We start from the raw sequence: 72,089 nt of genomic DNA, 5'->3' as shown, positions 1-72,089 counted from the left end.
TAGGGGACTAATGACCTCAGCAGTTGAGTCCCATAGTGCTCAGAGCCATTTGAGCCAATAACCACAGACGAGAAAGTACCTCCAGCGAAAAACATCGCAACATAGGCGATGTTGGTGTATGTTCAATTGTTCAACCAACCAGTTTTGTCATATATTCTAGATGTTCCCACCGAGAAATCGGCATACTCCTTTCAATGAAATACATTTCTATCAGAGAAACATGAGAGGATACTAGTAGGTCACAATTTGCAGTTAATTATCAAAGTAAAAATGCTTGACAGAACAGCAAACTCACTGATCAGATGTCACAGGAGATGATCTTACCCTCTGATTACAATAATTAATCATCCGAAAAGTGCAAGTGCGAACAAATAAAGAAAAGTACACTAAATGACTACATAAATGAATCAGCAACAATTGGTTCTTAACACTAACTTAATCAACTAACTGCCCAAGTCTTATTGTATGAAGGGTTTCACATGGCACATGTGATGAATCCCTGAGGACTTCTTGGATTTCAGTGTTTCGAGTTCCACCATGTTCGGATGGGCTATCCTACGAAACTGAAAATGTCCAGTATAGAGTGGGTAAAATTTGTGGCACAGATGCTTTTAACGAGGATTTTTTGTGCAACCTGAAACTCTCGTTTTTCGAACTTTCCTGTCTCGTGCATCCCTTCTCTTCGCACCTTCCACTCGCAGGCGTCTGAGAGCTAGCTTTACAATATATTTATTTTATTTCCTGGTTCGGGGCGGAAAGTCAATTACCATGCGAATCAGGTCATAGGGCTGCTTTTTCTTTAGCAGGGTCACTGGTGTCGATCTTGTGACTCCGTGTGGTAACTCATTACGTCCTGCAAGATGATGTTCCAGGTAGCGTGCCCTTTTGCGCAGTCGATGCGGCAGAGATTCCCGAGGGTTTTCATTACTCCCCGCCAGCGTCGAATGGGATGCCTTATGGATGCATAGATTGGTGTTATCCTGTACCATCTCCAAATGGCCTTCGATTTGTCTGAGCTGAACTGGGGTCCAATGTCGGAGATGATTCCGTCTACAAGTCCTACTTGAAACAAGAAATGTTTTCAAAAAGCTTTGCTCACCGGTTGCGCAATAGCTTTCATCAGTGGCTTCAATGTGACGTATTTAGATGTTAGAACTACGACAAGTATTAAATGTCCCATGAGATCTGTAGCGGCCGTATGATTTTTTTTTATTTCGTCGGAATGACCGGGTACTGCGGCGTCTGCGTTGTAACTGGTGTGTGTTTCGTTCTCTAAAATCCCTTATATACATCCATTACTCTCCTTATCCTACTTTCCATATCTTTAAAATAGCACGGTGTGCGTAGATTCAAGTAACACTTTCCGGCACCGAAGTGCGCGTAACTCAAATGTGTGTGCCATATCACTTTATTTTCAAGTTCATAAGGAACGCCGATGCACTACGATGCATCTTCCCCTTCGCCATGGTAGATAAGCACCACTTAATGTAAAAAACAGAACTGCCTAATCCTTGTTTCTGCGCGGTTCTTGACTCTCCCCAATCAAGACTGATAGACCTGGGTCTTTTTCATGTTCTCTCCCGATGTCTTTCAAGTTCACGGTCACATAATTTTCAAATGCTACCTTTTTTATACAGTGTAGTCCAAAGTGCTCCTCATGCAGTGGATTCACACTGTTTCTCTCCCGTGCCATAAGTGATCGTGACAACACATCAGAAATAATGTTTTCTTCCCCTGATATGCGAGTGATTGTAAAATGAAATTCTTGTACTGCGAGAACTCATCATGTCAGTCTTTTACTGCACAGTTTTGCTGTGAGAAGAAACTGTAACGCCTTGGTGTACTCGCAATTTTCGACCATACAAAAAGAATGTGAATTTCTCGAAGCTCACCCCCTGCGGGTTCGGGGGTTAGAATTGGCCCGCGGTATTTCTGCCTGTCGTAAGAGGCGACTGAAAGGAGTCTCAAACTTTTCGGCATTATGTGATGGTCCACTGTTGGGTTTGACCTCCATCTCTCAAAATTTTCCGAAGAGCAAGCCGATTGGGGAAGGGCGCCTTACTTGGTGCATTGTGTCCATCTTGCGATCAGACCTTTCGCCAGCTTATTCGCCGTTGAATTGCAGTCCTGCCCGCTCTCCATCTCTTGGGCATGACTAAGTTCCTGCGTGCAGATTACACCTTGCACTGTGCAGTACCTCTTTCTGCACTGATGGCGACCATGGACCACATGTTACCTAACATCCAGCACGGTAGCCAGTCCGTTGTGGTGGGGCCGCCATGTACCCTGTTGGTTGTAGCCCCCTGACAACACAGGGATCGCTCTACTGATGCCTGCGCCGTTAACTCCCCACGTGTGCCAAGGAGTAGATGCCCATCTCCCTGGGGCATCGGGACTCCCGGCAATGGCCAAGCCTTTGCTGTGGCTGGGTGGCGCCCGTGGGGAGGGCCCTTGGTCGGAGTAGGTGGCATCAGGGCGGAAGACCCGCAATGAAGCGTGGTACATCGTCTCTCGCTGGTGGCCAGCCGCCAGCAGTCTCTAAGCGTTCGAGGGCTCATTTTAAAGGTAACGTTTATGACCCCAAATCATTCCCCTCCCTGGCCACACCGTGGGAGGAACGAAAGACAATGAATGATAGAGACACGTATTCGCCCAGATATCTCGTCTGTACCAGAGCTGATGGGGAATCCTTTGTATCCGTGAAGCCTCAGTTCTTTGTAGAGCATTTAGAGGACAAGTTTGGGGAGGTGGAGGGCTTGTCCAAAATGCGCTCTGGGTCAGTTTTGATAAAAACGGCATCCTCCGCCCAGTCACGCAGGTTACTTGCTTGTGACAAGTTGGGGGATGTTAACGTTACCATCAAAAAATGGTTCAAATGGCTCTGAGCACTATGGGACTCAACATCTTAGGTCATAAGTCGCCTAGAACTTAGAACTACTTAAACCTAACTAACCTAAGGACATCACACACACCCATGCCCGAGGCAGGATTCGAACCTGCGACCGTAGCAGCCCGGCGGTTCCGGACTGCAGCGCCAGAACCGCACGGCCACCGCGGCCGGCCGTTACCATCACACTACATAAGAGTTTAAATATGGTCCAGGGTGTTATTTTCCATAGGGACCTACTTTTGCAGTCTGATGACGAGCTGCGCGCCAACTTAGAGCGTAGAGGTGTTCATTTTGTCCAGCGCGTTCATCGGGGTCCGAGGGACAATCAGGTTGCTACCGGCGCCTTCATCTTGGCCTTCGAGGGTGATACATTACCGGAGAAGGTCAAGGTGATGGTCTACCGTTGTGACGTCAAGCCCTATATCCCTCCCCCAACGCGGTGCTTTAAGTGCTGGAAGTTCGGCCATATGTATTCCCGTTGCACTTCCAGCCTCACATGTCGAGATTGCGGACGCCCATCTCATCCCGATACTCCATGTGCTCCGCCTCCCATCTGTGTCAACTGTGGAGAGCCTCATTCACCTTGCTCGCCAGACTGCAGGATCTTACAGAAAGAACGCAAAATCATGGAATTTAAGACCCTGGACCGACTGACTTACCCTGAGGCTAAGCGGAAATTTGAACGGCTACATCCCGTGCGCATGATGGCATCTTATGCCTCAACTGTCACTCCTGCTCCAGCTCCTTTAGCTGCACCACAAACAGTCAGCTCTCAGAGTCAGAGGACCTCACCTGCCCCCTTGACGATGGGGGCCCCCTCTCTCGCTGTTACTCCCACACTATCCACCTCGGGAGCAGCACCCACTAAACCACCGGGGACACAGGTCCCCACTTCTAAGCCGGAGAAGCGCAAGTCTTCTTCGGCTTCTCTCGCTCGGAAGGGATCCCTTGGGTCACTCCCTTCCCAGGTTCCTACCAGCGGCACGGCAGACACCAACCAGTGGCTGAAGAAGCCACAGCTCGCTGGTCGTCGAGCTTCGCGATCGTCTTCGGTCCCGGAGACTGACTCCAATAAGCCCTCTCAGCAACGGCAACCAAAGGAACAGCGAGACAAAACGACACTGAAGACCCGTAAGACCAAGGCATCTGTGGTGGCACCTACTCCACCGCTACCTACAAGCTCTGCGTCTGAGGATGTGGTGGAGATTCTTGCGTCCGCTGAGGACCTTGATCTCGCCAGTCCCTCAGATGCAATAGTTAGCACTTGCCCAGGTGCCCCATCGGAGGCAGCAGGTGACCCAGCGGCGTAATTTGCCTTCCCAGTCCCTTCACGCCTTTTTCAGCCATGGACAATGTCACCCTCCAATGGAACTGCAGCGGTTTCTTCACCATCTAGCTGAGCTCCGACAGCTTATCAGCCTCCACCCTTTCTTCTGCATTGCTATTCAGGAAACTTGGTTTCCAGTAATGCGAACCCCCGCGCTCCGTGGCTATCGGGGTTATTATAAGAACCGGGCAGCTTATGAAAGAGTGTCTGGTGGCGTCTGCATATATGTCCTTAACTCTCTTCACAGCGAGTCTATCCCTCTACAAACAGCTTTAGAGGCTGTCGCTGTTCGGGTGTGGACGCCACAGGCTGTTACTGTCTGCAGTCTTTACCTTCCACCAGAGGGTGATGTCGCGCATCATGTCCTGGCTGCGCTGATAGCCCAATTACCCCAACCTTTCTTATTACTGGGCGACTTCAACGCCCGTAACCCTCTGTCGGGTGGGTCAATGGCGACAGGTCGAGGCGCCACCATTGAGCATTTATTGGCACAGCTCGATCTTTCGCTGTTAAATGATGGTTCCTTCACACACTTCAGTGTGGTGCATGGCACGTACTCCGCCATTGACCTTTCGATCTGCAGCCCTAGCCTCTTACCATCTGTCCAATGGAGAGTGCATGACGACCTGTGTGGTAGTGACCACTTTCCGATCTTTGTGTCACTGCCACAGCGTCAGTCTTCTGGGCGCCCTTGCAGGTGGGCAATGAATCAGGCTGACTGGGACTTGTTTTCCTCCATTGCCGCTATTGAGCCTCTCTCTAATGATGGCATCGTTACTGCCGCAAAATCTGCCATTCCCCGTTCTTCTGGGTCCCCTCGGTGGCGGACTGTGCCTTGGTGGTCACCTGAGATCGCTGAAGCGAGTAAAGATCGCCGGCGGGCGCTCCAGCGTCACAAGCGACATCCCTGCATTGAACACCTCATTACCTTCAAACGTCTGCGTGCGCGGGCCCGCCGCCTTATCTGCCAAAGTAAGCAGGAGTGCTGGGAGCGGTATGTGTCCACCATTGGCCTCCATGTCTCTCCATCGCAGGTCTGGGCCAAGATCCGACGCCTGTATGGCTATCGGACCCCTGTCAGCGTCACTGCGCTGTCACTGAATGGAGCAGTTTGTACAGACTCCGACGAAATTGCCAACAGCTTGACAGAGCATTTTGCTCTGAGTTCCGCTTCTTCCAATTACCCATTGGCCTTCCGCTCCATTAAAGAGCGGATGTAACGTCGGAGCCTTTCTTTTCGCACCCACCATCCTGAATCTTACAATGTTCCATTCAGTGAGTTGGAATTTCGCAGTGCCCTCGCCGCTTGTCCTGATACCGCTCCTGGGCCAGATAGCATCCACTGTCAGATGCTGAAACACCTTTCAGTGGACTACCAGCGACGGCTCCTCGACCTTTACAACCGCATTTGGGTCGAGGGTGAGTTTCCATCGCAATGGAGGGAAAGTATTTTTATCCCCATTCTGAAACCTGGGAAGAACCCTTTGGAGGTGGACAGCTACCGCCCCATTAGCCTCACCAACGTTCTTTGCAAGTTTCTTGAACGGATGGTGAGCCGGCGGTTGAACTGGGTACTGGAGTCACAGGGCCTTCTGGCTCCGTCTCAGGGTGGGTTCCGTAAAGGCCGCTCCGCCGCCGACAGTCTGGTGAGTCTGGAGTCGGCCATCTGTACTGCCTTTGCCCGCCGTCAGCACCTGGTCGCTGTCTTTTTCGACATGCGGAAGGCGTACGACACGACATGGCGTCATCACATCCTTTCTACGCTTCATGGATGGGGTCTTCGGGGCCCTCTGCCGATTTTTATCCGCAATTTTCTGTCGTATCGTACCTTCCGCGTCCAAGTCGCAGCCTCCCATAGTTCCTCCCGAGTCCAGGAGAACGGGGTACCACAGGGATCTGTCCTCAGTGTCTGCCTGTTTTTAATTGCAATAAACGGTCTCGCTGCAGCGGTGGGAAATTCTGTCTCCGCTTCCCTGTGTGCTGACGACTTCTGCCTTTACTATAGCTCTATTGGCATTGCAGCTGCTGAACGTCAGCTACAGGGCGCAATCCGCAAGGCGCAGTCTTGGGTTGTAGCGCATGGTTTTCAGTTTTCGGCTGCCAAGACCCGCGTTATGCATTTCTGCCGGCGCCAAACGGTCCATCCTGAGCCGCGGCTTTCTCTTGACGGCGAACTTCTTGCTGTGGTGGAGACCCACAGGTTTTTGGGTGTAGTTTTTGATGCCCGGTTGACTTGGCTGCCTCATATTCGGCAGCTTAAACAGGCATGTTGGCGGCATCTAAATGCTCTGCGATGCTTGAGCCACACCAGCTGGGGCGCCGACCGATCTACCCTTTTACGGCTCTACCAGGCATTAATCCAGTCTCGTCTGGATTATGGGAGCCTGGCTTATGGCTCAGCATCCCCATCTGCGTTGCGGGTGCCGGACCCAATCTTACACAGCGGAATACGACTTGCCACTGGTGCCTTCCGGACCAGCCCTGTGGACAGCGTACTAGTGGAGGCAGGTGTCCCTCCCCTGCGGTTACGGCGCCAACGTTTACTGGCCGCTTATGCTGTCCATGTTTTTAGCTTTCCTGGGCATCCCAACTATCGTCTCCTGTTCCTGCAATCGGTCGTCCATCTGCCAGAACGTCGCCCCCTGTCAGGTTGCACGATCGCGGTCCGCGTCAAAGAGCTTCTCTCCGGGCTTAGGGTTTTCACTGTTCCACCTCCTTTCCGGGCCACTTTTCGTACACCCCCATGGTGTATTCCTCGCCCTTGCCTTCGGCTCGACTTGGCACCGGGCCCGAAGGACTCAGTCCCTCCAGAGACCTTCCGCCGCCGCTTTTATTCCATCCTGGCCCCGTATCAGGGCTCTGGCATTGTATACACTGACGGTTCGATGCTTGCTGGTCGTGTCGGTTATGCGCTAACTCTAGGGGACCATTCCGAACAACTTTCCTTGCCGGATGGCTGCAGCATTTACACTGCTGAGCTGGTCGCCATCTTTCGTGCCCTAGAGTATATCCGCTCCTGCTTAGGTGAGTCCTTCGTTATCTGTAGCGATTCCCTGAGCGGTTTACGAGCTCTCGACCAGTGTTTCCCTCGTTCTCGTCTGGTGATGGCTATCCAGGAGTCCCTGCATAATCTTGCCCGTTGCGCCGGCCGAAGTGGCCGTGCGGTTAAAGGCGCTGCAGTCTGGAACCGCAAGACCGCTACGGTCGCAGGTTCGAATCCTGCCTCGGGCATGGATGTTTGTGATGTCCTTGGGTTAGTTAGGTTTAACTAGTTCTAAGTTCTAGGGGACTAATGACCTCAGCAGTTGAGTCCCATAGTGCTCAGAGCCATCTTGCCCGTTGCGGCCGCTCTGTGGTCTTTGTGTGGACCCCCGGTCATGTCGGTATCCCGTGCAATGAATATGTTGACTGCCTGGCGAAAGAGGCCATCAGTAAACCATCTCTGGACGTTGGCCTCCCAGAGACGGATTTGCGAGCTGTCCTCCGCCGAAAAGTTTTTGCGCTTTGGGACGCTGAATGGCGCGATCGGATCACGCCCAATAAACTCCATGCCATTAAGGAGACGACGACTATGTGGCGGTCATCCATGCGAGCCAACTGCAGGGACTCAGTCGTCCTTTTTAGGCTCCGCATTGGCCACTCCCAGCTGACACACAGTTACTTACTGCGTCGGGAGGACCCTCCTCTGTGTCGCTGCGGGGCGGCTTTGACAGTGGCCCACATTTTGCTGACCTGTTCCCTTTTAGCTGTGGTCAGGCATACATTTGCGCTGCCTGATACGCTCCCTGCCCTTTTAACTGATTACCCTGCTATGGCTGGCTTAGTTTTACGTTTTATTCGAGCAGGGGTTTTTTATCATTTAATATGAGTGTTTATGTTTTATTTTATTGTTTTGTGTTGATTCTGGCCTTTGGCCTACGGTTTTAAACTGAGTTGTTAATGTGTTCTGGGTGGTTGGGTTTTCCTTTTTTTTATTCTATGGTCGGCCAACCACCGCCACACTCCGTGTGATTTTAATTTGTTATGTCTGTTCTTTGTCTGAGTTTTTCTTGTCCTGTGTTGTCTGTTGTCTCTATTATCCGTTTTTTTACTCTGTGCGGTAGTTTTTAAGTTTTGGAACAAGGGACCAATGACCGTTGCAGTCTGGTCCCTTTAATCGCACAAACCAACCAACCAACCAACCAACCTCGTAGCTCCAGACGACCGCCAGTGCTTCCAACACGATTACTGACTAATTTTTTCTCATTTGCTCAGGACACGGCGTCCGAAAGCTATGGATCTGTGTACCATGTTACCACCTTCTTCGGAGCTCTGGAAGACCATAACCTGTAGACTGGAACAGGAGCTGTCAGTGATAGTAAAAACTTCCTCTTCTAGACTGGGGTGAGACAAGACTTGCGCATTAACGAGCGCGTTTTTAATTGCTTGAAACACATTCTCAGCGCGTCGTCCTTTACCCACAAAGACTTTTTTTCCAGTGAGTTGGCAAAGACGTGGTGTAGCCAGCTGTTTTATGTGTACAAACTTCTTGTAGAAACTGAAAATTCCAAGAAACCCACGGAGTTGTTTTTGTTGTTAGTATAGGAAATTTCGCTATTGGTTCTATTTTTTCTGGATCTGGAGAGATTCCCTCTGCCATAATTATGTGGCCTCGGATTTGATTTTGGACATGCCAGTACATGATTTGGTAACATTTGCAGTGACACCACATTCTCTGAAGGCACAGAGTATTTCCCCTAAAGTTATGTTGTGTTGCCTCCACGTCAGCTCCGCAGTCAATAGGTCATCCACATAGCTAGTGATTTTTCACTTAATAGAGTCTCTGAGTCTCTAAGAACTCGGACTTGTCCCGTCATGAAAGCAGCCAAAGAGACATTCAGACAAAATGGTAACCCTTTGAACTGATAGCATTTACTGAATGCAAGAAGTGCCATTTATTTCTGGCAGTCCAGTCAGAGGGCTATTTGCCTGCAGCTTTATCTTAAATCGAACGTGCAGAAAACGTTGACTCCATGGAAATTTTGTGACAGCTGTTTTAGCTTCTCCAGTCAGTCCACTTCTGGTTTAATTACCGTGTTGATCTGCAGAGATTCTACCACTAGCCAAATCGTGACGTCTTGTTTCTCAACCTCAGTAATTGGATTATTGTATGTAGAGGTCTCTTGTTCGATAATATCATACAGCATTTTCTTAATCTCCAAGTAGACTTTCTGCCGGCATGTGCTATCATGTAGGGAGCCCCAAAATTTTTGTTGTGGTCCCATGCCTGGAATGCATATTCGAAATTTCTAGTTCCAGCTGTCTTTGGCAAGAACGCATCACAGTTCTGTCTTAACAGACTCTCCAAATCCTCCCTGTCGCACGTTGGGATTTTGTGTAGGTTGCTCAGCATGCAATCTATGGCCTTGCGCACCTATTACTTCATTTGTGTCGATGCTTGTGCTGTTTATCTACATCCGTATCGACGTGGGGGTCCTACGGTACCTTCCCCATTAGTAGTGTAGCTTAGGTTTAAAAACTCTACCGAGATATGTGCTCATATTGCGCGATCTTAAAATGACTGTCTGATCACCTCCTCTTTCTGTAGGATTGGTTCACCTCGTTCTACATCCATAATGGTCTGCTGTTCATTTAAGTAGCCCTTTCCCAACACTATCTGGATGTACAAAGTGGGAACTACCGCGTAATATTTCTCTAGCATATGCCCTTGGCAGTTAAGCACCAGCCTAGTTTTAAACTGCCACTCAGTGTGCTTCCCCGTCAAGGCATCTTTCATTGTTGTCTTAGTGATTTTAATCGCAGGCCATGGGTGCTTTTCAATTGCATCTATTGTATGCACTTTTTGATATGGCCGTAATGTGGCTCCCACTGTCGATAACTACCGTCAGCCCAATGTCACCTGCGGTTACATGAATGATGGGGTGTAAATCCTGCATTTTAAACACCGTTTTTCTCACAGAACAATTCTCCTATGTTCTAATTCTCCAATAAGTTAATGTTGCCCGTACCGATATTAGGTGCGGCTTTGTTTTTTTGCTGAATCCGCAGCGGCCGTCAGTCAAATCCTACTCAAACTTCTGCTCGGTTTCAGCGGAGGGGTTTGGGGTCTTATTTCCACTGTGTCGTTCTGGTTATCAAGTTGCGGACTTCTCCTATGAACCCCTCCATTATTCCCTGTTTGCCCTGAGTTTCACACCGGCTGCACTAAGTGGTTAGCGTCGTCCCGTCTGCTCATATAATTCCTCTGAGGCTCATTGTTAAATCTTTGACCTTGACACTGATTTATTGTTGTCCTGTTTCTATTTGTATTTTGACCATCATTATTCATATCAGTGATCATAAGGCCGTTGCAGCTTCCCTAAATATGGAAGTAAATAGGAATAAAAAAAAGGAAGGTTTATCTGTTTAGCAAGAGTAATAGAAGCCAGATTTCAGACTACCTAACAGATCAAAACGAAAATTTCTGTTCCGACACTGACAATGTTGAGTGTTTATGGAAAAAGTTCAAGGTAATCGTAAAATGCATTTTAGACAGGTACGTACCGAGTAAAACTGTGAGGGACGGGAAAAACCCACCGTGGCTCAACAACAATGTTAGGAAACTACTGCGAAAGCAAAGACAGCTTCACTGCAAAGTTAAACGCAGCCAAAACTCTCAGACAAACAGAAGCTAAACGATGTCAAAGTCAGCGTAAGGAGGGCTATGCGTGAAGCGTTCAGTGAATACGAAAGTAAAATTCTATATACCGACTTGACAGAAAATCCTAGGAAGTTATGGTCTTACGTTAAATCACTAAGTGGATCGAAACAGCCTATCCAGACACTCAGGGATGATAATGGCATTGAAACAGAGGATGACACGAGTAAAGCTGAAATACTAAACACCTTTTTCCAAAGATGTTACACAGAGGAAGACCGCACTGCAGTTCCTTCTCTAAATCCTCGCACGAACGAAAAAAATGTCTGACATGGAAATAAGTGTCCAAGAAATAGAAAAGCAACTGAAATCACTCAAGAGGAAAGTCCGCTGGACCTGATGGGATACCAGTTCGATTCTACACAGAGTACGCGAAAGAACTTGCCCCATTTCTAACAGCCGTGTACCGCAAGTCTGTAGAGGAACGGAAGGTTCCAAATGATTGTAAAAGAGCACAGGAAGTTCCAGTTTTCAAGATGAGTCGTCGATCAAATGCATAAAACTATAGGCCTATATGTCTGACATCGATCTGCTGTAGAATTTTAGAACATGTTTCTTGCTCGCGTATCATGTCATTTCTGGAAACCCAGAATCTACTCAGTGGGAATGAACATGGATTCTGGAAACAGCGATCGTGTGAGACCCAACTCATTTTATTTGTTCATGAGACCCAGAAAATACTAGATACAGGATCCCAGATATATGCCATTTTCCTTGATTTCCGGAAGGCGTTCGATACAGTTCCGCACTGTCGCCTGATAGACAAAGTAAGAGCCTACGGAATATCAGTTTGAAAAGCTTTTAGCAAACAGAACACAACAGGTTATTCTCAATGGAGAGACGTCTACAGACGTTAAAGTAACCTCTGGCGTGCCACAGGGGAGCGTTATCGGACCATTGCTTTTCACAGTGTATATAAATGACCTAGTAGCTTTCCGCGGATGATGCTGTAGTATACAGAGAAGTTGCAGCATTAGAAAATTGCAGCGAAATGCAGGAAGATCTGCAGTGGATAGGCACTTGGTGCAGGGAGTGGCAACTGGACCCTTAACATAGACAAATGTAATGTATTGCGAATACATAGAAAGAAGGATCCTTTATTGTATGATTACGTGATTGCGGAACAAATACTGGTAGCAGTTACTTCTGTAAAATATCTGGGAGTATGCGCACGGATGGATTTGAAGTGGAATGATCATATAAAATTAATTGCTGGTAACGCGGGTGCCAGGTTGAGATTCATTGAGAAGGTCCTTAGAAAATGTAGTCCATCAACAAAGGAGGTGGCTTTCAAAACACTCGTTCGACCTATACTTAAGTATTGCTCATCAGTGTGGGATCCGTACCAGATCGGGTTGAAAGAGGAGATAGAGTAGATGCAGAGAAGAGCGGCTCGTTTCGTCACAGGGTTATTTGGTAAGCGTGATAGCGTTACGGAAATGTTTAGCAAACTCAAGTGGCAGACTGTGCATCGCGGTGTAGCTTGCTGTCCAGGTTACGAGAGGGTGCGTTTCTGGATGATGTATCGAATATATTGCTTCCCCCTACTTACACCTCCCGAGGAGATCACGAATGCAAAATTAGAGAGATTCGGGCGCGCACGGAGGCTTTCCGGCAGTCATTCTTCCCGCGAACCATACGCGACTGGAACAGCAAAGGGAGGTAATGACACTGGCACGTAAAGTGCCCTCCGCCACACACCGTTGGGTGGTTTGCGGAGTATAAATGTAGATGTAGATGTAGATTGCTTCCAGATGCACCTTGCGAATTTCTTTCATTGTGTTTCATTCGGTCCCTCACGTTTTGTGCTTCCTTGACGAAGTCCAACGGTCGTAGAGCTCTCATTTGCCAATGAGCAGTTCCTGGTACTTCAATGGCAGCTTCACGTAGCAGAGTCGAATGCACTGCGGCACCCATATGCGTCGTAATCCTATGCTAAAAGGGCCCCCTGTTTAATCCTTCCTTGGGTGTCCTGTGACCAGCAGGTATTTAGGAAAGCCTCTCTGAATTCGCCATAACTGCGGTAGTTTGCTGCAAGGCTTTGCATTTGCTCTGCTATTGAACCTTCCAGCTATCCACAGACATTCCAACTTGTATACCAGTGGCCATGACTCGGGTAGCATCCTACCGTACTGAGCAATTCATGAATTGGGGTGTAATGAATTGTGGTTCTCTTTTTTAACCTGAATATTTTGAATAGAGGAAATGTTTTAGCCAAAACATTTGTAATTTTGCACCCCTGGACTTTCTTTAAATTCTGGCTCGCGTGCGCCCGAAATTTAATGGCCGAGCGATTCCTGTATGCTATTGCACCCTCGTCTCGTGTCATTAGTCACGTTTCCGTACGACTGAGACGTGCGCAATTGTAGTCCGGCTCCGTACTTCGTGTACTACGCGCCATTGACTGCTCACGCTCAGCCGAGCGTCGAACCCCGCTAAACGAGCGCTCCTGCCTTGAAGTGAAGTGGATGTGGCTCCAGGTTGGGTTTCACTGTTTTGCCTTTGACATTCCTGATGACCTACGAGCTCACTGCGATGAGCTGTTGCTTCAGGCTGAGTTTCTACACGAACGACCCATTCGCACATTTGCCTCGTCTTATCCGGCAGCTCATTGTGCGGGTAGTGAGATATGTTTCCCCATCTTTGATTTCTAACATTTCTTCCCGTGTCTTTTCAGCTACTCTCTGTGAATGTTTTTTAAAAGCGGAAATATCGTTCTCGGGTGCGCTCACTTTGACCATTCGCAGCACTGCCTGATCTCACGTAATTTGGGCACTTGTCCGTGCGTCTCGTGCTACTAATCTTCCCGTCCTAGCCTCACGTCTGTGATCTACCGCTTCATTTCGCGTCGCATCTGACGTTTCCTGAATGTCTTCAACCTCTGCTTTTACACCTCTAAACTCATTCCTGATCTAATTCACGTTTTCGACAAACCTATCAGCCCACCTTTGAATTTCCTTAATTCGTTTCACTACTTCGTCGTCTTTTCTGCCTTGTATTGTCGCTTCTGGATTTCCCTCATTAATGGGCACCATCTGCCTTTGGTTTTCTTCCTGCCGTCTCTTTTCTTTCCTTTCCTTCCTCTGTTTTTCCTCTTGCTGCAGTCTCTTCTTTGCCTGTTGCATAAACTGACTGACAGATTCCAATTGTGCAGTTCCAGTAACGTTCCCAGGGCTAGACGCTCGCGACTCAACTGCTCTAGGGCCCATTGCCCATGAAATCGGACTATCAGTTTCCGTGATTGTACCTCTTTCCGTATTTGTATTGTTTTGTATTGTATTGTAAGGTAACTGGTGGCCTAGAAACGACGGTGAGGCTCCGTCCCCTCCGCAGCCGCTAGAGTCCACAACCACACGACGAGTACCGCAGTCCACTTCACCCCTCCAACGCTCCACACCAAATCACTCTTTCAGGGTAATTGCCCAATGCTGTTATCAACGATGCAGCAACGGACAAGAACTGACGCAGACGTCAGAGACAGGACACAATAAAAGCAAAACAGATGAGACAGACAATACGTACACTAAAGTGAACTGACTACAACATATAACAAATTACTGCGATACTGCGCATAGCACAAACAGCGAGTCTAAATAGTCTCAGTACACCAAGGTATCACTTTTGAAAAAAAGAAAAACACGTGCCTGTCCAACAATATAACGCACTAACCACCTCACTGTGGTCCCGTCTGGGTACACGTTTTCTACCGAAACATGACCATGCTTACCGTAAGAACGACGATTTTGAGTCGCTGATTGGCTCCCCTCAGGATATGCGAAGCAGAGGCTTGCTCCCCCAGCGTGGAAACCCCGGTGTTGTGTCTCGATTGGCTACGAGGTCAGCAGAACAGTCGAGTGCGGAGATTCAGTGAGTGGTGGATAGTTCGATTGGTTTGTACAACGTGGAGGAGGGACTTTTCTGCTAATTCGGCTCCTGTACAAGGCTTTCTGGAGAGTGACTGTGATGCTTTGCCCTTCTTTGTCTTCTGGTCCTGCGTTGGTGGAGAGCTTCAGGTCCTTGTTTAGTGGGTGAGACATGTTGTATGCAAATTGTGGTGTACTAACAGCCAGTAGCAGATACCAAATATTCCCGTGGTGGAACTGCGTATCATCTCCGACATATCGTGTGTCACAAGGGTGAAACTATTCTTCCTGAGTCGACCGCCTGACGTTTCACAATTCCAACAAGCGCCATCGTGCCTGTGAGTCGAATTGGTCGGCCGGGCCGGCGAACGGGAGCACCTCACACTGAAATCCGCCACGATTTCAGGGCTCTGATAGGGAAATTGCCCTCATTCTAACAATCAGAACGCCAGTCCGCGTATTTTGCAAGTTTTCGTGGACGCGTCAAACATTATAACTGCCGCCGCGCTGCGCCCCCCCCCCCCCCCCCCCCCAGCAGCGTGCCGTTTTCTGCTGCCGCCTGAATCTAGGTGAAAGGCTAAAGTACTGCTGCACCGGCGTGGGGCTGTTAAACGATATTCACAGCTCCTTGTTCTCGGTGAATCATAGACTGTGACGTACATGGTCATAGTTGATTCCATTTGAATAGCATTGGTTCTCACAGTGGATTCATGTAAACGGAGTTTGATTTCTTTGTAAAAGGGATTAATTCAGGGGAGAACGTGTACAATTTCCACGCAAATAAATGCTGTGCTAATGAAGTACCGGTCCTTTCGTAATTTATGCTTGTCATTTCTTTTTTTTTTTTCCAGAGTAACACAGTGGTGCACTGAGAATATTTAGACTCGCTTTTGGTACTATGCGCAGTATCGCAGTAGTTTGTTATACGTTGTAGTCGGTTTATTTCAGTGTACATATTGTCTATCTATTTTGCTTTTATTGTGACGTCTGTGTCAGTTCTTGAGCGTTGCTGCATCGTTGATAACAGCATTGGGCAAGGTTTTCTGGAACAAATTTGTTTATGGGGATGTGTAAGACATTTCAGAGTAGGTTTGTTTCATGCACTTAGGCATAAATGTGTGCCTTATTTGAAAAAGGGTCAGAGTAGAGTTGCGGTGCGTGATGCATTTGAGTGGGAAGCTTGCGGAAATAGCAATTTATTTGAATGCTTACTAAGAGCATAGCTCGTGTGTGAACGGAGAAAGGTTACCATTGTTATCGTCCAAAATAGAATACGAGCATGTTATTGATGCAGAACAAGACAAGACGGCGGAAGAAGCTCTTTCAAATCAATCTGCAAACGGCGCACGAATGTCAAATGCAGAATACTCAGATGATGAGTTTACCCAGGAAATATAAGTGGAAGTGTTGCCGAGGTGGCAGGTTATATAGGTTCTGTAAATACGGAAAGGCCCGCCCGGTTAGCCGTGCGGTCTAACGAACAGCTTTCCGGGCGGGAAGGAGCGCCTGGTCCCCGGCACGAATCCGTCCGGCGGACTTGTGTCAAGGTCCGGTGAGCCGGCCAGTCTGTTGATTGTTTATGGCGGTTTTCCATATGCCTCGGCGATTGCGGGCTGGATCCCCTTATTCCGCCTCTGCTACACTATGTCGGCGATTGCTGCGCAAACAAGTTCTCCACGTACGCGCACACCACCATTACTCTATCACGCAAACACAGGGGTTACACTGGTGTGACACGTTCCCGGGGGATCCACCGGGGGCCGAACCGCACAATAACCCTGAAAGAGTGATTTGGTGTAGGGCGACGAAGGGATGAAATGGACTGCGCTAGTCGTCATGGGGTTGTGGACCTCAGCGGCTGCGGCGGGGACGGAGCCTCACCGTCGTTTCTAGGCCACCGGTTACCGTAAAATACAGTACAAATACGGAAAGAGGTACAGTCACTGAAAGTAATAGTCAGATTTCACTGGCAATGGGCCATAGAGCGGTTGAGTCGCGAGCGTCTAGTCCTTGGAACGTTACTGGAACTGCCCAGTTGGAATCTGTCATTCAGTTTATGCAACAGGCAGAGAAGGAGGAAAAACAGAGGAAGGAAAGGAAAGAAAAGAGACGGCAAAGGCAGATTATCCCATTTAATAAGATTAGGGAAATCCAAGAGCGACAATACAAGGCGAGAAAGAGGACGAAGTAGTGAAACAAATTAAGGAAATTCAAAGGAGGGCTGATGAGTTTGTCGGAAACGTGAATCAGATCATGAATGAGTTTAGGGGTGTAAAAGCAGAGGTTGAATACATTAAGGAAACGTCAGATGCGACGCGAAATGAATCGGAGGATCACACACGTGAGGCTAGGACGGGAAGATTAGTAGCACGAGACGCACGGACAAGTGCCCAAATGGAGCGAGATCAGGCAGTGCTGCCAAAGTGAGCGCATCCGAGAACGCTATTTCCGCTTTTAAAAAACATTCACAGAGAGTAGCTGAAACGACACAGGAAGAAATGTTAGAAATCAAAGATGGGGAAACATATCTCACTACCCGCACAATGAGCTGCCGGATAAGACGAGGCAAATGTGCGAATGGGTCGTTCGTGTAGAAACTTAGCCTGAAGCAACAGCTCACCGCAGTGAACTCGTTGGTTATCAGGAATGTCAAAGGCAAAACAGTGAAACCCAACCTGGAGCCACATCCACTTCAAGGCAGGAGCGCTCGCTTAGCGGGGTTCGGCGTTCGGCTGAGCGTGAGCAGTCAATGCAAAGCAGTCAAAGTACGGAGCCGGAGCACAATTGCGTCCGAGTCAGTCGTACGGAAACGTGACTAATGACACGAGACGAGGGTACAATAGCATACAGGAATCGGTCGGCCATTAAATTTCGGGCGCACGCGCCCCAGAATTTAAAGAAAGTCCAGGGGTGCAAAATTACAAATATTTTGGCTAAGACATTTCCTCTCAATTCAAAATTTTCTGTTTGAAATAGAGAACCACAATTCATTACACCCCAATTCATGGATCGCTCAGTACGGTAGGATGCTTCCAGAGTCATGGCCACTGGCATACAAGTTAGAATTTGGCTGCGGATAGCTGGGAGGTTCAATAGCAGAGCAAACGCAAAGCGTTGCAGCAAACTGCCGCAGTTCCGGCGAATTCAGAGAGGCTTTCCTAAACACCTGCAGGTCACAGGACAACCAAGGAAGGATTAAACAGGAGGTTATTTTAGGGGAGGATTACGACGCATCTGGGTTCCGAAGTGCGGTAAAGTTTTTCGAGACTCTTGTCATCATACAGTGATAAGGAGATAATGCGACGCTGCTACATTAAACTGCCATTGAAGTACCAGGAACTGCTCCTTGGCAAATGAGAGCTCTACGAGAGTCAAGGAAGCGCCAATCGCGAGGGACCGAATGAAACATAATGAAATAAATTGGCAAGGTGCATCTGGAGGCTGTAATGCTGGGAAAAATACAAATAAAAACAGGACAACAATAAATCAGTGTCAAGGTCAAAGATTTAACAATGAGCCTCAGAGGAATTATATGAGCAGACGGGGGGCCGCTAACCACTTAGTGCAGCCGGTGTGAAACTCAGGGCAAACGGGGAACAATGGAGGGGTCATAGGAGAAGTCCGCAACTTGATAACCAGAACGACACAGTGGAAATAAGACCACCAAACCCCTCCAGCTGAAACCGAGCAGAAGTTTGAGTAGGATTTGACTGACGGCCGCTGCGGATTCAGCAAAAAAACAAAGCCGCACCTAATATCGGTACGGGCAACATTAACTTATTGGCGTAGTAGGACATAGGAGAATTGTTAGGTGAGAAAAAAGGTGTTTAAAATGCAGGATTTACACCCCATCATTCATGTAACCGCAGGTGACATTGGGCTGACGGCAATTATCGACAGTGGGAGCCACATTACGGCCATATCGAACAGTACATACAATAGATGCAATTGAAAAGCACCCATGGCCTGCGATTAAAATCACTAAGACAAGAATAAAAGGTGCCTTGACGGGGAAGCACACTGAGTGGCAGTTTAAAACTAGGCTGGTGCTTAACTGCCAAGGGCATATGCTAGAGAAAAATTACCTGGTAGTACATCCAGATAGTGTTGGGAAAGGGCTTCTTAAGTGAACAGCACGCCATTATGGATGTAGGACGAGGTGAACCAATCCTACAGAAAGAGAGGGTGATCAGACAGTCATTTTAAGATCGCGCAATATGAGCACATATCTCGGTAGAGTGTTTAAACCTAAGCTACACTACTAATGGGGAAGGTACCGTAGGACCCCCACGTCGATACGGAATTAGGCCAACAGCACAAGCATCGACACAAATGAAGCAATAGGCGCGCAAGGCCATAAATTGCGTGCTGAGAAACCTACACAACATCCCAACGCGCGCCAGGGAGGATTTGGAGAGTCTGTTAAGACAGAACTCTGATGTGGTCTTGCCAAAGACAGCTGGAATTAAAAATTTCGAATATGCGTTCCAGTCAGAGGACCACAACAATAATTTGGTGGCTCCCTACATGATACTACAGGCATATCGGCAGAAAGTCTACTTGGAGATTAAGAAAATGCTGCATGATGAGATTATCCAACCAGAGACCTCCACATACAATAATCCAGTCACTGAGGTTGAGAAACAAGACGGCACGATTGGGTTGGTGCTAGAATCGTGGCAGATCAACACGGTAATTAAACCAGAAGTGGACTGACTGGAGAAGCATTTCCATGGAGTCAACGTTTTCTGCACGTTCGATTTAAGATAAAGCTGCAGGAAAATAACCTTCTGACTGGAATGGCAAAAATAAACGGCATTTCTTGCATTCCGTTAATTGCTATCAATTCAATGGCTTACCATTTTGTCTGAATATCTCTTTGGCTGCTTTCATGAGGGGTCTAGACCGAATCGTTAGAAACTCAGAGACTCTATTACGTGAAGAATCACTAGCTATGTGGATGACCTAATGATTGCGGAGCTGACGTGGAGGCAACACAACGTAACTTTAGGGGAAATCCTCTGTGCCTTCAGAGAATGTGGTGTCACTGCAAATATTACCAAATCATGTACTGGCATGTCCAAAATCAAATCCTAGGCCACATAATTATGGCAGAGGGAATCTCTCCAGATCCAGAAAAAATAGAACCAATAGCGAAATTTCCTATACTAACAACAAAAACAACTTCGTGGGTTTCTTGGAATTTTCAGTTTCTACAAGACGTTTATACACTTAAACAGCTGGCTACACCACGTCTTTGCCAACTCACTGGAAAAAAAGTCTTTGTGGGTAAAGGACGACGCGCTGAGGATGAGTTTCAAGCAATCAAAAACGCGCTCGCTAATGCACCAGTCCTGTTCCACCCCAGTCTAGAAGAGGATTTTTGTATAATCACTGACAGCTCCTATTCTGGTCTGGAGGTTATGGTCTTCCAGAGGTACGAAGAAGGTGGTAATATGGTACACGAATCCATAGCTTTCGGACGCCGTGTCCTGAGCAAATGAGAAAACACTACTCAGTCATCGTGTTGGAAGCACTGGCGGTCGTCTGGAGCTTCGAGAAATTCACATTCTTTTCGCATGGTCGAAAATCGCGAGTACACCAAGGCGTTACAGTTTCTTCTCACAGCAAAACTCTGCAGTAAAAGACCGACATGATGAGTTCTCGCAGTACAAGAATTTCATTTTACAATCACTCGCATAACAGGGGAAGAAAACATTATATCTGATATGTTGTCACTATCACTTACAGCATTGGAGAGAACCAGTGTGAATCCACTGCAGGAGCAGCACTTTGGTCTACACTGTATAAAAAAGGTAGCATTTGAAAATTGTGAGCGTGCACTTGAAAGACATCGGGAGGAACATGAAGAAGACGCAGGTCTATCAGTCTTGATGGGAAGAGTCAAGAACCGCGCAGAAACAGATTAGGCAGTTCTGTTTGTTACGTAAAGGGGTGCTTATCTACCATGGCGAAGGGGAAGACGCGTTGTGGTGCGTCGGCGTTCCTTATGAACTTGAAAATAAAGTGATATGGCACACACACTTGAATTACGCGCACTTCGGTGCCGGAAAGTGTTACTCGAATCTACGCACACCGTGCTATTTTAAAGATATGGAAAGTAGGATAATGAGAGTAATGGCGGTATATAAATGATATTAGACAACGAAACACACACCAGTCACAACGCAGACGCCACAGTACCCGGTCATTCCGACGAAATAAACAGAAAACATACGGCCGCTACAGATCTCATGGGACATTTAATACTTGTCGTAGTTCTAACATCTAAATACGTCACATTGAAGCCACTGATGAAAGCTATTGCACAACCGGTGAGCAAAGATTTTTGCAAAGATTTCTTGTCACAAGTAGCACTTGTGGACGGAATCATCTCCGACACAGGACCCTAGTTTAGCTCAAACAAACGGAAGGCCATTTGGAGACGGTACAGGATAACACTAATCTATGCATCCATAAGGCATCCCCATTCGTCACCGGCGTCCTCTTACAGGACGTAATGAATGAGTTGCCACACGGAGTCACAATTGTGGCACCAGTGACTACTAAAGAATAGGCAACCCTATGAGCTGATTCGCATGGTAATTGACTTTCCGCCCCGAACCAGGAAATAAAATAAATATATTGTAAAGCTAGCTCTCAGACGTCTGCGAGTGGCAGGTGCGAAGAGAAGGGATGCACGAGACAGGAAAGTTCGAAAACGAGAATTTCAGGCTGGACAAAAAATCCTCGTCAAAAGCATCTGTGGCACAAATTTTACCCACTCTATATCGGACATTTTCAGTTTCGTTGGATAGCCCATCCGAACATGGTGGAACTCGAAACACTGAAATCCAAGAAGTCCTCAGGGATTCATCACATGTGCCATGTGAAACCCTTCATATAATAAGACTTGTGCAGTTAGTTGATTAAGTTAGTGTTAAGAACCAATTGTAGCCGATTCATTTATGTAGTCATTTAGTGTACTGTTCTTGATTTGTTAGCACTTGCACTTGTCGGATGATTTATTATTGTAATTAGAGGGTAAGATCATTTCCTGTGACATCTGATCTGTGAGTTTGCTGTTCTGTCAAGCATTTTTACTTTGATAATTTACCGCAAATTTGTGACTTACTAGTATCCTCTCATGTTTCTCTGATACAAATATATTTCATTGAAAGGAGTATGCCCATTTCTCGGTGGGAACATCTAGAATATATGACAAAACTGGTTGGTTGAACAATTGAACATTGCTGTGCCACAGCACAACGTGAAAATTGCATCTCTTTTTTTGTCAGGAATAACTGCACAAATCTTGGAGACACGCTTCCTCTCAGAATACGTCTTGGAATGTTGGAAAGTAGTAATGATTTGGCTTCTTCCGTTGATGTTGTGTGCATTGCCGGGAGGGGGGATTTGGATCATGCCACAGATACTGGTGGCGGTATCTTGCAAGATGGACTTGAGTTGTCACGCCAGAGCCATGTTGATGCTCGATTGCGTTTACTTTTCTCGCTGTGGTTCGATTTTGGTTATTTCCAGTGGAGCGATGCGTTCTCGTTGGTGGTTTTTGAGTGTAATTGCGCTTATGAATAATCGCCTATGGTGCGATGTTTTTCGCTTGTGGTACTTTATCGTCTGTGGTTATTGCTTATGAATTATCACCAGGAGTGCGATGGTGTTCGTATTGAGATCTTTCGATTGTGGATCGCCAGGGCCAACGGCGTGACATCGGCAAAGATTTGTATTACATGGCGTGAGCACTCACTGTAGTACGTTTTTAGATGGGTAGAAAGGAAACGGTGAATGGGACTAGATGAAAACGGAAGAAACTAATCGTTCTGCATTAAAACTTATTAATATCAGCTGGTATTTATATGTCATTGCAGCCACTGTTAATTCATGACATATGTTTGTCGATTTTGAGAGTTTTTGGTCAGTTTAAAAGAGAAAAGTGAATTTGTGCTAATATCTGATCCATGCTGACAGCATCCAGAGGAGTGTACATATGATGAACAGTATTCGACCCAGATTCTGCACCAGATAGCGTAAAGCAGAAAGGGTTAGAGGTCTAAACCTGATAGTGTGTAGAATAAAGAGAAGTAAGTGTTACAAGGTGTGAGAGTGTTTGACGTATGAATGTGCAAGCTATGTTGCTGTAGCCTATTGGGGTGCATGAGGGGTGTTTGGAAACTAAAATGACAGTGATATACACAACAGCAACGACTACCGTTATAAAATGATTGTTCAGTTGTCTTTTTATATAAGTGATTGATTTCTTGTTATTCGGTTCTTTATATTAATGAAAGACAGCAGCAAGGCACTTTTTTCTCCATTAATAATGTGTATAGTTTAGTGACTGTCGGATCATATATTTGTTATGATTTATCTACTTTGGTGCTCATTTATTATAAAAACACGGCACTAAAACATGTGCTAAGGATTGTGCAGAGCATTACACTATTCCAAACGGCGAGCTGGTAGATCACAATGCGGCAGGCAGGGCTTGGGTGTCACCATGAGACCCTGGGCGTGGCTGCCACGGTGATGTCCCAGGGGTAGGGGCCAGCTTATGTCACCACAGGGGTACCTTGCCTGCAGCCTGCAGGTAACGAAGGTTCCCCCCTGGTGTCATGTGACTGCTTGCATACAGGCGACCTCTCCCCCCGCCCTTGGCAACAGCGCAGGCAGCCAGCAGATGTCATGACAGTGGGGCATATCAAGGGCGATGGAGGTGCAGTTGCAGTCCTGTTTGTCTCTTTGACTCATGCAAATATAGAGTGAAAGCAAGTGCAGGGGTGCCTCACCTGCAGCCAGGAGATAACAGAGGCTTGCCTCTATGTCACACAAACACCTGGGATCACTGCAGTCTGACACAAGAGTCTCGAGGTACACAACCTAATAGTAACACCACTTTGAACGAGAAAGTAGAGACTGGAGAGCACCGGACCAAGCGATTGATGTCTCTAAGCACTTGACATGAGACTGGAAACTGCTGCTGAAGGACTGTTTCAACAAGAGCAACCATTTGTCATCCGCTGTCCCATCTCTGGTCTGTCAACAGTCCAGATGCCTACCTGTTGCTGCCATGGATTGGAGACAGGTTCCACTCCAACACCGCTACCACCACTGATGATGTTAATTGAAGGAGTACCCCTTGTCTTAGCAGCAACTCACCATCTGGCTACGTCCAACCTCTTACACACTTATTGAGTGTAATGCTGCTTTTATATGTGCATATAATGTTAAAATTAATTTTTGGTCTCCCTAAAGATCATTGAGAAAAAAACAGTAGGAGACTTAAAAATGTTTGTGTTTTTAAATTCTTATTTATGTGTGCCTTGTTTTATTTATTTTATTAGGTTAAACATAATCTTTTAAATTAGAACACAATTTTTATATGTGTGCTGGGGTACAAGGTCACTCTCATCTAAAATCTAAGATTGACAAAAGATCACACACAACAAATGCACTAATATTCAAACCACCTATTGAAATTGACTCATTTACTTATTTTATCTTTGTCATTTATGTCAAGTCCCGCTATATTGCACATGTCATTTACATTTTCTTGTTTTGTGTTGACACCATTTACTCTGTTGCACTAAAAACAATAGATTTGCTGAATGCTTGGATAGAATTTCTGTTATTGTCTCCATGCAAGAGTGAACCATTGTGAATGCTTGTGCAGGGGTAACAAAATCTGAGGCAGAGAACGCTCAGTGCTCAACGATATTGTATTGAGCTTAGGAAAACCAATCATCTCTGACGTGAGTTTCAGTGTGAATGGGTCACTTAAATGTCTGCATTACCTTTTAACCATTCAATCTTTCTATTTACGCTCAGTGGTGTTTGTCAAAGACCTGAGGGTCCACAGGAACAACTCCAACACTCAGCAAATCACAAAACTTTTGCAGGCATGCAACTGTGTGTGGGTGGCAAGCCAAACTCTCACTTCAACTACTCTGTCAGTCAGATTAATATGTTCAGGTCACGATCTCCTTACTCCCCAATACTACATTTGTTATGTGTGGCTCATGGCTTTATTTTTGTGTCAGGAAACTGAGAGCTTAACGTTTTATAAAGTGCGTATGTAGGCTGCAGAGATCTTGTACCAATGGGGTCATAGTGGAGGCGATGGAGAACAGAGACAAAGAAGTATTGTGGGCCATAAATGTTGTGTCCAACGACCTGACTGTGCGAGTGATTAGGGGAAACAGCGCTCTGTGAATTGTACCTGCAGAGGGACCTTGGGCCATGGCATTCCTGTCTTCCCATGGCAGTCCGTCACAAATGCGGCCATATGGCGGAAAGTGGGTGCAGGAAGTCGTTTAAGAGTGACTTCTGTAACCTGAGCGTCTGTTCAAATGGCGGGACGTCATAAAACTATAATCATTCTCATATTAGGAGTTCGGATGGTACTATCAGAGGAGGCTCCTGCATGTGTTTAGTGGAGGCAAGACTGTAACTCCTCTGATGCCTGGCAGCCACCGGATTATTTTAGCGAGCGGAAAAAAAATATGTATTCCACATGCACGACCATCTGTGAAGTTTAACAGTTTTATTTAGGAATTGGAAATAATCAGCCTGGAGAGATTATATCTCTTCGTAAAGGAGAATCTATCATCCCACCTAAGTAGACGTTTTCTGCTGAAACATGGCCACGCTTACAGTGAGAATGATGCCTCCCTAGAGTAAAATCTTCTTTTTCAGACAAGGGAGATTTTGAGTTGCTGATGGGCTCCCTTCTGGATATGCAAAGCACATGGTTGCTCCCCCAGCATTGGAACCCTGGTGCTGTGTCTGAATTGGCTACCAGGTGATCAGAACAGTCAAGAGAGGAGATTTAATAACTGGACGATAGTTCGATTGGTTTGTACAAAGCGAAGGAGAGTTTATTTCTGCTAATTTGGCTCCTGCACGAGGCTTGGTGGAAAGTGGCTGTGATTCTTTGCCCATCTTTGTCTTCTGGTCCTGCGTTGGTGAATTCAGGTCTTTCCCTTGTGGGTGAGACTTGTGGTATGCTACTTGTGGTGGGCTAACATCGGTTCAAATGGCTCTAAGCACTATGGGACTTAACATCTGAGGTCATCAGTCCCTTAGGCCCAGAAGTACGTAAGCCTAACTAACCTAAGGACATCACACACATCCATGCCCGAGGCAGGATTCGAACCTGCGACCATAGCAGCAGCGCGCTTCCGGACTGAAGTGCTTAGAACCGCTCGGTCACAGCGGCCAGCTGTGGTGGGCTAAGAGCCAGTAGCAGTCTCCAACTGTCCCTACAGTGAAACTCTACGTCATTTCGGACATTTCGCGTGTCACAACTGTGAAATTATTCGTCCTGACTCGGCCGTCTGACATCTGACACTTCCAGAATGCGCCGTCGTGCCTATGAGTCAATTTTATTGGCCAGACCAGCGAACGGGTCCACCTTCCACTGAAGCTTGCCGGAATTTCAGGGCTCTGATAGAGAAGTCTCCCGCATTCTAATAATCTGAACGTCAGTCGGCGTAGTTTGCAAGTTTTCATGGATGCGTCAGAACGTTGGAGCCCCCACCGTGCTTCACCCCACGCCCACAATGTGTCGTTTTCTGCTGCAGCCCGAATCATGGCGAAATGCTAAAGTAGTGCTGCACCGGCATTGGGCCGTAAAATTATATTGACAGCTCTCTGTTCTCCGTGAACCTTGTCGTAGCTGATTCCTCTTGGATATACACTCCTGGAAATTGAAATAAGAACACCGTGAATTCATTGTCCCAGGAAGGGGAAACTTTATTGACACATTCCTGGGGTCAGATACATCACATGATCACACTGACAGAACCACAGGCACATAGACACAGGCAACAGAGCATGCACAATGTCGGCACTAGTACAGTGTATATCCACCTTTCGCAGCAATGCAGGCTGCTATTCTCCCATGGAGACGATCGTAGAGATGCTGGATGTAGTCCTGTGGAACGGCTTGCCATGCCATTTCCACCTGGCGCCTCAGTTGGACCAGCGTTCGTGCTGGACGTGCAGACCGCGTGAGACGACGCTTCATCCAGTCCCAAACATGCTCAATGGGGGACAGATCCGGAGATCTTGCTGGCCAGGGTAGTTGACTTACACCTTCTAGAACACGTTGGGTGGCACGGGATACATGCGGACGTGCATTGTCCTGTTGGAACAGCAAGTTCCCTTGCCGGTCTAGGAATGGTAGAACGATGGGTTCGATGACGGTTTGGATGTACCGTGCACTATTCAGTGTCCCCTCGACGATCACCAGTGGTGTACGGCCAGTGTAGGAGATCGCTCCCCACACCATGATGCCGGGTGTTGGCCCTGTGTGCCTCGGTCGTATGCAGTCCTGATTGTGGCGCTCACCTGCACGGCGCCAAACACGCATACGACCATCATTGGCACCAAGGCAGAAGCGACTCTCATCGCTGAAGACGACACGTCTCCATTCGTCCCTCCATTCACGCCTGTCGCGACACCACTGGAGGCGGGCTGCACGATGTTGGGGCGTGAGCGGAAGACGGCCTAACGGTGTGCGGGACCGTAGCCCAGCTTCATGGAGACGGTTGCGAATGGTCCTCGCCGATACCCCAGGAGCAACAGTGTCCCTAATTTGCTGGGAAGTGGCGGTGCGGTCCCCTACGGCACTGCGTAGGATCCTACGGTCTTGGCGTGCATCCGTGCGTCGCTGCGGTCCGGTCCCAGGTCGACGGGCACGTGCACCTTCCGCCGACCACTGGCGACAACATCGATGTACTGTGGAGACCTCACGCCCCACGTGTTGAGCAATTCGGCGGTACGTCCACCCGGCCTCCCGCATGCCCACTATACGCCCTCGCTCAAAGTCCGTCAACTGCACATACGGTTCACGTCCACGCTGTCGCGGCATGCTACCAGTGTTAAAGACTGCGATGGAGCTCCGTATGCCACGGCAAACTGGCTGACACTGACGGCGGCGGTGCACAAATGCTGCGCAGCTAGCGCCATTCGACGGCCAACACCGCGGGTCCTGGTGTGTCCGCTGTGCCGTGCGTATGATCATTGCTTGTACAGCCCTCTCGCAGTGTCCGGAGCAAGTATGGTGGGTCTGACACACCGGTGTCAATGTGTTCTTTTTTCCATTTCCAGGAGTGTAATTTGGCCTCGTGATTGGTTCTGGCAAACGGAGTCTGACTGCGTACTGAAAGGGTTTAACTCAGGAAAGAACTAGGGCAGTTTCCACCCCAATGAATGCTTGCAATCAAGCACCATTCCTTTCCTGATTTATGCTTGTCTTGTTTTCTTTATTCTGTAAGTTTAATCAGCTCAGTTGTAGTTATTAAAGTATGAATACATACTTGTTACTGTTTTAGTAAACTTAAACACACCACTGTTCTCATTCATATTCCCCCAGCCATTCACTGTTTCTATTTTACTGTCGTGATGTATGGATACACGAACAATTCAGAATGCCGTCGTTAATTTGATGATTAATTTGAGTTCTGAAAATGACCGCAGACAAAGGCAAGAAAAGTGCCATGAGTAGTCACTAATTTCATATATAAAAATTTGAAGATCGTTGAAAACATAATGTTTTCTACATGTAAAGATAATTACATTTGGCATCACTTGGACGTATACTTATGATAAAGCAAGTGACCTCTTGCAGAAGTGTGGTATAAAAATCAATGACCATGAAAAGATATGAGATTTACTAGTGAGGCAGAAGTGACATGAAAATTACTGACAAGATAGTATAGCATATAGTATTTAACGGTAACGTTAAATATGAAATTGAATAAAGCATAAAGGCAATGAATTTTATTTCTGAGGTTTGGTATTTGACAGATAAGTACGTGTGTGTGTGTGTGTGTGTGTGTGTGTGTGTGTGTGTGTGATGTAGGGAAATGGCATAGAATAACAGGATATTTTTGAAATGGCAATACTTGACAAAAAAATATTATGTTCTGATTGTCTTTAGGAATTTTACTTTTCAGAATGTAGACAAATTAAAACTTTTTGACTTGTGAACAAAGTGCGCCAGGTTATTCGTAGATAAAATATGGCACTCGCATTATTCGTGGTCCCACGACAGTCATTCGATTGTGGGATAGATTAGTATGCGAGAGTCAGACTAAGCGAAATTCATGATCTGAATGGCTCTATGTGATTAGGACTCAAGATGGCAGACAAATTCTTCAGATGTGCAGGGTCTTGCAGCCATGTAACAAACCACGCTTATAACAAAAGAAGTATCCACACCGAAAGCACGATGACGTCTAGAGCAACATGGCCTTCTGCATGGTGACGGTTGTTGAGGTGTCCTTTGATGTTGCAGCAGAGAGACGTCCACAGATAATAGTGTGCCCATTGACAATAGACAAAGGTGAGGGCACTACATAATCTTTTGAGACACGTCCCAGTTTTGCGTAGAGCATCATATGTACTCATCCATCTGCGAAGTCTCCAAGGAAAACAAATTTTGCCAAACGGCATTCGCCACAGTAATATGGTCTGACATTATGGTATACAGTAGCAATGGGTATACAACATTGGCCTCTGGTTGACACAACCTGTAATTTGGATAACAGCCGTTACATTTCTGACTTGCTGAGGCCGGTGGATGTGTCCAGTTTTTGAGCAGCCTATGGCAGTAATATAATGCAAGACCACACGATTCCTGTGCTATCCTAACTTAAACGGACACACACGGTATTCGGTAGTTAAACTGATCAGCACGTTCTGCAGATCCCAACTGCCCAGGACCAGTCATGTTACAGGTCACTGATAGAATGGTACACCGCCACTCATCATTCTTTACGACTGGCATATTCTTGCAGAGAACTGAAGCAGCATGGAATGACTTATCCCGATGTCAGCCAATCTTAATTCGACTCCATGCAGACGAACAGCAGTAAAAATTTCGTTATTTGCTTCCTTTCCATGTGGCGTAATTTTCATGGTCAGAAGAGTATTTTGTTATGGACAATAAAATCTATATCAGGTGTCTCTCTTAAGAGGTATCATGAACATTTTTCCTGGCGTTTCGGTAGTTATTAGCGATTTTGTTTTTACACTGTGTAGCTGCACATCATATCTTTTAAACAGCGCCTAGTGTAAACGAGAATCATCGGTTTCTCTCACGTTACATACAAAATGATTTCTAAAGTTAAATTTTTCATTACATGCTTATAGGCAAATCTGCACAGTACCACCGAAGTAAGTTAGGTGTCTTATTCACCATCCCGTTACGATGTATAAAACTCTTATGTAAGTTGTGAAATTGTCCTTCATTTATTCTGCCACGCTACAAATCCTCCTCCTTCTGTGTTCAATTTTGTGCTGCGACAATCAATGGTTGAGACTGTAGCAATTGACATTTACTGACCAACTTCCTACTTTAATATTTTGTGTACCTTAAACAGTGCTCTATCTAGTCTCCTTATCGTTCTGTTTTACATTGTACTTGATTTCATGTTTACAGATTTGAGCTCTTAGCTATGTTTTTTTTTTCTTTCAAAATTTAACGTTCTTCCTAATTTTCTAATTTTTGTACAATTCTATTTAATTAATCCAATATAAGATCTTTTTCTTTCAGTATAGTTGTCTACATTTTACTTTTAATTTAAATTAGAAGAAGTTGAGCATTTATAAATTTGTATCATCCCCAAAAATTTTAATTTTGTGACTGATCTGTTTTTTGATTACCTAATTTATGTAAAATGGTGATGGATATGTATTAAAGTTAAGGGAACCTTCATTTAACATTGTCCTTCCTTTTTACAATATCTCCAGCTTTCATATCATCATAATGTAAGGGAGTTTCATTTCTTATAATAAAGCTTTGTGACTTATTTTAAATTTAACCAAATGATTCCCATGACTTTACAGGAATAATCCTTCTCATGAACATGTTTATATTCCCTAAAAATCTTAAATCAATGCATTATAACTTTACAAAAATTTTCAAATTTGACTTTTACAAACATATCAAATTTCTAATCCTAATAATTACTTTACAAAATTTAAACTGACGTCATGGAATACCTAAACCCATTCATATTTATCTATCCTCTATTTTTGAAAAACCTGTCACACAATAGTATCTTAACCTCTCCAAAAATGTTAACATTAGGTTTCCTTAATTTAAACATGTTGAAATATATGAAATACAAGGAAATATTATCGTTGTGTCAATATAAAAATTTTAAACGCATCGCCAAATACGGATCTGTTGCTAACACATAAAAGGTCTTCAAATACAAATATTTTTAAATACAATCGCAAAAAATATTCTTGTTTCAGTTTGTTTCGATACTAGTCTATCACAGGCAGTTCTTTCTCCTACATCTTTAATATGGTTCATTGAAATCGTTTTTCATGTGTTTAGACGTGCCTCTGCCGAACATATGACGATCGACCATGGGCCTCGCCGAGTCGCCGCTGAACATGGAATGACGGTCGGCAGGGAGAAAGGTTGCTGAAGGTCTGAGCGTGTCGTGAATGCGTGGTTGCCTGTGTTCCATTTCGCATGTGTCTATGTTGATGTCGTATTGGAGAGCTATTCTTGGTAGTATCTTCATTTGAGGAATCTTTATGTCGGTTCATCAGTGGTCTATTCGTCTCCATTTTTTCATAGGAATAGTCATCTCCCATCTCTCGGTATGATATCTGAAGGTGTTGCAATTTGCCATAAGGAATATCGTGTATTTGTACTGCTAGGCCGGCCGCGGTGGCCGTGCGGTTCTAGGCACTTCAGTCCAGAACCGCGTGACTGCTACGGTCGCAGGTTCGAATCCTGCCTCGGGCATGGATGTGTGTGATGTCCTTAGGTTAGTTAGGTTTAAGTAGTTCTAGGGGACTGATGACGTCAGATGTTGAGTCCCATAGAGCTCAGAGCCATTTGAACCATTTGTACTGATAGAATAGTTAAATGCAATAATGGTCTTGTATGGGAAGGGATTTGAAAGGTTTCTTGATCTTTTCTGGTCCAGGGTCTTCTTTCTTCCAAATCTTCTGCATTGCATCTTCTGTTCTTGGTGCATCTTACTGTCTTGTCACTTGTGTTTTCGTTCTTCTCTAGACCGGGAATTGTGATTCAAGACCTGCTGAACCTTTATCGTTTAATCTCGTCTTATGGCGTCTTCTTCGAAATTGTAGTGTATTCTTTTATTGTATTCAGTTGTTCATCTAGATAGATTGGACTGCCTTCCATTGTTTTCTTACCATTGTTTTCGTCCCATGAGTATTCAGGGGTTGTTCCGCAGTTGTTGCATTCCGTATGGTCTGATAACAGTTTCAGCTATTCTGAACATTGAGTTACAGAAACGCGTCTCTTCTTCCTGTGGTGAATTTAAACACCCGCTCTTACTCGCTGTAATATGTCTGCCTCCGTTGCGGTTCGGTGCACATCCATCATCTCTCCATACGCTGCTTTGAACAGCTCGCGATACAAGTGCCAAGTATCTAACACGTTCGCAAAACCATTGTTATAACGCCTGTATGTGGCTTTCGTATGAATAAAACTCACCTCAGGGTCCATGTATATTGTACCCAGAATGCGTTGTAGTTCTCTAAACTTTTCCCCCAGAGGTATTATCCTCTTGAACCGTTGCTTCCACCAAGGCCTCTTCTTTCGTCATCTCGTAAGGTGATGTACCAGGCACTCACTGTCAATGTCTTCCTCTCACGCCCAACCGCTCTCCTCTGTCCTGCCGTCGATCTGGCCATAATGACGGTGCACCTTGTCTGCTGACTTTGTATTTAATACAATGTTTGTCCCTCATTTGCTTATCTTACTCCTCTTACATCCTCACCTATTCTCTATTTCACATGATATGGTTATCTATTTTATTCTAACTCTTACTCTCTTAAATTACGTTACAGCTTTACAAAAATTAACATTTTCTTACTGAACATTACACAAGTTATCATTTACTCTATAAAATTTTTTTCTTATCACTGTTTTCTTTATTCATCTTTCCTCCCCAGTCTACTTTATTTTCTTAATCTTCAGGTCATGGTTTCCTCATCTTCATGACGATTGATAGTAAGAGTGAAATTGATGGTAATGACGGTTAGTAAGTTAGTGAATTCCCTCCTTTGCCTCAATTTAGTTTTCTGACTACAAGTATATTATGTTATTTTGAAAACTTCGCACCTTGACTCCGACTCCCACGTCTTTTTCACTGCAATCTCTTCTTTTTGGCATTAGCCATACAAGCACATCAAAATACAATAAATCTCTTTTCTTTTTCCTTTTCAGAAATTTTCTGTATTGTCCTATTATATTTTTTTAAAGCTTAAAAATGTTTTTCCTCTGTTGTAATTATCCCTTTCTCCTTTTTCTCGACAGTAAACTTTTATGTTACTTCCTTTCCCCATCATACTCTGTCTTATTGAAATCTTTTCTAGATTAATCTTACTTCCTACCGCTTACCTCCTTCCACGAAATAACACATTTCTTATTTAACTTAATAATTCAATTCTCTTTCCTAATTATTGCCTCCTAGCGACTCCTTATATTCATTTCCCTCATATTTTTATTCCAATATCAGTTTGTACCTTCCACAAATCATACATGCTTCACATGTTCCCCCCAAAATATATCTTAAATTATTTGTTCACCATCCTTGACGGAACAAATTAGAAATGGCTATGTCCTTCTTACCCAATTCTTTATTTCCTTCCTATTTCTTTACTTCCTTTCGTCCACAAAAATCAACTTCCTTCTCCTTTACACTACGTCCTTAAGAGAAAATCTACTATTTTGTCAAATTATCCACATGTTGATCTCTATCTTCCTCCTTGATTTCTACTCTTTCCTCAGAACATATTTCGTTTATAGATGAGTCACTTTAGTTGTTACTTTCCTGTCTTTTCTTCAAAATATTCTTTTACCTTCCTACAAAATTTGTTTTATTTATCTAACTGAGATAAGTAAAAGTGAGAAGTTTTATCTGTGTGCATTTAGTTATCTTTTTTTTAATTTCGGGACATTTAATGCAACTAAATTCTTATGTGGAGTTACTCTTTTTTTCCTTTTGTTTACCCTTTATACAATTTCAAATGACTCACATGGTGCAAACCCAATTATTTTCCTGTTTTTGGATTAATCAGTTCGACTGCATTACCATGGACTACTTTACTCACTTATATGGGGCCTTTTTATATAAAAAAGAAGTTGTGGTTTTGGTGTTTTTTTTCCTGCTAGATAGAAGGTGGGTTTTTACAAGTACCTTTTGTCCTAGTGAAAATACTCGTGAGTTTGCCATTCTGTCTGCTCAGTTCTTTCTCTTTCTTCAAATTGCTCAGTGCTAATTTTATTATATGCTGGTGTTGTACTCTGGGCACTGGAGGGAATTTAATTATTTCTCGTATTTTATCTGCTGCTGCTTTATTTTTCAGAATGGTGATAGGAGGTAAGAACTGACTACATGGCTGCTACAGCTTACACAGTTGTTGTTCAGACCTGAAACCTTACAGAATGGCGACCCTGCCAGAATGGCAGTTGGTCTGCCTGGATGGCAATTAGTCAAATTTTGAACGGAAATTAAAATTTTTGAATTGAGAAAATAATTTTTTTTTCTTTTGTTGTTTTTGTGACGAAGTTACTTGATGTACGTGTATGTTCAGTGGTAAGAATGTAGTAAATGTGTGATCAAAAGTTTAGAAAAAGTGTATTAATAAATGAGACGATGTTTATGTTTGTGTAAAAGTACCTTGTGCGTGACCCTTCTGGCGCCTGCGAAGCTATTCACGCTGTTGTTGAGTTGGTTGTAAATTCTACTAACAGTAAACGGCGTTGCTAATGGTGTGTCCATAGTCTAAGAAACTTTCTATGATATTTTGGAAACGTGTAAGATCAATAACTTGTTGTTGACGAGAGCTCAGGCTCGCGCAATTCGAGAAAGACAGAGTTTAGTTAGACGATCAGAGATGGCGGAAGAACGGAGATTATCACAGATACAGCAAACGTAAGATCTTGACAGAACAGAGACTGATGTACAACAAAAAGTATCGAGTGTGAATCACGGAACGGAACGTAGTGATAGTGCAGAGGCAATGGTGGTAGTTTCGCGGTTGGTATCACAGTCTGAGAATTCACAAAAACCAACAAATGACGGAGCTAGTGGGTCAGAAGTAGAATCAGAGGACGAACAACGTCAGTACGTTAATCCGAATATTGTGATTATAAATCACACGGGACAGTTTCTAACAGAAGGAATGTGTGTAAGTGCGTCCGCACTACGTACGGAAGTCGGTGAGACACCACGTGAAAGACACGACTGGCAAAATTTACATCAAATAGTGACAGATGACGACGACGAGCAGTCAGTGTGTTCACAATATTGAAGCATCTCACTACGGTCGTAAAGCAGGCAAATGCAGGGTTAGCAGACTTGAAACTGGAAACAAATGCAGCGTTAGCAGAAATGAAAACTGAAACGGCGGATCTAAAGACCGAAACTGCGAATTTAAAAACAGCAACAGATACTGGTTTATCGACAAAAATCAGCAGAGATCAGCAACAGTTTCGAACGGAAGTTAATGAACAGTTCACTGAAATCCGGAGAGAGGCGAGAGACTCGTGCGAGCTTATACAATCTTTAATGGCTGACCAGAAGGAGATGCGTTCTGACGTTGACCAGGTGCAGGATGCAGTGTCTAATGTTAATCAAAGAGTTGATACGGTAGCACGTAAGACGTCTGGTAAAGCGCAACAATTCGTGGAAGAGCTCAATGTTAGAAAACGTGTCACGCGGGCCGCATTAAAAATATCCGATACACGCATTGAATACATCGTCTCGATCAGAAACAGTACGAACAGCTTCGTACAGAACTGAAACTGTTTATCGAGAGCCATACAGAAAGTAGTAGTGAGGCAGTGGAATAGGTAGTATTATCTGACATAGTGATGGACGAAATCCAGCGCAGTCTTCCGTAGCAGTAGCGAAAACACAAAAAAGTCATGAGATTCCTGTTGTATATCCACAAGAGGTTGCGTCAATAATTACCGAAACCAAACAGAAGCATATGGGAAGAGAACAGTTAACACAGGTGATCTAATCAGGTAATGTGCGGTCGCAACAGACAATGGGGCGAGAAATGGTAAACGCGCGCACTCCAAAAGAGCGGCAGCCGACCCTCCGAACGGACGCGAGTGTCGCGAGAATAGAGCAAGTTGCGACGACGCGTTTACCAATTTCTCAATTTCCAAGTTATATTACAACGTGTTCTAGGCCGCAAGTCAATATGAATCAAATAGGAAGACAAAACACTGATCCAGTAACGGGAAATTTAAACGAATCTTTCAGTCCGATACACGAGGAACGGTACGGTTTGGATACCTGCACACCACTGCGTAGATACGATGCTAGATGGGACATAAATCTGTCATCTCAAGACCTGAATATGGTAGAAAGAACACGAGAAAACGTGACACATTTGAAGGGAACGGATAATATTGAAAAAATACAAACGTCGAATGGTGGAATAGAAAAATTTGGCAATGACCACTTTTTGACAGTCAAATTCCCACATTACAAAGAAAGCGGGAACGGCTTACACCCACACCCATTTGTAAATCAATTCCTATTCGGTTTACTAGAGTATTGTCCGGTTAGACATAAACTTCATTTGTGGGCATATGGACTGCACAATAGTGGAAGCCATGCAAAGAGTAGCTGCAAACTGTCAATCGCATGAGCAATTTAAACCCGTATTATTGGAGCGATACTGGTCCACAGAAACCCAAAATAGAATAAAGTATGAATTGTTAGCGAGAGAGTTATTCGAAAATTCAGGAGAAAAGAAACCAGTTAGATTTTTCGAAGAAATGACAAAAAAGAATCAGTGTTTACATAATCCATACAGTGTTGGGAAACTCATACGGATGCGCACAATGTAGTTACCGTTACGTTATCAGCAGTCATTGGTTGGTAGAGCAGGAGATAATATACAAGCATTTAAAGGGCTGTTAAGAGAACTTGAATTCATCTTCAGTGACATGAAGAAACAACGTACAGTGAGAGAAAACATTGGTAGAGGGAATAATAGCAGACGAATAGGCTTTAATAATACACTCCTGGAAATGGAAAAAAGAACACATTGACACCGGTGTGTCAGACCCACCATACTTGCTCCGGACACTGCGAGAGGGCTGTACAAGCAATGATCACACGCACGGCACAGCGGACACACCAGGACCCGCGGTGTTGGCCGTCGAATGGCGCTAGCTGCGCAGCATTTGTGCACCGCCGCCGTCAGTGTCAGCCAGTTTGCCGTGGCATACGGAGCTCCATCGCAGTCTTTAACACTGGTAGCATGCCGCGACAGCGTGGACGTGAACCGTATGTGCAGTTGACGGACTTTGAGCGAGGGCGTATAGTGGGCATGCGGGAGGCCGGGTGGACGTACCGCCGAATTGCTCAACACGTGGGGCGTGAGGTCTCCACAGTACATCGATGTTGTCGCCAGTGGTCGGCGGAAGGTGCACGTGCCCGTCGACCTGGGACCGGACCGCAGCGACGCACGGATGCACGCCAAGACCGTAGGATCCTATACAGTGCCGTAGGGGACCGCACCGCCACTTCCCAGCAAATTAGGGACACCGTTGCTCCTGGGGTATCGGCGAGGACCATTCGCAACCGTCTCCATGAAGCTGGGCTACGGTCCCGCACACCGTTAGGCCGTCTTCCGCTCACGCCCCAACATCGTGCAGCCCGCCTCCAGTGGTGTCGCGACAGGCGTGAATGGAGGGACGAATGGAGACGTGTCGTCTTCAGCGATGAGAGTCGCTTCTGCCTTGGTGCCAATGATGGTCGTATGCGTGTTTGGCGCCGTGCAGGTGAGCGCCACAATCAGGACTGCATACGACCGAGGCACACAGGGCCAACACCCGGCATCATGGTGTGGGGAGCGATCTCCTACACTGGCCGTACACCACTGGTGATCGTCGAGGGGACACTGAATAGTGCACGGTACATCCAAACCGTCATCGAACCCATCGTTCTACCATTCCTAGACCGACAAGGGAACTTGCTGTTCCAACAGGACAATGCACGTCCGCATGTATCCCGTGCCACCCAACGTGTTCTAGAAGGTGTAAGTCAACTACCCTGGCCAGCAAGATCTCCGGATCTGTCCCCCATTGAGCATGTTTGGGACTGGATGAAGCGTCGTCTCACGCGGTCTGCACGTCCAGCACGAACGCTGGTCCAACTGAGGCGCCAGGTGGAAATGGCATGGCAAGCCGTTCCACAGGACTACATCCAGCATCTCTACGATCGTCTCCATGGGAGAATAGCAGCCTGCATTGCTGCGAAAGGTGGATATACACTGTACTAGTGCCGACATTGTGCATGCTCTGTTGCCTGTGTCTATGTGCCTGTGGTTCTGTCAGTGTGATCATGTGATGTATCTGACCCCAGGAATGTGTCAATAAAGTTTCCCCTTCCTGGGACAATGAATTCACGGTGTTCTTATTTTAATTTCCAGGAGTGTAGTTACAATGGCAATAGTAACGTAGAAAGAGGTAACCGTTTTGGAAAGAGTGGTAATCGCCCATGGGATAACTATGATAACAATGGTTTTCGTTCAAATAGCTCTAAGCACTATGGGACTTAACATATGAGGTCATCAGTCCCCTAGACTTAGAAACTACTTCAACCTCACTAACCTCAGGACATCACACACATCCATACCCGAGACAGGATTCGAACCAGCGACCGTAGCAGTGCGCTTCTGGACTGAAGCGCCTAGAACCGCTCGGCCACAACGGCCGGCAACGGTTTTAGAAAATCACAGAGGTCAAATAATAATTATGGTTTTGATGGTCCGCAGAACTACAATAGTGAATTTGGTCCTAGAAACTACGGTAGTAAATACTATCCGAGATATAAACACCGTGCAAACGAGGCAGGAAGGTTTAGAGGTTTTCAACAACAAAATCCAAGCTGCTCAGGTGGAAATGGAATGACCACAACGCAAAATGGTTGGGAAAGTCAAGCTTCAGCAGGACAAAGCACGCGAAATGAACCAATACAGGATATCGAGCTGAGACCAACAAACCCAGGTAAAAGACAGAATTGAGATGAACTGTGCGAAGGCCAGTCATTAGGGATTAAATCACAAAATAAAGTTAATTATATAATTAAACATTTAAATAGACTTAGTTTTGGTCAGCAAGATTATGAAGTAGGTTTAGCGAGAAATCAGGTACAAACACCAGCATGCTGGGATTCAATTGACGGGCAGGAACATAAGCAAAGCGCTGACATGAGATTCCCTTCGACACGTTGGTCAGGTCGCTAAACTGCTATCGGACAACAGACCACAATATCGTTCATCCCAATGCCAAAACACGCTGCAGCGACATAAAAATTAAACATGTTTTTATTTCCAGATACAAGCCAAGCGCCAACCCAACTGTATTGACGATAAAAGATTTGGAACCCCTCTGTCGTTTGTATTGTAGCAAGCAGCATAATACGTGGGACAGACATTTGTCTGATTTCCAAGATGTTATAAACGAAATGACACATAGCAGTAAGTTATTACCTCCATTCACCATTCTGAAAAACAAATCGTAAGTGACATACCACTGAACTGCCTCGAAATATCAGCACTTTACTCGTTCCTAGTTAGTTTCTGCCAATCGAGCAGTCTGTGCCCGCTCACATGTGTACCATTCGCTGTTCATGTGATCGCCTGCGTCACTGGTGTTGTTCATATCCATTAGGAACTCCGAAACGCATTTTTCTAAAGCTTCTTTCTGTCCCATTTCTGTTGGCCCATTACTTGCTCTGCAGTATGCGTCACCTGTCCGGTCGCTGACTCCCGCCATGGGACACTCCGTAAGAGCTTTTTGTGGTGCCTCCCATGGTTCTGCCTCTGCATCTGCCCTTGCTTACTTCCACACAGAACGTTTCCTCTCGCTGCTTCTTTCACGTTCCGCTCATTGACATGCATTATGTAGGAGCGGTGTGTTAATACCGTCGATTGAGTGTCATCCCTTTTTCATTACATACTTATAGGCAAATCTGCTCGCTACCACCGAAGTAAGTTAGGTGCCATATTCACCATCCTGTTGCGATGTATAAAACTCTTATGTATGGCGCGAAAGTGACCTTCATATATTCTGTCACCTTACAACCTCTAAAAACGTATGGCAGTTTCTTTCTGGCGGAGTAAAATGAGTGTTACTGACATTGTTCCTTTTATCCTGTGTTGTCCTTTTGTTTACCACACATTCTGTGAAGAAAAGGACATATTTGAACTCTTTGGCTTAAGAACATTGAGATTTTTAGGTGTATAGCTAAAATCTTAAATATTCAAAGCAAACACCTGTAATCTCTTTTTGTCTATATTCTCTTAGTATTTGTTTCCTAATTTTGACACCTCAATTTTTCATTGATTATAGCTGCAGTACAATTATTCTGACTTGGGCGAAAGCACATATGTGGTTTCCCAAGGCGCCATCTTAGGTTCACTGTTGCTCCAAATATCGGTAAACGATCATCTGTCGAACGTACAATAAGCAGAATTAGTTCCTTTTGCAAACGACCACAGTATCACAATCAATCCAAGCAAACATACAGCAGAACTGGTAAGTATTGTTAAAAGTATCATGATCTTGCTTTCTGCGAATGGTCTCACCATCAATTTTAAAAATACATTACATTTTCAGATCTGCAAATCTGTGGACACTGTGCCAGTGAGAAGTGTAACACATGATCAGGAAATAGTAAATACTGCGGAAACTTCGTAGTTCTTAGGTGTCCATAGTGATGAGAATTTAATTAGGGAAAAGCACGTTTTGGAACTCCTAAGAAACTTACTTCACCCACATTTGCATTTAGAATAATTGCAAATCTTGGGGAGAGACAATCAGTTGAAATATTTCGCATATTTTCCATAAGTAATGTCGTACAGAGAACGCTCCGAGGTAACTGCTCTTTAAGAAAGTCTTCATTGCTTAAAAACATACTGTCAAAATGTGCTCACCCGCAATCATCTTTTAGACATCCCTACAATGAGTTGGGCATTCTGCTTATTAGCATATTACTTCTGCTTTATAGCATATTCGTATTATATTTAATTTGTAACTGATTCGCGGCAGTTCTAAAGGAGCAAAGACGTACATAAAGCTGGCCGGTGCGGCCGAGCGGTTCTAGGCGCTTCAGTCTGGGACCGCGCACCACTATGTTCGCAGGTTCGAATCCTGCCTCGAGCATGGATGTGTGTGATGTCCTTAGGTTAGTTAGGCTTAAGTAGTTCTAAGTTCTAGGGGACTGATGACCTCAGATGTCAAGTCCCATAGTGCTGAGAGCCATTTGAACCATTTTGAACGTACATAAATACAGTACCAGAAGGAAAAGATACACATTATTCCACGTTAAAGTTGTGTTTAACACAAAAAGAGAGGTGCATAATGCTGCTATTAAAATTTTTGATAATTTACCCAGTCATATAAAATGTCTGACAGACAGCAAAGCAAAACTTGAAAAGGAATTGAAAAAGTCTCTCCTTGACAACTGCTTCTTCTCCGTAAAGTTTCTGTTATTGTAATGTATAAAAGGTGTTAGGCAGGTATTAGTAACTGACACTGTAAGTAGGCTGTTTAGGTTTTTATGTTGGTAACGCCACGTAGCGCTCTGTATAAAAATCACTGGCTGTGCTGTGTGCAGTCAGTGGCTGGTTGGCATTGTTGTAATACTCGCCATTGTAGTGTTGGGCAGCTGGATGTTAACAGCGCGTAGCGTTGCGTAGTTGGAGGTGTGCCGCCAGCAGTGGTGGATTTGGGGAAGTGAGATCGCGGATTTTTGAGAATGGATAATCTGGAGGTGTGTCCATCAGAAACATTACATTTGTAAGAATGGATGTCATGAACTGCTATATATATTATGACTATTAAGGTAAATACATTGTTTGTACTCTATCAAAATCTTTCATTTGCTAACTATGTAACTATGCCTATCAGTAGTTAGTGCCTTCAGTAGTTTGAATCTTTTATTTAGCTGGCAGTAGTGGCTCTCGCTGTATTGCAGCAGTTCGAGTAACGAAGATTTTTATGAGGTAAGTGATTTGTGAAAGGTATAGGTTAGTGTTAGTCTGGGCCATTCTTTTGTAGGGATTATTGAAAGTGAGATTGCGTTGCGCTAAAAAATATTGTGTGTCAGTTTAAGCACAGTCATATATAATTTTTCTAAGGGGACGTTTCAACACCCACATACTAAAAAGAGGATCTTATAAGTGTTTTGTATGTTGCCATAGTTACAAAATAATTTGTGATACGAATGTACAATGACTCACTCCAAATCATTATCATTTCTTGTGCAAATGATCCATAGAATATTAAACTATAAAGAGTTAAAAGGACCTACTCACCTTACTTTTTCGCTTGCAACTGGTGTCAACAATAACAGAAGACCCTGGCTTCACGCTATTTACCACCCACCCTTCTTTCTGAGTCAGTGGCGGTCTCCTTGCTATATAAAGCAGGGATATATATATATATATATATATATATATATATATATATATATATATATAAAGAGATTGGTAGAGGGGGACGGGGAGATGCCGCTTGACTGCCAGTGACAAGTGGCACTTGGGCGCATGCTTATTATGACCGCCATTTCCACGATGAGGCTTTCGTTCTGCAAGACCGATTCGAATGAAGCCTCTTTCGACTATTGTCTCAGGCTGTAATTTATCTTTTTTACTGATTTTTTACACAAATCGTAAAACGTAATTTGTTTTCATGAATGTAATCTCATCTGTTAATGTTTTTCGTTGTAATATTTCTGTCGCACAATGTAGATTTTGTGCTTTATGTAGTTTGATTACTGTGCCCGTTAGGAGAAATTGTAAATGTACGTGATAAGAGACGACCACGAAGACAGTTGAAGTTTAGAGTTGAATAGATGGTGTACGTCATGGCAGTACGATAAAGGAAGTTATTTATGCATTGTATTGGGAAGAAGTTTTTAGTTAACTTTTGGGCTCCCATATATAAAGCAAAACGAAAAAAATACAGATCTGAGAAGAAAGGGTGAAGCAGTTTAGAACATTTTGGGACAGTGGTGAACTGTAAGAAATTAATAAAACCTCAACTCTTTAGCATTTCTCAACTGTACGAATAAATTGACGGTATCAGCAATCAGCGTGCTTGTAATTGCGGCACTCTGGTAGTTTATTCTCTTGTGGAAATATGATACACAGATATCGCATGTCTATATACCACTTCCTACGGTCAGGCGCTTGATATAGTTTTTGGAGATTTGTATAGGTGCATTGATCTTTAGGGGCTTTGCTTTAATTTTAACTTGGGTTACTTCACTTATTTTAGTAATTAATATTACGGTGTTTTGTCATTCGATTCTTGTGTCGTGTGTGCAATGAATTAGAGTGTGTGAATACATACAATGGCTACATTAGAAAGAGAAGGCGTGATGCAGTGCAGCAAAAGAGTAAAGTTGTTTATTAGTGCAAGTAGTAATTACCTGAATATATGTAATGATAATAATAGAGTTTTATGCATATGTTAGTAGATAACACCTTTCATGAATTAATGAGACACCTCGACGAATCAATACTGAGATGGCAGCTGAATTTCTGTTTACTTTTCTAAAACAGAAGCAAGTGTAAGAAATATTATTCAAGTCGTGCAAGTTACAGTGTAGTAAATTTAAAGGAAGCAGAATAGCAGACATGAAGTTCAGCAAACATTTTCTAACAAACCGTTTTATCTGGTGACCGTGTAGCAAGTATTATTGGCATAATTAAAAAAGTATGTTTGGACTTCTGCAGCAAGCTTGAACACGGGGTAGTGAATTGGTGCAAATTTCATGGGACCAGAAATGAAAACAGGTCAGACAGGAATGGAAGAAGCCAATATTGAGCTGAAGCTAGAAGTGAGAACCGAATTGAGAAGCCTGAAACAAGAAGTACAAGATAAAATCCTGACTCAAACAGCAGTTGGTAACTCAAGTATGTGAACATGTGACTTCGAAGATGTAGAATCGCAAGGAGACACCAGAGTGAACGTAAACACTTTACACGAACGAGCTACGATACTATACGATGCCAAGGGAATAGCCTGAAAATTACGATAGATTTCAAATAATGTTGTCATGTGTGCCGTACTGAATGAAAATTGTGTGGTGCTGTGAGACAACAAAACTTCTCAATTTGGGATTTAAAACATTATGATCTTTATACTCTGATCATGTGCAAGGATTGTGAAGGAACGTAGCAGAACACCGGAGCGAAGCAAAGGAAAAATAGAAGCAGCTCACAGTTCAGTGAAGCAAGATGAATTTTATTCAAACGTTTGGGTCTCAGGATGCTAAAGATAATGTAGTATAACTTTTATGGAGCTCGTAGTGTAGTAATAGAAGCGTTTCATTGTTGTCGGAAGACAATCAGCAAGTTACATAACGGAGATGTGCCCTCAAATGATGAATTAAAGTTTTGGAACTCTAGAGGAAGTCGCCAAAAGCAGAGGATTACTGTGAGGAGGGCGATGGAATGTTGTGGAAAATTTTTGGGATGGAGCTGGCAGAAGTCTATTATAACAATAGCAAAGCACCAGAATAACGCACGGTCTGTCATGAAACTATGGAAACAATTTACCAGGATAATATATGGAGAGAAATATCATAGGGTCAAATAAGAGCAAAAATAACAGAATATCGGGCGAAGAAAACAGGAGACAGAACTATTAGCAAAGTAATACATAAAAGTAAATTTTGTGTGGTTGGAGATATGCACATACACAAAGTAACAATTAAGAGCAGGAATACTAAATAGGCTACGAAGAGGGTATAATAACTATTAAGAAACCAGAAGACCATATCACAATAAAAACTATAGATATTACTGTGAATATTGAAGCTTCCTGGCAAATTCAAGTTGTGTACAGGATAGAGACTCGAAATCAGGACCTTTCTCTTTCGCGGGTGACTGCTCTACCACCTTTTTTTTCTTAAATCCCATTTTGTTCGCTATTGATTGTTAGATTAGTTCCGGGTGAACGTCCCACGAAGTTCGTTAAAGTTCATTGTTGATCCATTCACTCAGTTTATTATTATTATTATTATTACAGATCCGGCGCTATCTGAGCACAACGCGCTACATCTCCTCACAGCTTTACTTCCACCAATATTTCATCTCCTACCTTCCAAACATCACAGAAGCTCTCCTGCAGACCTTGCAGATCTAGCACTCCTGGAAGAAAGGATATTGCAGAGACATGGCTTAGCCGCAGACTGTTGGCTGTGAATCTTATTTGTAGAATTTTAAGAGATCATCTAAAGCAAGATCCGGAGCAGAAATAGCTATGACGTCAGCAACTGTAACAAAGTAGAGTGACCTCATGGGCAGCCAAGGAGCGAGTGAGGTGAACTGTGTATAAGTTGGTGGATACGCCGATAAGTGACGTCACTAACAGCTACACGATGCAGGAGGCGCTCGACGTTTACGGCAAGCCAATTATAAATCGATGCGATGACGAATGACTAAACATCGGCAGTTTAGGTAGCATCAATTGTGAAAAAACAAAAAAACCAAGATAATCGCAAAGGTCGCAGGAAGAGAAAAAGGACTCTATAAAAGAAATTACAGCAGAAAAAACCATTGTACCTGGGCAGTATACTTGTAAAATATGGAAGTAGATTAACACGTAAAGAAGAGTTGCTGGAAAAAGTAAGATGAAGCTTGTACAGATGGTATCTTCCGAAACCACAGTGAGTGTGGGCAGTGGAAAGAGAGAGAAGACAAGGAACGAAGGGAGACAAAAAGGAAGAATTTATTAATATAAAAGAGAAAAATATTGTTGCAGAAGGTGCAAAGGGAGCAGATAGTAATGCCTATGTTCCTGTCAGATATAATAAAAGCAGAAATGTCAGTATGAAAAGTGAACAGGCTCCACAAGCTAAAAGTGTGGCGAGTGATAATAAATTTGAGTTTGAAGAATGTGGAAGAGACGGAGATTGTCTTGAGGTAAATCATGATAGTAAGAAACAAATAGAGTAGGAAAATGCAAAGGAAGAAGGAAAAAAGAGAAGAAAGGTATTGAAGTTAGAGAAGGTAGAGTTTGGGGGACATACTGAAGCAGGGCGTACTGAAGTGAAGGTATGTGCGTGAGGAAGTTAACACCAGAAAAAGAACGTAGTTAAGTTTACACAGGGTGTTTCCGTAAGAGCGCGCAAAAAATTAACAGGACATAGAGGATGCTCCACTGAACTATTTGAAGTAGGGAAATTGTATTCGGCGAAGCCAGTTTAAGGAGATAATAGGAATAAAATCACATTATTCTGTACTTTTTTAATTATATTAGTTACAGTTAACTGCAAATGCCATCACTGACACAACAAACCTACCATTTTTACCGTACTTTAGAAATCATGCTGAAGCTGATGGCCATCCAACTCAATGCAAGCATCGGATCGCACCGGCAGGTTGCGTCCACATCCTCTGACAGTTAGAACTCTTTGCACGAACCTCAAGTATAGGTGGCCATTCAGAAGGCCAAGTAGAAGTTATGGCCCAATAAGATTGTCGTCTATAATACCAGTCGAGATATTCATAGCAAAACGTACGTCGTGTGCCTCTACTGCAGCGTGAGGGTTTTCCTCACCCCATGCCGGCCGCGGTGGTCTCGCGGTTCTAGGCGCTCAGTCCGGAACCGGGTGACTGCTACGGTCGCAGGTTCGAATCCTGCCTCGGGCATGGATGTGTGTGATGTCTTTAGGTTAGTTAGGTTTAAGTAGTTCTAAGTTCTAGGGGACTGATGACCATAGATGTTAAGTCCCATAGTGCTCAGAGCCATTTGAACCAGCCTCTCCCCATACATGGCTGTTCCTGCTGTTTGAAATACTATCACGATCGAATGAGGCATCGTCAGTAAAACAGCACGATTTGTAAGCAATCAGGTCGATCATTCCATTGTTGGAGCAACCACTTACCCAAGGTTCCCCTTGGGTCAAAGTCAGTCACAAGCATTGCGTGGGTGATACGAGTGTAATAGCTGTACGTGCAACACCCATTTCACCTGTGATACGACGAATACTGGTAGTGGTGTCCGCTGCAACACGTAACATCAGCTCTTCAAAATCGGATGTGCAAGTGGTCCTCATGCTGCTAGGTCCCTCGTTCGTTTCCAACGAACCAGTCTCCAGCATTCATCGATCGAGAGAAATAAACACTCGTCGTGGTGGATGATGCCTGTTAAGAAATGGTTCCCTGTACAGCCTTTCAGTAGGGAGAGCATCTCCATGTATAAGGTACATGTCATTGAGTTTTGCGAAACTGTACTGGTATTGCTCCATCGTATTGTACTGTGCGTCTCTGAATAGCACTGAGTAATGAATCGGTCTGTAGTTGATTCATAGCACGATCTGCCATGGGACAATACGATACAGCAGAGCCACCTTATGGAGAAGTAAACATAACCTGCATCATAACTTCGTAGTTATCAGGCACGTCCTCCTTGTTCCCTTGCAGGAAATAATGTACATGTTAATAAACAGCACATTACATGTAAACATGTGAGCGTGTTAGTGGTAAATAAGCTGGAAGAGAGTGATGCGAGGCAAAGCGACAGAAAAGTTTACTTCTGCATCTCTTTAAGTTGGCTTCTCCGATCCCATGTTCCCTACCTCAAATTGTTGAGTGGTGCATTCTCTACTTCCTGTTACATTTTTGTACGTTCTTACGGAAACACCCACTAAATATGAAGAGACAAGTCATACGAAGAACAGCATTTTGGGTTATTCGGTTTTTGAGACAACAGTCCATGTACTGCTGTGCCCTGATGGACACGCCACCGTTTTGCCGGTGTACACTGCGCAAGTCTGTGTTTAACGGCTGATGAGCAACAACGGGCGTTCGTCGAGCACGGGCTGTGGAGCGGCAAGACACTCATGGACAGAACTCTTGGACGGGCGGTGTAGCCGGCGATAGCTGCTGAAGAGAGGAATGGCGTTACATTGGTGAATTCTTGCCGTGAGATGGAGGTCATGTCAAAACGAGTCCGCAGCACCAATTGCCAACACATGAGGAACCTCAAGAACAGTTTTCGTTGATCATGTGCTCAAGGCAACCTCCGAGATTGTATAATGGCGAATTACGAATGTTTTTCTTATTTTGGTGTTGATGCCAACAGCAGTTGGGTTTCAAAATTTCGACCGATTGTGCCTGCCCACTGCTACTGTTTTTTTCAATGGTGATAATTCGCGACAACACCTGTTTTTGTTCGACAACGCCCGTGTTTCTTTTTCTTAAAATTGCTTAGTTGCCTGAGAACCTTGGATCTTTATTTTCAATTCTACAAGTTGTAGGCAACATCTGTGCTCACTGTACGAAAACTGTTAATAAGTATTATGCTAAATTATTTTTTCTAATAAGAGACCTATTTAACCAACCAGGTCTTCCACTGTCCTGCCACACTGTTGTAATTCATGAATGTAATTGTTAGAAACACTGATAGAGGTACTTGTATTTTGTTAGAGACAACCTGTGTCCAGCCGCACTCTGCTGTGGCTAAGTCTAGTTACATGGAAAAGCAGGAAAAGAGAAAGCATACGTCTCTAATATGTTTGTGAATTAGACATACGCCATTATCTGCTACTCCCCATGTATCTGTCCATCTCTTCCTCCCACTCCCCTTGTCAATCTGCTCCTCCTCCTCCCCCCTTTCCCTGTCGATCTCGTACCCCCTCTCCCTGTCCATTTGCTTCACCCACACCTCTCTCCCTGTGCTCCTGTCCACTTTTCCTGCCCATCTCTTTTCCGCTCTTCATGTCCAAGTCCTCTCATCCCCTTATTTTATCTTCTCTTCTCTCCTCTCACTTCGAGCGTTGTGTATTGTTGTTGCAAATTCGAGTTCTGTAGTAGTTTTATAATCATAAGCTGGTAAGCCAGAAGTACAACTTTTCTATTTCATGTGAGAACCGTATGTGAGGAAAAAAACAAAAGAGCTCATTGTTGCATATACCAATTATGCAAAAAATAGACGTAATGAGAAATAATGTACGTGGGAGAAACATTTGTTCCATTAGTTTAAATGCCCCACTATCGTAATTAAAACCATCAGCAACAAAGGAAGGAAAACCGCTGATTTTTACAGCAGAGAATTTTCTTTCTCGCAGTCTGTTCTAAGAAGAAACCTGTATACCGTTAAAAATTTGTAGTAAATGGGTCCAGGATTTTTCCGGATACATCCTACAAAGCGTTTAATAGCATACATGTAAAAATCTGAAGTAATTCGGTCAAGCAGTTTTTGAGATTTTTGGTAACTAAGCTTTCCATTTCTGTTGTGTAGCTGCATTTACATATGAGGGCAGATGTGAGAAAGATATTCCCCTCTGTAGATCGATCTGAACGGTATCTTTTTTACTTATTGTCTTTGGTTGCCATGATGATATGTGCCGGATGCTGATACATCCTAGATCCGGCATATCTATTGTTCCTCAACGAGCCAGGTGGCGCAGTGGCTAGCACACTGGACTCGCAGTCGGGGGAGGACGACGCTTCAATCTCGTGTTCGGCCATCCTGATTTAGGTTTTCCGCTTCAGGCAAATGCCGGAATGATACCTTTAAAATGGCACGGCCGACTTCTTTCCCCATCCTTCCCTAATCCAATGAGACCGATGACCTCGCTGTTTGATCTCTTCCTCCCAAAACCCTCTAGGTCCTCGATTCTTTGCACGCCACGCTGGCGCCACCTAAAGGCCACGGGGGGGTACGCGGGAGTTGGGACAGTCAGTCCGGGTGGAGCGGAAAGCGGAGTCAGCCAGGTTTTCTTGGTTCCCGATGTGTCTGGCGTCGGCCTGGCAACGGAAGACGGCGTGTGCGTCGCGACCCAAAGTACTGCAGTTTGCAGACAGCACCCTGTTGGATGGGCGCTGGCTCGGTCCAACTCATATGGACAAAATGATAAAAAGACTACCAGGCGGTAGTGCATGAATTCTGCAGCTGAAATTCCTGGAAGAGGAGCGGTATTTCTGTTGGTTACATCTGGATCTGAAACTGAGTTTCACGGTACGTTCTGCTGCGCTAAAATGTTCAGTGTGTTAAACTCCACCGGCTGTTATCCGTTCTTTGTGTTCCAGTCATAAGAATACGTGGTCATTTGCAAATACTCTTTTGTTATTGCAAGTAACTTAGCAACGGTACTCACGGTCGGTGCCTCCGTTGCCTGTGTAGATAGCCATTCAGCAATAGCTACTGCCACTTGAATTCTGCGTGCATTTTGTGCACGGGACTAAGACTAATTAATGTTAGATTGTCCTAGGCTTTTGTAATTGTGAAACTTAAAATTACAATGCGTCTCATTATTGTGCAACCACTGCCAGAAATAAAATAGTTTCTTTACAGGTTGTCTAACGACTTGTTCTGTACCACGTAAGGTGTTTGTGCTCATTTGAACTGTAAATGGCGTTACTTTAACGTAGTTTAGTTGAATATTGCGCCGTTCTGTAACGGGCTATAGATGTACACTGAAACGCCGGATTTAATTGTCTCGGAGATGGGACAAATGATGAATATATTGTTGGTTGTCACTGTATTAAACGTAGTTGTTGAATTATGCTTTTGGCAGCGACTTCATTTGTTACTGAATGACAACTTGATTATTTCTTAGTAGCATATGCTCTTTCATGTAATCATTCCGGAGTTGTTCTTCGTATATAGCCACAGGTAAATTTAACTGGTATGGGTGGCCGCTGGTACCCTTTTAATCTTTTGGTTAGTTCTATTCTGTAATTATGTTACCTATATGTTTTGGATATTCAGTGAAATGAAATTCAGTGGCCGTTAAGTGCCTAAATCCTGAATTTAACTTCCATAATTTATGGTGTATTACCATTAATCTGTTGTAAGTAATTTGGTGTTTTAACCTTCCCTAAAGTTCAGAAAATCCTTCAGCTGCACTAGCCATCTATTTAAAGAAGTGTTGAGAACAGAATAGGTAGCCCTGTTGACTGAAGAAGCTGAATTAATTCCCTCTAGAGTGAAGATAGTACATCAAGAACACAAAGAAAAGAAGATCCGTAAGCTTATAATGGCGGGCGACGAAATTAGAGCGGTTTCGATGAACTAAACAACTAATGGGACTTGAATCCAGGTAGCATAAGATACATGAACTGTGTAGTACCAGACTGTCATGTATATCGACTGTGATACAGAAGTTAATGGTTTGTTGAGAGCTGTGAAGGTTACGTGACTTACACTCCTAACAAACAAGTCCTATCAGTTTAATTTTTAAAGTGTTTGGGCGCAGAAGAGTGAAACTGTAAATCAAAGATGTACATCACTCTTGGAAATAAATTTGCTTTGTGAGTGCTCTATATCCAAATGCCACATCATGAACTCCCTGCAATTTTCTGTGAAACGCTTGTAACATTTCAAGTTACCAAACTGAATTTTAGAGTCCTGTAAGTAGCATAGCTTGAATTTTGTGGTGGTACCATATTCTCAGCAACCTGGTTAGGCGACATATTGATGGCCAGAGTTCGCTGCAACAGTCTTCTCTGCCAGCAGTTGTGACAGTGCCATGTGGGAGTAGGTCATTATCACCACTCTGGCTTTGCTTTCAAACGTCAATAGCAAGGCGCTTGTAAGAGAACATGTTATACGTAACCTTCTACATTTCATTCCAGTTAAAGATGGAAAATGCATTAGGAACGTACTGGATGAAAAAAAAAGCAGCTCAGATCTTTTCCATTTCTAAAACTATAGGCACTCAGCATGGTTATAACTGTGTATACTCTATTAATTTATTCTCTTGTAGAAATCTGATATACAGAGGCTGTGTATGTACCACCAGTTACGCTCAGATGGTTGTAAAGGTTTTGGAAGAATTTCAAGAAAATTGCCAATGCTGCTACCAACACACGTTAGGAAAACTTATAGCGACGTCGATGCTTACTGGCTTTGCTTGATTTTAAACACGAACTAATTCACTTCTTTGCATAATTAACATCGTTGTATTTCATACTTCGGTCTTCGTGTTCTGCTGTGTGGAATGAATTTGTGAGAGAACAATCAAGTTATTTACTAATGCAGGTAGTCATTATTACAACAGATACGATGGGAAAAATAGAGAGTTTTGTGTATATGCCAGTAGGTAACACTTTGCATTGATAAGTGAGATACTGTAACGACTTAATTCAGAGTTGTCACCTGAATTTCCGTTCTTTTTTCATAAAAGAGGAGTAAGTGTAAGAACAGTCATTTTCATTCATGTTATAGTGAGGTAAATTTAAAGGCAGCAGGTTACAAGACATTAGATTTAACAGATAATTTGTTAAAGAAAACATTTTAACACAATAAGAAGGTAAACTTTAATGTATATAAAATATATATATTAAAATGTTAGTAGCTTACAATAATTAAAACAGAGCACATATAATATTTTCTCGTAAACATACAATGATACAGATCAGAATTCTGGAAACCTGTAAATGAAGATTTATGGAGGACAGAAGACTTTCTGTAACAGATTATCACAGACGCATAAGGAGCTGGTGAAAATAAAATTTGGAAACAGAAGATGACATTGCCAAGGACAAATCTATCGGCCCCAACTGATTACTAGAGTAAGAACAGTTGCACCTACTGTTAGCATTGAGTTGCCTACAAACGAGAAGGCACTGTCTGTGTTTGGTGAGGGATTAGGTGATGGTCCCTCAGTTGTGGTCGGCGGCTCGTCGGGCGTGCTCGGCGGCTCGTCGGGCGTGCTCGGCGGCTCGTCGGGCGTGCTCGGCGGCTCGTCGGGCGTGCTCGGCGGCTCGTCGGGCGTGCTCGGCGGCTCGTCGGGAGTGCTCGGCGGCTCGTCGGGCGTGCTCGGCGGCCCGTCGGGCGTGCTCGGCGGGTTGTCGGTCGAGCTCTGCTGGTCCTCTTTATTTAGATCCGCCTCTAGCAGGTGTTCGTACCACCCATCATCATCTAACTGCTCATGCGACCGTAACATATCTGCATTGCCTGCAATTTCAGAAAAAGAATTACTAACGCTTTTCCATAAGACAATAATAAATGGAAACAGATGTTATTAAGTAAATAGATCGACAAATACATTTGTTCATTTACAAGTAACCTCAAATTATTTATTTTCTGTGAATAATGCTTCCTTTAATTTATTTACTGTTTGCTTATCATGCTATGACATCTTGAAATACGTTAACTAAAAACATCAATATGGTAAGGTGCGAATAGAAACCCTTTTGATTTCAAAAATCAGTATATCTCTCTCTTCCCTTTCGTTAATACTGTTTATCAGGCTCCACGAATAACAGTCGCCCACCTCCTATCTTACAATTACTTTCTGTTACCAGGTGCCGTTCTAGTTGCAATGTTGTTATCTGCAGTAAAATCGGCTAGGCAGTCTCACAGAACATTTGTCAATCATGCGAAATTTCTCTGTGCTTTAATTTAAGAGTTGTTTGTGTTTAGTTTTTCTGGGATGGAGACTATGAATCATCATTACATTTGTCATGTCTAATGTGGGAAACCGCGAAAAACCAAAAACCAACTCATTACGGTAAATACAAGGTGTTTTTTCACGCATCCAGTCACAGGCTTCTACGGGTTGTGGAGGGGATTAAAAAATTTTGATGAGAATTCAGTGTCTTGAAACGCACGATTTGAAAGTAACACAAAAGTTCAAACATCCTATCAGTTTCAAATCATTTGCCCAACGCTACGCACACAAATTGAGAACAGGAGCCGTCATCAGTCCCTGTTGTAATTACCTCATCAGGTACTACAGAAACTGGTTTGTTCGGCACATGGAGGGTTGATTGAGGTGATCCACAGACGCACCACACACTCGACTTCGAAGAAAACGTCCTTTATCGCGCAGAATAGAACCCAACAACGAGTACTCGCTACAACGTCTTTATTGTGGGCTCCTGTACAAAACACAGGCACAGAGCTCATTGTCTCTGCTGTGTGCATACTGTGAAGCAGGAAAATTGAAAGTGAGCCAATCTTCAAACTTACTTTACATCCAAAGGTACATTCTCGTACATGGTCTCCACCGAAAAGACATCTACTAATTCCTTTATATAACCCCCATGCGTCTTCAATAGGGATCAAGCTACATACGATCCCAGCGATTGTTAACTGCAAGACCATATCAGGTGTGTGTCTTTATCACTTCCTTGTCCCACAAGACGGTATGCTACGGCTTATAATACATGGGGTGGTATGTGTGCTTTCACAGCTAGGTTTTCAGTAATGAGAACCTGCTTCTCGCTGTATCCTGTAAGTAATGTATGGCGCGTGTTCAATGTGCAATGAAACACATTTTGTTTTCTCTCCACAAGTTGGGTTTGAAAAAAGCAGGATTTCTTGAGGGTCATCGTGGGATATTGCCGTTTCAGCCCCCACAGTTTCCTGAAGTTAAGTGTGGTGGCACAACACGTAGCCTTCAAAATGGAGTCGGTAATGGATGTGCGTTTCAAGCAGAGACCAGTCACTCAGTTTCCTACGGCGGTAAACCAGAGGATCATAGTTATTCATAGACGCTTACGGAATGTCAACAGAGACTAGACAGTAAACAAATGCACTGTGAGTCGTTGGGCGAGGCGTCTGTAATTATCACAAGTTCGTGCAAACCTGCTCTTCCTCATCCACTCTACAGCCAGGATCTCGCACCTCCTCTTTTCCATCTGTTTGGCCCAACAAAGGCTGAGTCCACGGGAAGCAGCATGTGGCTGATGGGCGGGTTATTGGTACAGCAACATGTTCATTCTGACGTCGGCGTCGACCGGTAGAGTGGTACCATGGGAGCATATAGGCCCTCCGAGAGAGGTGGCGTAACGCCGTAGCACTGAACGGAGATTATGCTGAAGAACAAGGTTTCGTAGTCAAAAGACTGGGAAATAACATAGTGTATTAGAATCCTGAATAAAACGACCCTTCTTCCAGAAAACAGATGTGTTGCGTTACTTACTGAACGCCCCTCGTATAGATAATTTGAAACTGCAAGTTGTTAACAGTGGTTCTTTACTAACCCTTCTAAAGAAAAGCCTTTGCGAAACTTTTATCAGAAAAAGATACGTCTCGGTAGGACTTGTTCTAAAACATCCCGTAATATCGTAATTAAGAGTACAACACGAAGATCGGTTGTCAGACAATTTTGTAGGGACATGTGAAGGCTGCAAGTGAAATGTCTTAATGACTACGCCGTCTAGTTCACTACTGAACAGGCGCCCTGGTGGAGTAATGGTTGAGATGCTGCACTGGATTCTCGGAGAGCGAGCTTTATATTTCCGTCACGTCTGGCTATCCTGACATAAGTTTCTATTGGAACGAATGTGCTTCGGAACAAACCATTGATAGTTTTCTTTAATATATTTGTCCAAACGATAGATTGCTCCGTCTCTAAGGGCGTATCTGTTGACTTGGCATTGGTCTCAAACCCAGTGTCCTTTCTTCTCTGGTTTCTATTGAGGAGCTACGGTTTCTTTATCCATTACGTAGATGGGTTGGTTATGTGCATGTTCAACGTAAATCGCCTATGGCCATCAATGCATCCTACATTGTGGTCACAAATCGGTCGTAGCAGACGTAAGCTGCAGGCTGAACCTCTAAGTACGTGAATTTTTAATCTACTTAAATCTTCTTTCCATATTTGGTCCATTTATTAATTCTGTCCCCCTTCTCAAACTTGCCCAGTGACCATGACCTCTGCATTACTGTTTAGACAAACGTAGTCTGCGGACTACAATTCCCAGAAAGGTACAGTGTTTGTGCGATTTAACTAGTTCCCTGGTATGTCGACCACTTCCAAATAGATACTGAACGTTCATTGTACGACGGATGTGTGAGCATACAATACTGGTACAGAAACTGCGCTAAAAAGAAAAGAAAAAAAATCGCGTTTTCTTCCGTAAAATGGGAAAGTAAGGCTGCAGAGAAACACAGTCAGAAATAGATGATTCAGTAGTCAGTTACCTTACACAATCCCGTAAAAATGAGAGACTTGGACTCCACGACTGCCAACGACAAGAATTACCAAAAAAGGCAGTCTCTACAACGGTTATCCTGAGAATTGTTTGCATGTTATGCACTTTTACTCCCTTCACTACCAAAAATATTTAACGCCGAAGCAATCAACATGGAAAAATCTGTAACAAAAATTTTGCCAGGACTGATAATAACATGAAAAATAGTTAGAATCCTAGTAGTGACAGAATGTAAGGTTGAAATCAAAGATTGTGCTGCTTTTAAATACCTGGTAATATGAGTGTAGTCAGTCAGCAAAACTACACTTAAACACAAAGTAGGTCAAGGAATATTAGTACTTCGTTTCCCAGATTCTGTCCTCTGCAGTGACAATACGATAAAACCTAAAAAAGCTTATTGGCGTGAAACTGGAAGCCGGACAGTCGCCTAGCATTGATAATGGAATTTTCAGAGACGACGCACTTATACGAGATAAGAGAAATTTTGCAAGTGAAAAGGAAGATGGTTGAAGCAATTGAAACAAGTCAGGTGTAGCGTCTTAAACATCTAGAGAGGGTGGATGACATGAAGGTGGCCCAAGACGGTATGGAAATCGATTACCCCCACACCCAAAAAAAGGTAGGAGGAAAAGAATGCTGTATCGAAAGAAGGTATCTTTTGGAGTTGCGTCCGACAAGGCCTCCATGAAGGATACTCCTATCATAGGGAGAGGTGAGAGGATCGACTACAGCCGTAGTTAACATTCCCAATAATGATGCTCTTAGTGACGGTTGAGATCACTGTCAAATGGATAGCTGTTGTGGTCACTAAAAATAATGGCGACATTCACAATGACGTTTCACTCCCGGGGGGTGGGGGGGAGGGGTTATGGGGTCCCCAGCGACAGATCAGCTTGTCTCTGTAATGCCAGAAGGAATTTCTACCAAAATTGGCAAACTTATCAGTTGCTGTCTCTAAGATATTCCTGTGGCAGTGAGACATCCATACTACCAATGCGACTGAGAATTTGGAATTAAAAGTGGCTACATAAAACCATAACTCAAGAACAGTATGCACATGACTTATTACTTGTATAAAAATTGGGCATGATCGTTGGCTTTCGGGTCAGGGATGGAAGCTTTTCCGAAACTTCTGTAAACTTTTAAGGTATATATTTCATAGCAAAGTGGCACTATCACGAACTGGCGCCGAGGCACTGTGCCGCCCACGGGCCACAAATGACAGAAGTGTCTAGGGATGTGTACGGGCGGACAGACATGCAACTGGTGAGCAGCTGACCGTCCAGATAAACGAACTGGCTACCAACCGTGTCTTCCAACTACTGTTCACCGATCGTTGCTGCGTGTTGGTCTCCGCAGCAAGCACCTGGTTCATGCATCCAGGCTGACTGCTGCTCATCGGCAACAGAAGTGGAATTAGCACTGCAAAACCGCTGTTGCACGTACACTAAGTGTCGGCAGGTGGCCTTTGCCTTTTCTGATGAATTAAGTTTTATGCTCCTTCCGACAGCTGGCGTGTACGGTGCGGAATTACTGAAAGCAAACTCACTGCAACTAGAAGGGAGTGTTATGGTCTGGGGAATATTTGCATGGTATTCCCTGGGTCATCTCGTTATTCTGGAAGGCACCATGGGCAACGTCCACCCGCTACATGCAGTTTCTTTCTCCTCGGCACGATGGCATCTACCATCAAGATAATGCTACTAGTCGAACTTCTCACAGAGTACGTGCGTTGTTCGAAAAGCACCAGGATGTGTTTACTGTGGTCCCCTGGCCGCCATACTCGCCGGATTATAAGCCAGCACAGAATCTGTGGGACCCCCACGACTGGGTCGTATGTGCCATGGATCCTCAACCGAGAAACCTAGTACAGCGCAGTTGTCGGCATGGCTCCACATCGCTGTCGGTAACTTCCAAAACCTCATAGATTCTCTTCCTAGTTGTCTCGCAGCGGTTCGCGCTACAACAGATGGGTACTCATGTTTTTGACAGGTGGTCACATTAATGTCACTGGACAGTGTGTTAGAAAAACGTCCCCCAATGCTAACAAGGGAACCTCCCCATCGCACCCCCCTCAGATTTAGTTACAAGTTGGCACAGTGGATAGGCCTTGAAAAACTGAACACAGATCAATCGAGAAAACAGGAAGAAATTGTGTGGAACTATAAAAAAAATAAGCAAAATATTCAAACTAAGTAGTCTATGCGGAAGATATGCAACAACAAGGAGCATATGAACTCAGGAGCGCGGTGGTCCCGTGGTTATCGTGAGTAGCTGCGGAGCGAAAGGTCCTTAGTTCAAATCTTCTTTCGATTGAAAATTTTACTTTCCTTATTTTCGCAAAGTTATGATCTGTCCGTTCGTTCATTGACGTCTCTGTTCACTGTAATAGGTTTAGTGTCTGTGTTTTGCGACCGCACCGCAAAACCGTGCGATTAGTAGACGAAAGGATGTGCCTCTCCAATGGGAACCGAAAACATTTGATCGCAAGGTCATAGGTCCTCCACAGGAAAACACGTGTGATATATTCTATACGACACTGGTGACGGCATGTGCGTCACATGACAGGAATATGTTGTCGACCCACCTAACTTGTACACTTGGCGAATGGGTAAAAAGATTCTTCTACCTTGCCCTATTTAGGTTTTCTTGTGGATGTGATAATCACTCCCAAAAAGTGATGAAAACATAAGAGTTTGTCACATAAACTGAAAATAAAAAATTAAACTTTTCACTGGAGGGAAGACTTAAACCTAGGACCTCTCGTCCCGTAGCTGCTCTCGCTAACCACGGGACCACGGCGCTCCTAAACTCTGATTGACCTTGACTACTCAGTTTGTATATTTTACTTATTTTTTTCATAGTTCCACACAACTTCTTCCTGTTTTCTCGATTGATCTGTGTTCAGTTTTTCAAGGCCTATCCACTGTGCCAACTTATAACTAAATCTGAGGGGGGTACGATGGGGAGGTTTCCTTGTAAGTAAGGTATTGGTTTATCATATCTACCTAAAATCCCAATTATTTCAGGATAAAAATACAAGACTTTGAAATGGCGATCTACTTCAGTTAAAACTAAAAAAAATTCAATTGAATTGCAATTTTTTTGGCGAAATGTTTCATGATATCACATCATCTTGATCTGCCAAATCCCATTCAGAATCAAAAAATTAATTGCCTTTTTTTCATCACAGATTCATTTTAAACTCACCATCCGATTCTTCGACACCTCTTTGGTTTTTAAATCTTTGTAGTTCCTTGTAATCCTAGCTTACAGCAATGCAGGTCAATTGTTTGTTTTTATGTCATAGGTTCTAGTGTGCTGCATCACGTGCAACCTCTGCCTTTGAAGCAGAAAAATGAAAATAGTCAACAAATCTTCTCTTGAAACTTACGCCGTAACATTATGAACTCTTTTACGTTTTCTGACTGTTCGTTATGAAATACAAAAGCTCTATATATGCATAGTCGTGTGTCAGTATGAAAAACCATTCCATCTTTTAACGCATAGCTTAATCAAAATTAACCGTTAAACACTCAATTATCGCAGATGACTTCGGACGTCTAGTAGGAATACACCCGTTGAACGTTATAAGCGCAAAATTATAAGCAACTGATGCAGTAAGTGTGCGACCGTTCTCCACTCGTTACGATACGCTGAGTCCTTACTTTGCTCACTCATGTTGTTGCACTACAAACACAAGATTATTTCAGTGAGACGTCCCATATCCGATCTGGTTAGCAATCTTGGAACAGTTGTGGAATCTATTACGGACTTCGGTCCCGATCTGCAGCATTCGCGTCTTTGCCTAGTTACGCAGAGTAGCGCAAGCTAGCAGGCGGAAAGGGGGAGGAAGTAACGGCGAGTCATTTGAAGTGGGCGGCGCCTGTAGCGTAACTGCTAAAACCATTCATTTACGATGAATTTTTATGTTGAATAAAACGTTCTCGGTTTTCCAGCCGCGTCAATTCGAATAAAATCTTCGAGCTTTCTATGGCCATCTCCGCCATCGACGTCAGGAGTTCACTGACTGCCGGGGCTGCTACGGCCTCTCGCTTATATACGCATGATGACATCATGTTACATCATGTTACGTTATGTTACATTTTATGCGCTGTAAAGCAAGTAAATCTGTACACAGAACCGAAAAACGGATTGAATGCTGCAGTGCTTTACTAGGCGTTCTTTAGTGTAAGCTGTTGCGCACTTTCCATCGTCCAGGATAATTTACCGAACACGTAATAGGAAGAAGTACAGTTTAACATGTACTCCGAAACTTCGCACAATTTTACTTCTGTTCAGGCAGTAAACAGTGAAAACCTGTTGGTATTTGGTCACTTCGTTACGAATAATAAATTAAATTAATTATTTATATTCGCAGAAAGAAATACCGGTAATCGCTTTACCTGTGAATAATTTATTCACGATTGGAATGATATGAATGATCTATTTATTCGAATTGTTATTGAGATGCAAATTTATTCCAACAGCGCTCATCTCTACTCAGAAGCCAGGTCACTGACAATTGATCATAGAAAAATCCAGACGTGAGTTCGGGCTGTCCCACAAGTTAACTCTATGTCGTCAGGAAAATAATCTACCTACTTCATTCAATATGAGGTCAAACTTCTTCAGATTGTGACTCTGGCTAAGAAGTTATACTGCATTGTATTCTTTGAGAACACACCCTATCTCATACGAAACAATCACCACTGTGAAACGTATCAGAGCGCAAACGCACCGACTGCAATAAAGAGCATTGACAGTGAGATTTAAAATATACATGACGAGGAGCTGAGGTACGCTAAATATTTTTAACATGCATTTTATGTGGCAGACTGCACACATATTCTTCGGACTATTTCGACAAGTAATGCATTCTTCTTCAACCACGGTCCCACACGTGGGAGATCCGCAATGACATGTTTACAATTAACTACTTCATGTGTACAGGATATAATTGGAATTTCCTTTCGCAATTGAAGCTTACAATGATTTTCTTTCTCCTACTTAATTCCCGAGTCAGTTCACAGTGTTTAGATTTTCTGAACATTTCAAACCTACCGGGAAGTCTCCCGTGTAAAACATATGCTTAATGGTAAACACAGAAAGCAGGGACTTCAATTTGTTAGTAAACACACATGTAGCTATTTCAGTACCTAATTTATCACCATTAGTATAAGCGTTCGTGCATCCAAGTAAGCCACGTTTTCAATGAGTTGCCGCGCGAGATTAGCCGAGCGGTCTAGGCGCTGCAGTCATGGACTGTGTGGCTGGTCCCGGCGGAGGTTCGAGTCCTCTCTCGGGCTTTGGTGTGTGTGTTTGACCTTAGGATAATTTAGGTTAAGTAGTGTGTAAACTTAGGGACTGATGACCTTAGCAGTTAAGTCCCATAAGATTTCACACACATTTGAACATCAGTGACTTGTTATAACGGTAGTTGGGTGGGAGAGAATTTTAAATTATTGCAGTTTACTCTGCTGATTCAAAACTTGAAAGCAGATTTAGTGCCATGTCCACCATTCAAAACAGTAGTTTAACATACAACACAGTGTTAATGGTGGAGAACTGTTACTTAATTTCTGTTTCACCTCACACCTCCCCTTCTCAGACGTTTGTAATTACATTTATAAGCATTTTTGTAAAGGATAAGTCTGATTTTTTTAAATGTAAACTACAAACAAAAGATGAAAAGAGGTGACACTCCCAGAAGTGAAAGTTGCCTCTCACTGTGCGGCCGCTTCCTCTTATCAAGAGGGGGTGTAGTGACGTCGCATTCGAGAGTGGGGCGATTCAGATACTCGCCCGAACCTCCAGGTTAATGTTCCCCGTACTTTCCCTGAAGTTATATCGAAAGCGAGACGGAAAATACCTTTGCACGATCCTCTCTTCTCCAAACTCGGCCTCGTTGATGGGAGGTCAAATCACAATCTTCGTTTTATGTCGGATGACAATCTCAATAAACCGGCAACTGATATTATTTAAGGAATTTTTGGAATTAGAGTACTTCTAGAGGAAATGATTTGGTCTTCGTGATTCGCAATCATGTTAACAGATTAAACAAAGACGTTGCTCGTTGCTGAGCCACCTTTTCACGAAATTCCAATCGGTAACTATCTCCCGCAAATGTCGAAGTACTTTGCCCACCCCAGCTACATAGGGCGAAGTGTACATTTTGTGTTAAAATAGCTCAGAGCTCGAACGGAAAGATTTAGATGTGCTACTCGAGAATGGTGCGGTAGAGAAATAGAATGTACGTGACTCCATGACCCATTTACCGAACATACAAATGTGAATTACAGAGTAATGACATAGGCAACAACACGGATAAATGAAATTGTCAAACTGGCGAACTGAAACGAGACGTCGCTAGTCGCTACAGATTCAGGCCAAATCAATGTTTTATCTGTTGTCGACTATGAAAATTAAATTATTTTATAAGCTGTAATGCATTCAGCGCAAGGTTACGAGATGTTTAAACTAATCGCAAGTAGTGATGCACTAATACCAACAATTATTGCTGTGTGTCATTGTGGAGAGTATCCCTTCTGCATATCTGCACTATTTAAAGCCTTACGTCTTTTTTTTACAAACCTACTTCATGTTTCATTAACACCGGTGTTATTCTCTCTAGTTGGTCTTCTAGGTAGCTTGCGTAATCACCGCCTCAGCTTCTGTTGGGACCCAGATGTTACGTTACAATCCTGCTTTGCTTTCACTTTGCTTCTATGCAAAATGGTACTGGTACTCACTCAAACTGCAAAACCGTCGTTCCAGTACCACTAATACTTACTCCTTCCTTGTGTAAAATGAGCTAAAATTGCCGAATTACTGTCACATCAATCCATACGCAAGGCCAACAACGTATCCGACAACTACAGAGCAAACCCTGCTATGACTAATCCGATTAAACAGTATGCTGCCAATGCTTGTCATCGGCGGCAACGATACAGGCAAGTTTTACCATATTTATTGGGATATTCTCAAATATATAGTTGTTCTAATGATTGCCAGAGTCATTAAATTATTACATATTACGCCGTTTTCGACACGTAATGATTTCTTACCTTCAACACCTCTCTGTAAGCTTCCAGGGAAATACGAGATGGCGCATAGCACCAGTAGCGTTGCGAAGAAACCTTCGAACCTCATCCTGAGAGGCTGCGGAGAGCTTAACACACGATGTGACCCGGCCAGCGTTCCCGTTGCTACTTATACTCTACCACTACACTCGTTATCGGCTAGAGATAATTGTCCTTTCGATCGGGCTGCCCGATAGCGCGTAGCGAGATAATGCTGCAATCCAGTCTCGTTCTTAGCTCCACGATTTGCAAACTACCACCGCCAGTATAACGATTCACTGAAGACCGCCCTCTTTTTTTGGTGTCTTAATGTATCTGGCACAGTTGGAATGTGTGTTTCGAGCCACATCACTGGTGTTCAACGCGCCTGGTGAGCGAAAAATTCGACAAGAATACCGGAAGAGTATGCAATCTTCAAACTACGTAGTGGCACTGTTATCAAGATAAAGAACTGACGTCAGGTCCCTACTTCATTTCCTAGAAGCTTATCGGGACCCGAGGAAAATTTCATCAGCTGAAATTTCTATTACACATATTTAAAGTACATATTAAGTACATTTCTTTTCCTGTATGTACAGCATCTGTAAAAGGAGTCAATACTTTTCTTTTTAAAAATTGATGAACGGTTCTCATACACTAAGTTTATTTATACACACATCTACGTTACGCAAGCTACCTTACGCTGTGAGACCGAGAGGACATCCTGTACCCCGCTGCCTGTTTCATTTACGAATAGTCTGTGGGAAGAATAAGTGTCGATGAAACTCTGATGTTTTTCATTGTGGACGTATCGCGAGACGTACGAGTGAAGAAACAATGTTTTGTCCGACTCTTCATGGAGAGTACTGTCAAGAAACTTCAATTGTAATCGTCTGTTGTAGGGACGTCCATTGGATTTGTTGGGAATCTGCGTAACGCTACTGCGCCAACTAGACGATGTAACGCGCCGCTCATCGTTGAATCTTCTGATAACGCTCATAAATTGAGGACCAATACTCAAGAACTTGTCTGACAGGTGTCTTGTAAGTCACTTTCTTCTCTCCAACGAATTTCAGCTTGGCATCTGCTCTACCTACCCGTTTACGTTGTCACTCCATACTAGGTCGCTCGGAATGATTACTCCTAGTTACTGTTTAAAGTGAATTATCACAAAGAGTGTAACGTAACAGCAGTGTAACTCTTCATACATTTGTAAACAATGCCTTACATGCGTTAACGTTCAGTGAAAACAGGCAGTCCCTTCAGCAATCACCGAAACTCTGGTGGCGTCCTTGCAATTGTCTAGCCAGTTAACCATTTATATACCTATTGTATACAGTTACAGCCATAAGACAGTTAACTGGGGTACTCCAGAAATTAATATTATATCTTTCGATTTTGTTCCGTTAAGAGGTATGTGTTAAGTTCTACCTACAAGTCAGTCTTGAATCCAATGACAAAGCTGTCCGGTACTAGGTAAGATTGTATTTAGTTCATAAGTATGGAAGTGTGAAACACATTCCTGAAGACAAGGAACACGAGATCAATCTCTGCGCCGTCATTTGTGCCATTCTGTATCTAATGGACTAACAAAGGAGATGAACTTCTCAAGAATCCATGCAGATTAACGTACATGAGTGTTTATTTCTCCAAAAACACAAGTAAAATATATTACATTCAGTCCCAATCACCTAACAGCAACTTATTTGGATTTGCCAAAGTAATGGTATCCGTTACATGTTAAAGGAGAAACGCATTCCTTATAAGGTTTATTTCTAGTAAAAACTGGTTTCCAGTACTACTCACTTTATTAGTTACTTTATTGTTGATAATCACAAGGGTTTCTAAACCGTAAAATTACTACTGGTTCACCGAAGTTTATTAATCACAATTAATATAGAAAATGTAAAGTGGAAGTAGGTGCCAACGAATAACTGGTGAAATTACACACAATTTTCAGTAACACTCTTTATTCAAATTTGGTGCAAGAATTTACGATATTTAAAAAAAAACAACAATCATTTAAAGAATAAGTCACAATTTACGATAGGAAAGGAGTTTTAAATTATTAAATTATTAAAAAAATTTCAAGCCAGTAAAAGGCAAGTACAGGCAAGCAATTTAACGTATACAAAGCGACGCTGTATAATATTGCAAGCTCAGCAAAATTACAGGTGAATTTCATTAATAAATGAATACAATTTGAATATATGGCTTCTCTTTTGGGCAGACAAATCTCCCATTTGGTTACAACAGCCGTAGCTACGGCCGCCCACATCAGCCTCTCTCAGGCTCATTAAATGGCGCAGAATCTAACTTGTCTGCAACATATAAAGACAATCCTGTTTACAAAAGTTCTCAAAATAGAAACAACAAAACGCATGTGTCATGCACACAGGAGGGGGAGGGGGGCAATCGCAGTTAATAACATTTACATTTCCAAAATATATATAAAAAAACAAATTTTATAAATTTCTGCCAGTTAACTTACGGCAAACACACACGCTCGGAAGGTAGGACTTGAGAACTTTTACAACATGCTCCTTTCAAGGCAACAATTTCTACCCGTAATGAAATGGCAAACTTTTGCATGGCAAGGAAACACACTAATAACCAACTACCTGTATAAAACACATAAGCACGTTGAATAAAAGCCTTAAAAGATATTGAATTGGAGAAAACACAACAATTTTTTGCTGACTAGAAACAATATTGTTTTTATGAATATGAAGAAGTCCTGTACTTCAATATTAATTTCTACCGATTTCGACTCAAAATTTCGTGTTGAATAAAGTATTTCCCGTACTTCGATAGAGATTTATATTTTTGTTTGTTTTCATACATATCATTAATTGCTTTCTTCTGGCGACAATATCATCCACTATCAAAAGTATTATGTAACGTTTGTCATGTATTTCTTTCAAAGAAGCGTGCAACGGCTAGGCAAATTTTACCTGCTAAAGGAGCTGCTTGTTTGCTTCGGAATAACTTTAAACCTAAAACTTATAAATTTTCCCCGTAATTTTAGAAGATATTAGACTGTGAATATTAACAGAAGTTCTACGAATGTACTTTTCTTTTCAAAAAGCTATGTTGCGTTACATGCGTTTTTACTGCGATATCTCAATAGATAAGTGTTGCGAGCAAAGAACGTACAGGGACTATTAACTCTTCCATGTTCTAAGGGCTTGTCCTGTACCTCATATCTATGTTACGTCGTGTGTAATACATCATGTTTTCCGTATACATTCGTCTTTTATTTATTACCAATGAAATCTGCATTGGTCTTCAAGTGGCTCAATGGCCTACTGCAGATGTTTCAATTGGACGCCACATCGGCAGTCTGCGTGCCCCTAAACTATTCCTGTTATCAAACCACGGAAAGGAGTGCTCCAGTTTAGCTTGGAATCTGATACACATGTCGTTTCTCGCAAATTTTTATATCAGTGAGAGATGAGAGGTAGCGTGCGGTGTTGGTTGATATGTGTACCGTAGCCCCGAGATGCTATTAAGTCCGAGTCCCTGAGTCTTACACAGACGGGAAGCTCCCCATAAGCTCATGCAAATTATAATGAAATACTAATCGCGCAGCCCTCTCTCTCTCTCTCTCTCTCTCTCTCTCTCTCTCTCTCCCCTGACTAGTTTGATGCAGCCTCCATGAATTCTTCTTCTCTGCCAGCCAATGTCGTCAATTATTTTCTCGATGTCTTCCAGTCTATATCTTTCACTGCAGTCTTACCTCCTACAGCTCCCTCTAGTACAATGGGTCTAATGAAAACAACCAAGGCAAGGAAAAAGACAAACGATTTTGCAGAAGAGATACAATGAAAGTTGTTGCATGGAACTTAAGAGGTCTCATCGTGAAGGGACTTAGTCAGAAGGACAGTTAAAAACTAAAAAAAACCACAGCAGTCGTCAGTGAAATTAAGACAAAATTAAAAAGCACCGGAACGTGTATTGAGTACATGCTGAAATAGAGTGCCGTAGAACAACAAAACAGGGCAAGTGCTAGAACTAGAATTTTTTTGAGTCATCATTCCTTTGACTTGTTTCATGATGACTGCCAGTAATTCCTCTCCTTTGCTAACCTCTTCAACCCAGAGTAGCAGTTTCAACATACGTCCTCAATTATCTGCTGGATCTATTCCTTTCTATCCGGCCCTTGTGGCCGAGCGGTTCTAGGCGCTTCAGTCCGGAGCCACGCTGCTGCTACGGTTGCAGGTTCGAATCCTGCCTCGGGCATCGATGTGTATGATGTCCTTAGGTTAGTTAGGTTTAAGTAGTTCTAAGTCTAGGGGACTGATGACCTCAGATGTTACGTCCCATAGCCATTTGAACCATATCCCACTCTCTGTCTCCCTCTACAGTTTTTTCCGTCTACAGCTCCCTCTAATACCATGGAAGTCTTTCCCTGAGGTGTTAACAGATGTCCTATCATCCTGTCCCTTTTTGACAGTACTAGTGTGCTTTTTTTTTGCCCTCCTTGTTCCGTCATGATGCCTAGGTGGCAGAATTTCTTAACGTCATATTTTTCGTGATCCCCAACTTTGATTTTAAGCTACTCGGTGTCCTTATTTCTGTTCCTTCTCATTACTTTCGTCTTTCTTCGATTCACTCTCAGTCCATATTCTGTACTCATTACACTGCTGATTCCATTCAGCACTTACTGTAATTATTCTTCATTTTCACTGAGGTTAGCAATGTCATCAGCGAATCTAATCATTGACCTCTTCTCTCCTCGAAATTTAATCCCACCCTTGAAGGTTCCTTTTATTTCCGTTATTGCCTATTTGCTATATGCAGTGAATGGCAGGGACGAAACACTACAACTACACCTACATCTACATAGACAGTCCGCAAGCCACTGTACGGCGCGTGACGGAGGGTACGCTGTACCACTACTTGTCATTTTCTTTCCTTTTCCACTTGCAAATGGAGCGAGGGAAAAACGACTGTCTGTATGCCTCCGTGTGAGTCCTAATTTCTCGCATCTTATTTTCGTGGTCCGTACGCGCATTGTTTGTTCGCGGCAGAAGAATCGCTGGGCAGTCAGCTTGAAATGTCGGGTCTCTAAATGTTCGTGTTGTTCGAACCTACCGGTAACAATTCTAGCATCCCGCCTCTGAATTTCTTCGATGTCTTCCTTCAATCCGACCTGGCTGGGTCCCACACACTCGAGGAGTACTCAAGAGTAGCTCGCACCAGCGTCCTATGAGCGGTCTTCCTTACAGGTGAACCACTCTTTCCTGATACTCTTCCAGTGATCCAAAGTCGACCATTCGCCTTCCCTACAACAGTTCCACCTCATCTACAACTGCATGGATACTCAGAAAATCACACTTAAGTGTCTGGCAGAGGATTCGTCAAACCACCTTGACAACAATTCGCTATTATTCCAATCTCGTACAGCGCGCGGAAAAATCTAACACATATCTTTCGGTGCGAACTCTGATTTCCCTCATTTTATAATGGTGATCGTTTCTCCCTATGTGTATTGGCGTCAACAAAATATTTTCACATTCCGAGGAGAAAGTTGGTGACTGAAATTTTGTGAGTAGATATCGCCGCAACGAAAAACGCCTTTATTTTAATGATGTCCACGTCAAATCCTGTATCATATCAATTTCTCTCATTCTCCTATATGGCGATAATACAAAACGTCCTGCCCTTCTTTGAACTTTTTCGATGTACTCGTTCAATCCTATCTGGTAAGGATCCCACACCGCGCAGCAGTATTCTAAAAGAGGACGTACAAGCGTAGTGTAAGGCAGTCTCGTTAGTAGAGCTGTTACATATTCTAAGTGTCCTTCCAATAAACGCAGTCTTTGGGTGGCCTTCCCCACAACATTTTCTAAGTCTTCCTTTCAATTTAAGTTGTTCGTAATTGTAATTCCTACGTATTTAGTTGAATTTACGGCCTTTAGATTTGTTGATTTATCGTGTAACCGAAGTTTAACGTGTTCCTTTTAGCACTCATGTGGATGACCTCACACGTTTTGTTATTTAGGGTCAATTGCCAATTTCCGCACCATACAGATATCTTTTCTAAATCTATTTTGCAATTTATTTTGATCTTCTGATGACTTTCCTAGTCTCTCACCTGCAAACAACATAAGACGGTTGCTCAGATTGTCTCCTAAGTTGTTTACGTTGATGAGGAACATAGAAGGGCCTATAACTACCTTGGAGACCGCAATAAATCAGTTCTATTTTAGTCGATGCCTTTCCGTCATTTACTACGAACTGTGACCTCTCCGACAAGAAATCACGAATGCAGTCACATAGCTGAGACGATATTACATATGCACACAATTTCCCTACAAGCCGCTTCTGTGGTTCAGTGTCAAAATCCTTCTGGAAACCTACAAATACAGAATAAATTTGTAATCTCATATCAATAGCACTCAACACATCGTGTGAGTAGAGAGCTAGTTGTGTTTCACGAGAACAATGTTTTCTATACCTGTGTTGCCTGAGTGACAATAGACCATTTTCTTCAAGGTTATTTATTATGTTCGAACACAATATATGCTCCAAAATCCTGCTGCAGTCGTTAATGATATGGGCCTGTAATTTAGTGGATTAATGCTACTACCTTTCTTGAGTATTCGCGTGACCTGTGCAACTTTCCAGTCTCTGGGTTCGGATCTTCCGTCGAGTGAACGGTTGTATATGATCGTTAAGTATGGAGAAACTGTATCAGCACACTCTGAAAGCAACCTAACTGGTATTGAGTCTGGACCGGATGACATGATTTTGCAGCGCGGAGTGGCCGCGCGGTTTGAGGCGCCATGTCACGGATTGCGCAGCCCCTCCCGGCGGAGGTTCGAGTCCTCCCTCTAGGAACCAATGACCTCTGCAGTTTGGTCCCTTAGGAATTCACACACATTTGAACTTTCTGGAGACATGCTTTCGTTAAATAATTTAATTTGCTTCACTACTCCGAGGATAGCTACTTCTACGTTACTCATGTTTTCAGCAGTTCTTGATTCGAATTCTGGAATATTTACTTCGTCTTCTTTGGTGAAGGAATTTCGGAAGACTGTGTTTAGTAACTCTGCTTTGACAGCACTGTCGTCGATAGAATTTCCATTGCTGTCGCACAGCGAAGGCATTGATTGTATCTTGCCGCTAGCATGCTTCACATACAATCAGAATCTCTTTGGATTTTCTGCCAGGTTTCGACAGAAAGTTATAAACATCTCGCATTCAAGTCCGCGCTAAATTTCGAGCTTCTGTAAAAGACCGCCAATCTTGGAGATTTTGCGTCCGTTTAAATTTGGCATTTATTTTCCAACTATATTTTGACCCGTTTCGTGTACCAAGGAGGTATATTTTTCGTTTGTTTTTGGAGGATTTGTGGGTTACAATATTCAATCTCGCTACGACAATCTTGTGTTCACAAATCCCTGTATCCGTTTTGATGCTCGTTATTAGCTCATGATTATTTGTCGCTAAGAAGTCAAGTGTGTTTTCACAACCATTTATTACTCGCGTGGGCTCATGAACTAACTGCTCCAAATAATATTCAGAGAATGCGTTTATCACAATTTCGGATGATATTTTATGTGTACCTCCGGAAGTAGACACACATTTTTGCCAACATACAGATAAGTTAAAGTCACTATTGTTGTATGAGTCTGGTACGTGTTTGAAATCAAACTCAAGTTGTATATCGCTTTGCAACGTTATGTCCACGTATTTAAGCGACTTCACTATGTCAAACAGGACACTAGTAATACTGTATCCTAGGATTACAGGTTTCATCTTTCTATTTCTCCGCATTAATTTACATTTTTCCACATTTAGGGCTAGCAGCTGTTCATCACACCTACTGGAATTTCTGTCTAAGTCGTCTTGTGACTTTATATTGTCACTTAGATTCAACAGCTTACCGTACACCACAGCATTATCAGCAAACAACCGCAACTGGAACTTTCTGGCGGCTTAAAACTGTGTGGCGGACTGAGACTCGAACTTGAGACCTTTGCCTTTTGCAGGCCCGAGTTCGAGTCTCGGTCCTGCACACACTTTTAATCTGTCAGGAAGTTTCATATCAGCGCACACTCCTCTGTAGAGTGAAAATATCATTCTGAAAACATCCCCCAGGCTGTGGATAAGTCATGTCTGCGCAATATCCTTTCTTCCAGGAGTGCTAGTTCTGCAAGTTTCGCAGAAGAGCTTCTGTTAAGTTTGAAAGGTAGGAGACGAGGTACTGGCAGAATTAAAGCTATGAGGACGGATCGTGAGTTGTGCTTGGGTAGCTCAGCTGGTGGAGCACTTGCATATCAGCGCACGCCCCGCTACAGAGTGAAAATCTCATTATGGAACCGCAGACTGCTCCCACCCTTTGCGCCAAATCACTTATTTATATAGAGAACAACAGTGGGGCACTCCTGACGATAGCCTTGTCTCTGATGAACACTCGCCACCAAGGACAACATACTGGGCTCTGTTCCGCCCTTTTTAATCCGAACACTTCGTTCTTGGTCTTCCAGTCTTATTGTCACCTCTTGTTGCTTCTTATGTATTTCTATAAAACCCGTCTTTCCATATAGCTTACCATTATTTCTCTCAGAATTTCGAATATATTGCACTGTTTGACGTTTTTGAACGCAACAATTTTCCGTTCCATTCTTCTGTATATTATCCTTGCCAGAAACTTAGATGTGTGTGCTTTTAAGCTGATTGTCCGGGGATCCTCGCAATTGTCGGCTAGGGCTATCTTCGGAATTGTGTGGATAATGCTTTTCCAGAAATCTGTTGATACATCGCCAGTCTCATGCATTCTACACATCAACGTAATTACTTTGTTTCCACCCCTCCCAATGATTTTAGAAATTCAAACGGAATTTTATGTATCCCTTCTGCCTTATTAGAACTTAAGTCGTCCAAAGCTCTTTTAAATACCGATTCTAATACTGATTTACCTATCCCTTCCTAGTCAACTCCTGTTTCTTCTTCTACCATGTCGTCAGCTAAGTCCTCACACTCGTAGAGACCTTCAATGTACTCTTCCCACCTATCTGCTCTATCTCTTCTGCATTTGTCGGTCAAATTCTCATTGCACTATTAATGTTAACGCCCTTACTTTTTCACTAAAGGTTGTTTAGACTTTCCTGTATGCTTAGTTGGCTTGTCCGATTTCTTCACAGTTTTCATGCAGCCATTTCGCCTTAGCTTCCCTGCACCTCCTATTTATTTCATTCCTAAGTAACTTGTATTTCACTGGATATTTTTGTATTTCCTTTTTTCTTCCTTTACCGAAAGTTTCTTTACAGTCATCTTC

At 43.6% G+C, this 72,089-nt stretch overlaps 1 protein-coding gene across 1 annotated transcript; it reads right to left on the bottom strand.

The window, feature by feature from the left end:
* Positions 1-52,087: 52,087 nt before the first annotated feature.
* On the bottom strand, positions 52,088-62,963 carry LOC126199180 (merozoite surface protein CMZ-8-like). Its single transcript, XM_049935952.1, has 2 exons — positions 62,807-62,963; positions 52,088-52,752 (listed from the first exon to the last, which is right to left on the bottom strand). Exons 1-2 carry the CDS (start codon positions 62,889-62,891, stop codon positions 52,343-52,345), a joined length of 495 nt encoding a protein of 164 aa, XP_049791909.1. The 5' UTR covers positions 62,892-62,963; the 3' UTR covers positions 52,088-52,342.
* Positions 62,964-72,089: the final 9,126 nt, after the last annotated feature.

Source organism: Schistocerca nitens, chromosome 8, assembly GCF_023898315.1.
Source record: "Schistocerca nitens isolate TAMUIC-IGC-003100 chromosome 8, iqSchNite1.1, whole genome shotgun sequence".
Classification (NCBI taxonomy): Eukaryota; Metazoa; Arthropoda; class Insecta; order Orthoptera; family Acrididae; genus Schistocerca; species Schistocerca nitens.
This window is presented reverse-complemented; position numbering and strand designations above follow the sequence as displayed.

Excerpts from the sequence above, each read along its gene's own strand:
- LOC126199180 (XM_049935952.1), bottom strand. The coding sequence starts at position 62,891 with ATGAGGTTCGAAGGTTTCTTCGCAACGCTACTGGTGCTATGCGCCATC. Across the intron at positions 52,753-62,806 it reads CTTACAGAGAGGTGTTGAAG|GCAATGCAGATATGTTACGG; the intron begins GTAAGAAATCAT and ends CTGAAATTGCAG.